The sequence below is a fragment of the Solanum lycopersicum genome, chromosome 8, assembly GCF_036512215.1.
Source record: "Solanum lycopersicum chromosome 8, SLM_r2.1".
Lineage (NCBI taxonomy): Eukaryota > Viridiplantae > Streptophyta > Magnoliopsida > Solanales > Solanaceae > Solanum > Solanum lycopersicum.
Window position 1 is genome coordinate 3,364,942 of NC_090807.1, and position 58,646 is coordinate 3,423,587.

The following is a 58,646-nucleotide window of genomic DNA, read 5'->3' on the forward strand; positions in this document are numbered from 1 at the left end:
ACACATTACACGTTAAATTGTTTGTTCTTAAGTAGAAAGAAATGAAATGTGATTAATTCATTTTTCATTAATCTCATTTGCAATTATAATTCTCTATATTCATTGTATTTACTCATTATTAAACTGACTAATCATAATTTCTCACCTAACTTTTTTTCTTAAATGAATGAAGAAATTTCCATAAAAATTTCATGAAACACATGTCTTTTATTTACAAATATTGTTTATTTATTTTGATTAATGTTTGATTTATTCAGATTTTGTATTGCGTCTTATAATTATTAAAATATTATTCATGACTTCAAAGTTTTCGTAAATATAATGTTTTAAGATATTCTATCCACTATTATCGTACTGCAAGCTAATCGCAGAGTCAAAAATTAAAATATGATAAAAAGCAAAAATTTCAATGTTTTTATTTATTTATAAAGTGTAATTTTTTTTTATGAGGATCCTTAACGCATGTGATTGATGATTAATATATTACCTATCTATTAATATTGTTTTAACTATTTTGATAATTTAAATTCAACCAATCAATTTTCTAGTTTTGGAGAACATGGAATTAATTAGACATGATTTTAATTAAGTGGTGTTTTATAATCTAAAATATCAAATAGTCACTAAATTAGACAATAATATTTGGTCAAATATTCTCCATAAATATTAACATGAGAAAATTTTTATTATTGACCAAATATTTAGAAGCAAAAGGAATATTTGTAGCATACGCAAGTGAATAAAAAAAAAAGTGAAACATGTGATTCATAAGCAAGAAAGATTTTGATTCATTCACCGTAACAAAAACGATTTTTAGCGGCATTAAATATTGACATTATTAATAAAAAATACTAAAGTTTTTACCGGCATTAGTTAAGTGTCATTAGAACCAATATCGCTAAAGACTTTAAAGACATATACGAGAATGACAATTATCGCTAAAAATACATATTTAGCGATAATTGAAAATTAATTATCGTTTATTATAGTGATTCATTGAATTTGTACCAAAATCATTAAAAAAAAAATTTATAGAAAAACAATAATATATTTATTTAAGAGGAGAAAATGGTCAAACATGTGGATGGCTTTTACTTTATGATACTCTAGTCAAGTTTAATTGCTTGGCTTTCACTTTCTAAATACATAAAAGTTTGACCCTAGACGGTTTTCAAATATTTCGGATCAGTAAATTTCAAATATCGAATAATAAAAAAATTCATAGTTTAAACTTTGGTTTCTAGTCAAGTCAATATATAGGAATAAATGCAAGCCCTATTTTGACCCTCAAAGTTGAAAATCAACATTTGTAAAATCTAAGTAAGAAATTTAACTATTTTGGAAAATTAATGTTTGAAATTATATAAGAATAATCTTTAAATAATTTCTAGAACTATTAATATCTTAGGTTAATTACTCAAATGTTGCTTTCAAGAATTAATTAGGCCTCTATTTCCACAACCATTCCTTTGGTCAATTCTTCATATCACAACATGTTACATATGTATATTACTCTCCAAAAACATGTATGTTAAAAGGTTTAGTCGTACGCTAATATATGTTGGGTTTTATTTGTCCAAAATTTCTTACCGTAAATAGATTTTTTTTTTTAGGAAAAGGTTTGCTTTGCTAGCTTCCGCATTTACACCTGCTTATTTCGGTCCTAACAAGTGTTATCACTTGTGTGAACATCCAATGTATTGTGAGTGAATTGGTTGAAGTTGTTTCTCTCTATATTTTGTATTTCATATTTATAGTAGATTGCTCATCTCCTTTGTGGACGTAGGTCGATTGACCGAACCACGTTAGATCTTTGTGTCTTTTGGTATATTTCTCGTTTGTCTTCTTACTCGTGGTTGTTCAAGGTTTGCTTTGCTAGCTTCCGCATTTACACCTGCTTATTTTCGATCCTAACAATATAAATATCAAATATCGAATAAAATAGAAAAAATTGTTACATAATGAGTAATAATACAAGAAAGGAATTAATATTATAATATGTATAGTTTAGCATAATCTCATCAGTGGAGTTTGGAGAGGATAAAATGTATATATGTTGCTAATCTTATTTTAGCTACTGACTATTTAACGACGGATTCAATTTATTTTGTCGTATTAATGTTATTTGTCTATCAATATTTTTATCTTTCATATAATTACCGATACACATAATCATATTTAATATTTTATTTCACATGAAATAATGTATAAATTCTCGTATAACTTAATGTTAATATCATTTAATATCGTCAATCAAACATTATATTAATTATTGATGAGATTTCCAAAGACCATATGGTAATACAAAAAAAAAAACTAGGATTGACACTAGTGGAACTTATAATACTTTGTTCAATTTCTAAGATTAGACAGAATAAAAAAATTTGACTAAGAAAAATGATATGACCATATAGCTTAGTAATTAATTAATATGATAAGCAATTAGTTAATTAATTAGCAGCCAAGGAGAAATAGATGAGAAAGTACTAATGATGTATCTGATTATCAAACAAATTAACTGAGTCTTCTTTAAATTGTTAATCAATTAATTGTATGCATATTGTAACTAAGTTGGAAATAAATTAATCCTCACCATAACAATTTGAATATTCTTTTTTGTAATTATAGCAAAATGATTTTATCTAGAATAATATAACATAACGTAACATGAAAAATCAATGTTAAAAAGTTTGATCATTATGATAAAATATCATTTTCTAGGGTCACAGAGGACGGATCACAGAGGTTGTTTCCGATAAATCCTCGGAGGGAAACATTTATCAATACTCATCCAACAACATTTTATCTAGTGTACATCTCATTTGCTATATGACTACTTGACAAACAAGCTCTTCATAGTTTTACAACAACATGTATCTGCATCATTACAGTCATATTTACAGAAATATGCAGAAAAACCAGAAGATTTTAACCTATTTAGAAGAGTTAGTTAATCTTCTAAAACCAAGTTGTGTATCGTCCTGTTTGCAACCGCATTACCTCATCTTCTTCCCGCCCAGGGGTAGCACCGAAAAGAAAAGCATCTCAGTTGGATACCTTAAGATGCTTCGATCCATGCTCGGGTGCCAGATTTTCAGCCGCAGCTCGCTTTGGTCTCAACTGCAACACAGAAAAGCATTTTAACCGTAAAGGGATAGCAACAACGCCTCAATCCTCAATTGATTATGTGTGAGTTTGCTCATATTGTCGGTCACAAGACTGGATAAAGGAGAAGAATTGCAATAGGTTGATAGCCATTGTAAAACTAGTCACTTTAAGATGAATCCTCACAATATAACACAATTACAAATTGCCAAATATTCATCGAAAGAAGGAATAAATGTCGATCAAAACGAACACTGACCTTCTCTTCGGCACGCTGCTCTAGGTGTCTCAGAAGTATACTTTTGGCTTCTGAACTAATTACTGGAAATTCAGATGCAGGTCATTAGTATATGTTGAATCAGAAATAGCATAGCTTAAGTGCAAAAGCTTTAAGCACATGCAATTCATATCCAATATATTTCTCCTCTTATCTGATTAATTGAGATTCAATTAAAAGAAAAGATTGACGATGAAGCATGAGATAGTAAACTGACAAACAAACTTGCGCATTCCATTAGATTTTGATGATTAGGTCTGGGGAGGGTGGTGTATACGCAACCTTACCATACCTTGTGAAGGTAGAGTGGCTGTTTCCAATAGACTCTTGGCTCACGAATATGTGCATATCCTCATAAAAGTTTTTTAACCAATAACATGAATGTACTTTAGATGGCTATGATACTATATTTACCAATTGTTTAACCTAAGAGAAATCCCTTTTTTTCCTTTTCGGTAACAGGATCTTACATATAGTTACTAGCCATGTCTAAATAAAAAAAGATGATGCATCTTAAAGCTATTGAAAAGTAGTTTATCCTAGTGCATGTGAAATCAATCTTAGTTGAGTATAGAAATGTGGTAACGCGGCAAGATAATTATAATATCATCCGATAGAACTAAACCAAGATTTCTAAAAGGGAATGGAGATGAACATGAGAACTGTAACTTGTAAACACACACATTTACAGGAGTTGTAAATTAAATATAGCCATATGAGGAAAGGTAATAGCTGCATTATTTTCTTGAAAGGCATATTCTTTCTTATTGAATCTTAAGGGCCCTACCCTACCCAATTCTTGAACCCTCTGCCGAGCTCTACCCTGCCTGCATTGTGGAATCTTTTATGTAATAAAAAAAGCTTATGCACCTAGCTTGCTGGAAGCTAAGAGTTTTATCGCCCAAAAAGGGGAATGGGGGCTTTAGTAGTGCCTTACTTAATACACTAAACTATTTATAGTGAACCAATCCTTTCACCTGACTAACATAGAAAAAACACCAGGCAGGCCTCACTCTTTGTTTCGATGAAAGCCTCAACACAGACATACTCGGAGAACTTCTTAGACTATTTTACCTTCACCAAAACCAGAAGCAGAGGGAGAAGGTCCAAAACTAGTAATTAGGGGTGCTTGAAATCCAAAACTAGTAATTAGGGGTGCTTGATTCTGCTACCCATATACAACTCATTGCCAATTGACATTCTTATTGATCCATGCCCAATGCTTTTGCGACACAAAATGATATGAGGTTGAAACAACTTTTAAAGTGAATAAACTGAAGTTCAAATCCTCAAGAGATGACTGGCTTAATTCTAAAGACCAACTCATAAGAATAACCAATAACAGCAGCTGAGCTAAAGTTATTCCATTCACCATTCACTTAGGGAGGAAGGGTAGGATTCTAGTCAAATATATACAACAATAACATGCCCAAATATAAAGTATTGTTGGACAATAACATCCAACAATACTTTATACGTATCACTCTGACACATTGTTGGATGTTTAAGCGTTGAGCAGTTGTAATTAATCATGATTAAAATGGATCAATATCACCTTGATTTAGTTATTTAAGACTTTAGAGATCCAATATTAAATCCCTTGCCTTAATGAATAATTAGTTTTGTGTCTCTTTGAATAAAGATTTTAATTTTGAAAAGTAGATTAGGTAAATCTTGTCCAAATAATGTCCAATCACTATCTTTATTATTTCAACCATTTTTATTTATTAACCAAAAAATATAGGAGTATTGTTTTCTATTATTGGTATTATTATTTTTATCCATATTAAACAAGTGAGGTTTGAGGAGGGTAGTGTGTATAGAGACCTTACCCCTACCTTGGAAGGTAGAGAGGTATTTCTGACAAAACCTCGGCTCAAGGATTCTAGTCAAATCTATATAATCCGAAAACCTGATAAAGGTAGAGGGTAAGAGCAACCAATAGATAAATGTAAATTATGATATCAAAGACGTCTAAGGAACAAAAAAAAAAAAAATCATTTTCTTGATTTACCTTGATTTGGTGGAGGAAGAGTCCTGTCATGAGTAGGGCGATAAGTCACCGGTGTCATTCTCTATAAATAGAAAGAACACAGAATTGGATAAGTGGATAAATAAAATAACTAGTATCCTCAAAACTGGACAAAAATCAGCTACTGAAAGCGAAAGTACAAAAGTTCAACAAATAACTTCATCATGTAACACTTATGTAACTCTAATAATTCTTAAAGAGATTTTGAGGTGCATATGCAGGTTTCAAATGTTAATTCACTTTACTTATCATGCCATTCAAAGCAATTATGCAACACGAGGACTTCCTGGGGGTCAATCATTATGGTGCTACTCTTGCCCAGGCATGACTTCCAGAGAAGAGAGTCCCAGAAGCCGATTATTATAGGAAACCATTATAGTAAGTAGTAAGGAACTTCACAAATTCAGCTTCATGACAACTCCTTTGGAGACATAATGATCTTCAATGTATGAGTTATCTAAGTAACTTTATCTTCAAATACTCAACTATATTTACCTTCCTTATTTTTGTGATAACTACCAGAAAGGGGAAAAAAGGGCAACGAAAAGGGAGACCAGACTGCATACACAACAATAATCAGAAAAAGTTCATTGTGGATAATAGATGCTTCAAATAATTTGCAGCTCTTCTACATCTAAAGCTCACAAGGTAAATCATAAACCTAGTGCTGTAACATACACGATTCTAGAGGAATTAAAGTGAATGGTGTAAAAAGAAGCAAAGCATGGCACTACTGAGAAAAAGACCGTCACCACAAGAAGAAAATTGACCTTCTCACTTCTGTTCAAGCAATTAAATTAGCCACCACGAAAAAGGTGGCAGCTTCGACGTGGATCAAAAGAAATGCATTAAAGCATGGTAAACAATTGGTTAACTAACGGGGGATGAAGATGAGGTCGTCAAGTGCTTTTTGAGGCTTGAAAGCTGAAGGATCAATGGGCAGATCATATTCAAGGAGCCAAGCAGCACAAGAAGAAAAGGTAAGAAGGAACTCAAAAAAGGAAAAAAGCTGCATCAGTTAATGAAAATTGTCATGGTAATAGAAGTTCTGATAAGGCTTCTTTTTTCCGCCTCTCTTAAGAGTACGACATTTCATACTAACATGATATACCCCACAACAACAACAACATCCCAATGGAATCTCACAAGTGGTATCTGGGGAGGGAGAAAAAAATGACAGTAAAATATCAAGATACAAAGCAAAAAGAAGCAACAGATAGTAAAAACACATTGAAACAAGTATTATGTATCTTTTCTTTAAAGTTTTAGGATAACATGGTTTTCTGTTCCTCCCCTACATATTTATCAATCTGCATTCAGAAGAATAACTGAAATATAACAGTAACATAAGCAGTGCATACTTACAATCAATGCCTTAATAGATAACAATCTGTATGTGGTTATCATTAAACTAGAGTGCAATGTAATATGGCAGTAAATGTCAAGTGGTGTGAGTCTACACTCTACACCATCAAAGAAGATCGTTTATACAAAGCTGAGCATAGCGTGCAATTAAGTCTCACACAAGAGACAAATTTAGACTATGCCAAACCATCAATAAGACAACTACATAGATTCTATTCAATTCTTCTCGTTGTTTCATTTTTCTGATTAATAATGATCCACATTGTTGCTTGAGATAACATTAGATCTCTACAGGCATTGATATATGTATATGCCATCTATCCCATAGAAGTTAATGCACCAAAACTAGAATATACTTAATCCAAATCCACGTTGAATTTACTTAAAAGCATAAATATCATTCTTCTATAGATTATGCACCATTACCGTAACCCTATATCTCATTTACAAAGCAAACATCATTACATCAGAAAACATTCTCAAACTGAAACATAAGGCTTAAGCTTAAATCAGAGAGCTTAAGTAACATAACACCACATAAACACGCAAAAAATGACAATCAATAAACTACTCTCTCCGTTTCAATTTGTTTGCCTCTACGGAGTTTAAGAAAGTAAAGTAAACTTTTGAAACTTGTGGTCTTAAATTAACAGACATAGTACCAAAATTGCTCTTTTTTAATCTTGTGGCCTTAGACATGTCAGTAGAAAGTTGAAATTAAAGAGCTGACAAAACAAAAAAGAGACGTTCTTAAAACGGAGAATTAACACATAGTACCAGCTGGATTTCATTCTGCTCCATTCAGGAACACAAATGAAATCAGCTAAAACTGTCCAAGAATGCATCTTTTTGCTATCAGACAAAAATGGGTCGAACATAAATCAGCTAAAAAACACATTAAAATTCAAAAAAACAGATTGAATAGGGAAAAGGGTGTTCAGAAAAAATCAAAGATTGAAGTTTTATATGAAAAAAAAAATAGAAAAAAAATGAAAAGGGTTCTTACAGAAGGAGTTGAGGGATCAGAAGGGCGAAGCTGGCTGAAATTATGAGGGTCAATTGAAGGCCATTCACCAAACATTGACCCCATAACACCCAAAATGGGAAGAATCCAGAGAACAATGCCACTCTCTAAAGAGAAAACACAAATATATATATTGTGGGTTGGGGGCTAAATATTGTTGGCAAAGCTCCTTGTTTTATACTATCTTTGTGTTTTTTCTTTTTTTGGTTTTGTTTTTAGGTTACCTATTATTTTATTTTAATGTAGTTTTATATTTAATTTTGATATGGTTTAGTTGAATTAAATAATTGAAAATAAAGAATAATTACATAAATCTCACCTTTTAATTTACTTATTATCATTATCTCTTGTAAGTTTTACAAATCTCCAAAATTCCTCATTTTTCTCTTAAGTAAAAAATGACATTAATGTATCCGATTCTCTTTTTGATGTATGAGCACATGTATCTGACCCTTTTTTTAATGTATCAATGCTTTGATTTTTTGGTCATTAATGTATCCAACCTTCTTTTTAACGTATCAGCGTTATATTGTTGTATCCGTTTGAGAGATTTTTATAATTATAAATTTTTAAGGAATAGATTGTAATTTTGTCTTAAAAGTATATGATTTCTGTAATTTGCCCAAACATTAATAGTGAGGTAAGGTTACTTGCGCATCTCCTTCTTCGGGCCTTATTTGTAGGATTGCTAATTTGTTACGTTGTTGTTGATCTCTTGATGTGACATTGGTGTAAATATACTCGTCAGCTATTTAGTTTATCAATACAATCAAAACGTATACTATTTATATATGTCAATGGCATAAGTATATAAATGGATCATTTAATGTGATCCTTCAACTTCAGTTGCGTTAGTAGACATTAAAATTTGAATGAAATTATGTAAATAAACATACGCATCCTACATGACAACCTCTATAATAAGTTATGTCATATATGACGTCCTACGTATTTAGTTTATCATGGATGGTTTTAAAAAAGTTAACCAACCAAAGTCGGTGAGTAATATTTCCCAAAATTTATGAACACCAAAAAAAACCAAAATTCCTATTTTGTGACACTAATGCTAAAAAAAATAACTTTATTGATGTAGAAGATATAGGTATAATCATCGGGTCATTATGGATGGTTCTAAAAGAATATTGACCGAAAAAAGGGTTGGTGATATTTTCAAAAAGTTATTGGGTTTCACTAATGAAGAAGTTAAAGAATTCCAAGTTTATGTTTTGTTTTTCTAAATATTTTTTTTAAAAAAAATGGTGTGAATCACGTAGAAATTATGAATATAGTTCATTGGGTCATTACATATGATTGCAAAAATAAAAAATAAAACAGACCAAACGAAATCGATCAATGATATTTCTAAAAATTTATAAAGTAACACATGAAAAACTGAGAAAATCACATAATTTCGTTGAATGACCCCTAAATATTAAAAAAATAAAGTGGATCATCGTGAGACTATATGTACTGTTCAACGAGTCATTATAATATTGATCAAACAGAGTTGATCAGTGATATTCCTCAAATATTTTGGAGTAACACACGAAAAATTGAAAAATCTACATAATTCTTGTTGAGTGGTCCCTAATTGTTAAAAATATGAAGTCGATCATTGTGAGACTATAGATTTTGTTTCTCGATATCAACAAAAAATCCATGAACTAACACATACGGAAAATTGAGACAATCGCCTAACTCAATACGAATTAGGAAAATTATCTCAGTTTTTCGTGTGTGTTAGTCTTAAATTTTTTGGTGATATGATTTCTAAGCGTTTTTTTTTTTTACAGGACCATCCATAATGACCAAGGGAACAATATTTATAACCTCACCATGATCGACGACATATCTTTTAGTTGATCACTCAATTGGAATTAGGCGATTTTCTCACTTTTCAAAGTGTCTTTGTGCACAAATTTTTTTTGTTAATTGGCTTTCAATAATTTATTTTTTTTTGCAAAATCATTAAAGGACGATCCGTAATGACCTAGGGAATATGTATAGCATCGCCATGATCAATTCAATCAACAAGAATTAAACAATTTATTCAATTTTTCATATATGTTTGTCTATGAACTTATTGATAATATGACTTTTAGACATTATTTTATCAAAAACATTTACAGTGCCATGCGTAATGACCTTGGCAACAGTACCTAGAGCCTCACCATAATTCACGCTACTTTTCTTAGCAAGTCACTCAACTGAAAGTAGGTAATTTTCTAAATTTTTCGTATGCCATAAATTGTTTTGAAAAATGTTTTCTTGACAGCCTTTTACTAAAAATCCTTTATAGGATTGCCTGAATTAATCTAAAGAACAATACTTATCATCTCACCATGATCCACATCACTTTTTGTTAGTATTTTACCATCACTCAAAGAAGAATTTAGTGATTTTCTCAATGTATATTAAGTCCATTGATTTTCCTATCAACAGACTCTTTTGGGCTCAAAATTTTATGGGTCCATCCAAAACAACCAAGAACAAATACTCATTACTTTGCCACGACTTTCATTAGAAACAAGAGCCATTTTGGGTAGAAGGAACATTCATTCAAATGATTCTATTTTAGTAGAAACCAGAGTTTTTCATTATATAAAATGTCAAACATATTGAATTACAATAGAAAAATTCCACACATGTTCATTAAATATTACCTACTATAATAACAAAACTCAGAGGCTACTTCTTGGTCACATTGAAGTAGTGTGCCAAACTGATGCGTGTGAGATGGGAGTTGAGCATCACTTTGGACTGGAATTTACAGAAGAAAGAACGGCGGTCTTTCCCTATCTACCTGTAATATAACACTGGGTCTTGTGTATCTGTACTGTGAAGTGACCATGGATGCAAAATTTATGACGTTAAATATAGCCGCCAACAAACATGTCCTAGTTCTACTGCATTCCTGAGGAGCGCTCGGGTAGAATGCCTGAAATATCAGATGCATTGGCAGGAGCTGTAGATGGAAAGTTTACTGGCTGGGTACTATGAGCACCTCTATTAGCCAAAAGGACTTGCAGTTGGGGTGAAAGATTAGGTGGAATAGATGGTCTGGCAGCTTGAGCTTGCTGTGTTGGCTTAAGTATGAACTGTTGCAGTGCTTCAGAATAAGCTCTTCCTGAAAGGCTTCCACGCATACGGCCTGTAGGCCGCCAGTTTGGATCTAGCTGGGGATCCACGGAACTATCTGTCCTTGTGACTGGGGTTGTGCCTCCTGTACTACTACTACCCCTCTGGTCTGGGGGCAATGGTGTCCTGAACCTGTCAGCACTACCTGGGAGTGGGGACACAGTTCTAGGAGAAAAAACAGGTCTCACAACCTGAGTGGATTGCTGAGTAGTGACAACTCGGGCGTGTTGTCCACCAGGAAGTGCCCGATTAACACCAGCTTGTGAACTTCCTTGCTTCAGGGCTTCCCATCTATCCCAAGTAGCTGATTGGGACGGACCTTGAGACTGGTTCATCGGATAGGGTGTTCTCATGCTGGGACTTTGACGGCCAACAGAATGTTGAGATGGTTGAACATGAGGAAGAGAACGCTAGCAGAAGATAGAAGGATAGTTAGAAGCCATAGAGAATAGACAGAATAAAGACATATGCAGAAGCACAGGAAGATAGAAGCCATAGATAATACACAGAATAAAAACATGCACGGGAAAGTTGGAAACATTATAAGCAGTCTCAAAAGGAGAAATTCTGTGATAGTAAGCAAAACATGCAAAGTTAGGTGGTCAAGGAACTCCTAGAAAGCGGAAGCAAACACACACTATACAGACAGGTGATGGTCTTCTCATACCAGAGCACACACAATGGTTCAGCAATCACAGATGAAGGAACGTCTCAAGAGACCAAAACCAGCAAAGAAAGACTTAAACATATTTTAGTCAGAACTTCCAAAATATAGCCGAAAAATTATTCACCCATGCACTCACCTTCTGCGGTAATGCTGATGAGGTCATGCGTGTCTGAACCAGGTCCAAGTCAGAAAAGGAATGTCTCTCCAATTCACTTCTTAGATTGGAACCACTCAATGACGCAATAGGCAAATCCTGAGCAGCAGCTGAAGGACCTGCATGGAGCAAGGGATTCATTGCGCTTTGTTGTCTCTGCTGAGGAACAGGAGTGTTCATCTGAGCTGGAAGGGCCTGAACTGCAACAGGAGATCTGTTTGCAGGCCTGGCTGCAGTTGGAAACCTTCCATATTCATTACTGAGCGCAGAGTTCCCAAATTGGAACTGTTGTAACTGCAGCTGCAGCAAATTGGAAGAAGATAGTCCACTCTCAAGTATAGAGGTTGGAATAAAAGTATTTCCCTCCGTGTTGAGAGCGGGAGATATTGCATCTGTGAAGACAGGCAACTGGACCAAGTCTGTTCTAGCAGGCTCAGAAGCACTGCCAGTTTGCATATTGGACCAAGAACTAGATGTCCCTATTCCACACGAGGACAAATAGATTCTTGACCAGAAATCATCTGTCATATCAGGAGCACCTGTCTGATTGATTTCATTTGGATTACTCACAGCTGTTGTTTTCTGAACATTAGATTGCATTTGAATGTTCGTAGGAAAATTTTTGCTGTCTTCAGTTTCAGCAGGATTCATGTCATCATCTATGTCAGTAAGATCTAAAACATCACCAGGGGCATTTGAAGGACCATCAGAACCTCTACGTGGACTATCTTGAGCAATTTCAGGGGTTTTATCCCTGGGCTTTTCAGAATGGTCATCACTTTCCATGATTGCCTTCCATGAACCATCTGAAGAGATCATGACATCTGTAACATCCTCACTCACCTCTTTCAAAACCTTCAGAGAAAAAAAATGTTACTTCTAGATAGGTAATTTGTGGTAAGTATAAAACAGCATGCCACTTGCCTTGAACATATCTTGATCAATATGAATATCAGTGAAACACACATGTTGATTACAATGAGGACAACGCCACGATGGTCTCCTTGAATTTATGTCAATATAGTTGTCAAAATCAAAACACTGCCAAGAAAACACGAACAGTGCAAACCGGTAAGGGTTGGGAATAACAGTGAAGAAAAATTGACTAAGAGCCCGTTTGGATTGGCTCTAGAAAGTGACTTTTAAAATAACTTTTTAAAGTCCAAACTTGAATGACTTTTTAAGTCCCGAAAAAAAAAAGGAGAGTCCTACTTTTGACTTTACTTATTTTTAAATTTGTCAAACGCTCCCAAAAGCTAAGCTAAAAATAACTTAAAAGTAGGTTTGACCAACTTTTGAGCCAATCCAAACAGGCTCTAAATAAGTACACTCATGAAGCTTCTTGCTAAGATTTTCTTGATGTAAAACATCTACCAATGCTAATGACTACATAATCTTCCTCAAATTTTCTGAGGAACCTATATATTAGATCATTAGACGTCTTTTGGAGGATCAGCCACATCCATATTTCTAACAAATAAAAGACCTTAAATAAAAACAAATGAAAGAGGAAAAGTAGAGGCAAGTTTTTAACATGCATGTGAGCTAATACTATACTCTGGCATGAGAGATACAACAGCCAGCATCATGAAAAGAAAGATCACGCAAAAGGGACTGCACCTGAAGATGTTTGCAAGAACGTCCTTTTACTGGAGTTTTAATACGCTTAAAGCTGTAAAGGCAAAGAAAAAGTAATTAGTAATATAACACAACAGCCAGCGTTATGAAAAAAGAGATGTGTATATTTTGGGGCAGAGGGTGGTAAATGAAGTAAATATACATGGGCTCCCAAGGTTGATTATAACTAAATAGGTTCAATAAGGTGTTTACCACAAGGGGCAACAAGTTCCCTTCCTTTTAAAATATTGTAAGCGACATATTTCCGCTCGAGAAGAATGAAGTGAAAAGGATTCAGTTTGTTCTGAAATATGAGGAGATACCACCCCTCTCAAATGATGGCCAACTATCTAAGATGAAATGACCAATGCAACCTTACTTAAAATAGATTATGCTGACCCAAATAAAATATGCTTATATAATCATGTCTTCCCGTCATTCCTAATCCGCACAGCGAAGTTTCGTAAACCCTAAGTATGTTCCAGAATGGATGGGAGGGGATTATGCTAGGAAGTCTAGGTTCAAGACAAATGGAGATACATTTCCTGAAACCATAAAAACCTTAAGGTATATATAGACTAAAGTAACTCTGCTCAAAAGAACTCCTCTTTCTTCCTTTTGTCTGTGCATTTTGGTTCTTACCAACCTCTAATAACTGAGGGTACCAAGATTGCAGGCATCTCTTCACAGAAGAAAGCACAAGGAGCAGTGTAATTTTGAGATGGTAAGGGGTGGAAAGAAAACAAATAGAAACACAGAAATTTGCATTTGTTTACTATCATCATCAAGAATGAAGCTATCATGAACACTTCGGGGTGGCCAAGTGATTTAAGCTTGGGACTTCCATGTTGGAGGTCTCAAGTTCGAAACCCCTTGCCAGCGAAAGCAAGGGGTTTGCAATCTGGGTCGAGCTCGTCGCACCAGGCTTGCCTGGTGCGGGTTACCTCTCCTATGTGGTTTGCGAGCTATTGCATAAGAGCATGGTTTTACCCTGTGCTCACCCAAAAAGGGTAGCGGCTGCGGGTTTCCCTTGTCGTCAAAAAAAGAATGAAGCTAATCATGCACAAGGAATACAGGGAAAAGGAAAAAAATTACACATATGTCAAGATAACAAAAGCCACTTCATAAAGATAACCTTGTCAAACTCCGAAGCAACAAATTGGAAAAGCATACCTTATAGGGCAATTCAGAGAAATTCTTGATGGCCCCTCAATAATCTCAGAATCTGCATTAATGAAACAGCATATTAATCATTTCTCCTTATAAGGGGGTCTCTTCAGACTTCTCATTGGAGGATAGTGGGAATGGCACACTTGAACTATACATCTAGTCAAGTGGGTAAAAAGAACATGTTACAAACTCAATGTAAAAAGACTAAAAAAGAGTGTGAAGCATAGAATAAGAACAAACCTGGATCAACAGAAGAAACAGGAGCCTGCTCATAATCAGGGAGTGTGGCCTGAACAGGAGTAGAGATCTCACTCATGAAGGCAACAACTATGATATAATTTCCTTCATAATAAGCACAGAAAAGAGTTAGTACTAATCAGATCTGTTAAGAGTGGCTTAGAGTCCCATATTATTTGAGAAATTCTCTCCTTACATAGACTTGGGAAATCCTCTCCTCATAAGCTAGCTTTTGGGGTTGAGTTAGGCTAAGTGTCATATCATTAGATTTGTTTAAGAAAAACTGGAATATATTCAAACATACCGCTAAATTGGCCCACAGCTTGAAGAAGATTTGTTCCAAATTTAAGCATATGAGGTACAGGAGATGGAAGCTGAGGTCCAGGGTCCTAGCAAAAGGAACATAACTTTAAGTAATTTGGACCACAGTAAGGCACAAAAAGTCCCTATACTATCACATCTGCAAAGTTTTAGCAGTAACGAACCATTGACACATTAGTCCTCCTTCCGACGGGAGTCCCATTTAGAAGAAAGCTGCAGAAGTGTGACATGAATGGCAATTAGAACTGTCAAGAGTAATTTAACCTGCCAAATGTCAATCAATATGCCAAAGCCATTTCAATCAGTAAAAACTAAAACACTGTCATACTTCACTTGAGGAGGCGTAACAATACATAGTGAGGTCTCCAGATTATCTATTTGTGCAACAAATAGTCTCTGCAGATTAAAGGAAACATAAAAATGAGCAATATTTTCCAGAGGTAATCAAGGTTTCCACTTTTGATGCATCGCTGGAATGAATAATAAGAAGAAAGCAACAAACTGATGAATAACAAAATAAACATAACGAGGGCGCACATAGTGTCCTCAATAAAGATTGAGAGTCTTACCTACCTGCTGCAAAGGAAAAAAAGATATATAAAAATGATTTATTGTAATTATCTAGGAGTTCTCTTACCACTTTCTCTCCTTCAGAAAGGTTCATATTCTTTGTTATCTGGAAATCATTCACATAGGCACCAAATCCAGGCTACAAGATTGCAAAAAATGTGGCATCAATATCACTAGAAATATAATTACACTAGCTCACAGGCCACCACTAGGGGGATGTGTTTTTAATTACTACCTTGGCCTCCAAGAAAGAAACTATCTGACCCATTTTCAGCCGTGGATAAAATCTGTGAATCCGCAAACAAACAAGTGATTGAGATGTAGTTAAGCACATGTTCCAATGAAAATAACTGTACTAACCAAGTAGGCTCATTAATGAAAAATTCGACCTCTAACTGAACAGTGGAAGAAAGCCACGAGATATACATGTCATAGCACCAAATAAGAGTAAGCAGCAAATGCTGAATACAAGTAAACTATAACTTAGTGGTGTTATCCAACAGTAAAAATTCTCAAGCCATTCTATCAGACAATTACTAAAGTTAAAACAGAAATATAGGAACTTTCTGAATTATCTTTTACTATTTATTGACTACCACTATTTGTCATGTCATATCTAGGATGTACTTTGGGTCGTGACATGAAGATAGATTGGAAGTTTGGAGACAAACCTCGAAGACCAAAGGTTTCAGGTTAAGCATGACTAAACAGAGTATCTGGAGCGCCAGTTCAGTGACGTAATGGATGAGGCGGAGATGGAATGAAAGTCGAGATGTAAGCCATACCAAGAGATGAGGTTTCAAGTATCTTAGGTCAATGATTCAAGAGACAGGGAATCGGTTATGACGTTGTTAGCTACTCTAATGTTCGTTACTCAAGCCACGGATCTTCTGGACACAGCCTCTTTTCCTCCTCGAGGTAGTTCTGCATACACATTAGGATTATTGTTGAATGAGTTAATGAATTTGCACTCTTTTCAGTCGCTTGCTAATATAATAAAATAGCTTTCAACACCTCTAGGACTCTCAGAACTCATTTTCTCTTTCTATTTTCCTACCCTTCCGGGACGGATATACAGTCAAAACTCACAATCAATTCCTTCAAATTTCTTAGGTCATATTTCAAGCCCAATCATTTTAGCTCATTACAAGGTCAGCTAGTTCATAGGATAGTTGACATAACTCACAAGCGGGCAACATTATGCAGACCGGTACCATAACAACAACTAAAGTATTTTAACAACCAGATTGGGGCTTCGAGACTAATAAAAGGTATAAGATCTCAATCTATGTTTTGAGTAACTCAATACATCTTCTCTAACCAAGGTTCCAACTCTTTCTACTTGACGACATATTGCAGACTCTTGTGATCAGTGAAAACATCAACATGACCACCATCGACACAGTGACGCTAGATACTTTAGAAGTAGTGGCATTTTTTTAAGGATCCGAGTCATGCAACACGGGTGTGCCATCCTCTTTCGAGAATCCGAGCAACACAGATCTCAATAGGCAAATAAATGAAGAAGGAACTGGGTACATCCTAGTTGAGATATAAGAAATAAAGATTTTCATAAAATAGACAAAATAAACTTAAGCAGGAGAGTTGCTGAAAGCAATCTGCAATTCTCAGAATGAACCTTGCAACCAAAATTAATTTTTCCCATCAGTACACTGTACAACATCTCCACGATTGAAAAGGTAATGGTAGCCCTTTTCATGTCATTCAAACAAACTAGACTTCTAGACCTCTTCCAGATATAGGAACAAAAAATTCCAAAAAAGGTAACTGAAAAATATTAGAAGGGAGAAAATGTAATTATTCAAACAGGATAAAAGCTTATGTCCTTAGATCTTCCAGACAATCCCTCTTTTATGCTTGTGCTTTTTTATTTTTGGATTGGGACGTTTCTTTTGGGTCGGACAGATGTTTTTAACTTTTGCTCTCAATCTATAAAATCTGACCCAAGGGTCAAAAATCACTTCATTATTTTTTATCTTTTTTTTAAAAAAAAAAAAAAAAGAAACAACTCCTCTTGCATGAAATTTTTAGTTTTACTAAAAAATACAACCTCTACGGTCTTAACAGAACACCCTTTTCCTTTACGGAAAGAATGAGATTTGTTTACTTTCACATGTTGGGCATTAGCATTCAGTGTTACGATATTTTACTTAAATGAATTGGCAAAACGATACTGTGAGTAGCAGTAATAAACAACCAATAAGAAAGGGAAGAAATACAAGATACTGTGGCGGCAAGACTTTTGAACACCTGTACAATTAAACCACAAATGTTCTTACGAAAACTAATCTTTGGTATATAAAGCAAATATTAATCTGAGGTAAGTTGACCCATACACCATAGAATGAAAGATCAAAAAATTAAGATTTCACTGCAGGAAAAGGTGCCTACCTAGACATTATCGTCGAGATAATTGTCGAAGAATTGCTTGGTTCAGTGTTAAAATCTAATGTGGTGCAGAAGCTGCTGTATATCTGACCACGTAAACAGAAAAGGAAGAAAAATCAATGTAACATCAATTAAAAGAAACAAGATAGCTAAAAGACAGCAAACCAGCAAGTTATCTACCTCATTGGCAAGATCACAAAGTTCCTTGGCATCTTTCTCTGTAAACCACCCACTATGACAAGCATTCTATCAAATAAAAAACCTGGTCAATAAAGAAATTGCACGAAGTGCCAATAACAAGAATATTTAATGCATGCAAAGTGGTAATCAGTAAGCTTAAGTATATCCTGTAAAACACCATATACTTTAATAAAAAAGAGCACCGCCCTAGGCTAAGTACTTCGCAGGTTATGTCATTCTCAATAGTGGAAAATAGAACAACTCGAGCCAATGGACGGGAGAATTTCATTAGAGATGGAACTCTTTCATCCGACCAACAAATCAACTAAAGCTCAATACTAAACAAGTTGGGTTTGGTAATAACTAATATGAATCGAAGCTTCTTAGCACTTACTGTAATTCCTCTATTTGGGCCCATTTCATTCCGAAATATGCAAGTAAATTGTGTTTTATAGCAAATTAGGGTTCTTAAAAATTAGAGGTTCTCTACATCTACACTTACCCTTACCAGACTTAGTAGACACGTTTCGACATAATTTTGGTAATATTTTTAGAAAATGTATTATTTGAAGTTGTGTCTAGACATGCATTTCAAAATGGTGAAGTTTTGTGAGGGCAAAACTTTACTTGAAAAATGATACTTGATAAACTCAACTTCCAAGTTGGAGTAAAACAATTGATCACAATGTATATCCAATGTTTTTGGGGGGGAAATTGAAAAAGCAAAATTGGTAAAGCCCAAACGAGCCCTTAATATAAGTGTATGAACAACAACAAACCTTAATCCAAGAAAAAACAAATAAAAACTAATACACAGGTAGTATATGGATCTCTTTCGTTCCATTGTATTCTATTTTAGCTAAATCCAAGTAGTGATAGCAATTTGAACCAGAAATTGAGGGTTTGGAGAAAAATGGAGCAAGAAGGTGGAAATAGCAAAAAGGAGATTCCCCTTGGTGCTCCGGAGGAAATTGTGAAGGCTCCAAGAAATTTTGAGGAGGCAACAGTCTTGCAGATCTGGTGCATGTTTCTTAACTTATGCGGGGTTCAATTGGCTATGGCAGCAAACATCAGACAAGTTCTCTCTAGTTGGAGAAGTCAGAGAATGAGGAAGCAACAATAGAAGATATGGATGATTATCCCAGCATCCATAACATGGAAAATTTGGCTCGCCAGGAAATGAAGATGCTTTAATGGAAAGCAGGAAAACATTTATTCAGTTCCAAGCAGATGTATTGTATTCAATATTTAAGTAGTGTAATGTTGTTTTTTGAACTAAATCAGATGTATGTTTAGACTTTCTGGAATCCTTGCAGGTTTAAAAGGATTTTCTTTGCTGCAATGATTGTTCCAATTCAATACTAGCTTGGTCTTGAATGTTACTAATAAAACTTCCTTTATTAAAGACAGAAAGACTACCATCTTTTTATATAATTTATTTTCATGCAATTTTGCATCTACCTCATCCCTTTTTAGCACATTCAGTTTTTTTTTTTTTTTGAGAAGGTAACATTTAGAAATCTACATGGTATCATACCTAGGGTCTTTTGCCATCTACACAACACATGGTCAAACCATCTCAAGCAACATTCTCTCATTTTATCCTCTATAATGCTACACCTCTCTGTCTCTAACGTGATCATTTCTAGTCGAATCTTTTAACCAAATTAAATTTGACCTCTTAATCTAACATCCATGAATATTATATCAATAAAACAACCAGATAACTTGACTTGGTAATCTATTTTTTGCAGAAATGAAAGCTGAAACATCCCTTGCAACGTTTGTGATTGCGGAAGCCAGCATAACATGCATTCGTTCAAAATTATCCCATAAAGTCAAGTGTCCAGGAATTACCTTGACAGAAATCATAAGGACCATGACATGTGCTAGCAGTAATGTATCACAGGGGATTCTGCATACCTACACAATGCCATGAATTTAGAAGAAGAAAAAAGAACTTAAGCTTCAGTTATTCATTTGATAAAAAGGTATATCATTACAGATAGGAAACTATGACCTTATATAAGCAAATTCATATAATACAGATTAAACAGTACACATTCTTTTCATAAGCGAACTATAAAGATCACATGGATTGCAATCCGTCAACCAATAGCAATCCACAGCTCAATTAGAACATTAATAGATTCAGACCATTCTCAATCCACCTCTATTTTACTCTCTATTCTCTATATTTGGAGAGTAAATAGAGAATGGACTCTCCAACCACTCTCTATTTTACTATCTACCCTCCATTCATAGAGAGCTGAATAGTAGTTCTTCAAATTTAGAGAACTACAATTCTTCCTCTCTATTTCACTTTTTGACTATTATATTATTATTTATATTATGATCTTTGTAATTAACATATCATAAATGATACAAGACCATTAATTAAATTCTTAATATTCATAATTATTTTTTAATGTAATATAACATTTTAAAAAATATTTAATATATACTACTTCCATCCCAAACTAATAATATTTCCAATTTTTTAAAAAAGAAAAATTTGTCAATTAAAATATAATTCAAAAATATTTTTTTTACTACGAAGAATGCACAAAATTTGAATGATACGATGAAATTTTTCACTTAAAATACAATACATAACATAATAATTTAAATACAAGACATCATTACAATAAATAACATAATAATATTAAAAATTACAACAATAATTTAGTAATCTAGTAGGACGTTTCCAGATTCACCAATGTTTGGGGAAATATTAGTTAATGATTTAAAAAATGCTCATTTTGAAACCTGTAATGCATTAATAAAGCATTTACGAGAGCACCGAATGCTCTTGAAAGTTGAATGTTTATAAAATGTTTATGTAATTATATTTCATAAATGATCACACTTTTGCTTGAATTGTCCATTAATATGTACAATATATAATATTTGCTTGCAATTTATGTAATTTAGAAATTTAGAAGAAAATCTAATTTTATAATAAAAAAAAATTGAAAGGAATAAAATTTTATATTACATGAAGGTTATATTGGGTGATTATTTGAAAAAAGAATAAGAAAGGATTTATATGCTGAAAAAAAGAAATAAAAATGAAATAGAAATAATAATATAATATTGAGGAAATACACAGATTCTTTTTTAAAGAGTTAAATAATGAATTGGGTTGGAGTTGGTTATTTACAAATATAAAAAACTACATAATTGGAGAGTAAAATAGAGAATAGGGTTGGAGGATTAAAATAGCGAATAGAGTTGGAGATGCCCTTGGAGCAAGAACATGATAGGAAGGGCAATACTGCATGTATATCATATCAATGACGGTAATGTAATATGATGAAATCAACTTCGTGTTACAGGAGTACCTGTTTCACCAATAAAGGTAAATCTTGAGCTCTATTTGGAACCTCCCGGTTTGCAATGGCAAAATCAATGCCTCTGCATTAATCAAAAATCAGTCAACCAAGAACATTAACATGATAAAGAAACATAGACTACGTGTCCCTTTTCGGCACTCTAGAAAGGGAAAGAATACAGAAAAGAAAATGAGTTAAGAATCACCACTACCACTTCCCTAGCTAATTTGACACCATGAACAAGAAAGAGAAAGACTCGCAATCCTTCTTTTTTTTTTTTGATAAATGTGGAACTCATATTCCCAATTTAACAGCAGGATTTTGAAAGATGGAGGAAATAAAACTATTTTGCATGATGAATGTGTTGCTCTTGCAGATAACAAGCTAACTATCTATCCATGTGTGTGTGTCTATATATATACATACACACACTACTTCTCGAACATGTGCATTGCATGTCTATTCTATGCTAACTAGTACAACTTATTAAAAATAATAGAAAAGGGAATAAAGAGATTGAGCAGATGTGAGAATTCCAAAAAAATGACCGAGCAAAATAAGCCGCATAATATAAAACAAGGGAAAAGGGTCAAAAGTACCCCTCAACTTTATTTAATTGGTTGAATATACCTTTACCGTTAAAGTAAAGTTAGTTTTGCCCCTACAGTTACTAATTTCACCATATATACCCCCATTTGACGGAAAGCCCCAAATCAACTTAAATTAACCCGATTTCAACTTAAATTATCCAATTATCTATTTTGACCCTAACGCAAACCGACCCACAATACCAAAGAACAATTAACAACAAACCCCCCACTTCTCTCAACAACTTGTGCACTCAACAACTTGTGCACACATCTGAAGAAATGAGTTATAATCAACAATGAGATTTTCACTTTGTTGTTCTTGATGAATATATCGAGATGAGTTTTCACCAAAGAGTGTATCCGTGTAAAAAGGACCCAACATTATATAAAGAGATCCACCCATTCCCCCCCCCCCCCTTTTAGTTCCCTCTTTAATCCAATAATGCTTATATATGAAAAAGATTATAAGTTTTGAATGAAATCAAAACAATTAATCATCGAAAAACATTATGGAGAGATCTCAGGTTCTTTTGTGTGTGTTTGAAGCTGAACCAGAAGTGAACAGTGATGAGCAACAATGGCATACACGTTTAAAGTGCCAGAAACGGTGTCGTTAGAGGAACGAACAGTGGAGTCAAGATCGAAGCTGCCTATGAACACTGTTTTAGCTCTCTTCCGATGATTTTACAGATGCACACGAATTTCAATAAGCCAACAAAGAAGAAGTTGAAAAAGAAGCTGCCCGCTGAAAACCACTTTTGCATTCATTAATTTCCATTTTCTCATAGAGAAGCTTGTAGTGATGAATGATTAAGTCCAACTGTCCAAGTGGAATGGGTAAAGGGACGTTTACTCCTTTTCTTGCTGGAGAGTCCATAAATCCAATGAATTTGTGTGGGCTGAAGTTATTGTTTCTTCTCCACTATTTTTCCTTTGTTCATCCAAAATGAGAAATTGCAAGAATATTTGCTTTTTGTTGATTTTTTAGATTGTTTCCTCTTCAAACTTACCTCTTGGGTTGAGTATTAAAAGGGTCGGGCATGGGTTTTAAAAATGGATAACGGGTCATTTCTTAAGATTCGGGTTAATTTAAGTTGATTTAGGGCTTTCCGTCAAGTGAGGGGTGTATATGGTGAAATTAATAACGACAGGGGCAAAATTAACTTCACTTTAATGGTAAGGGCATAGTTAACCAATAAAACAAAGTTGAGGGGTATTTTTGACCCTTTTCCCATAAAACAAAGACTGAAGATGGAAAATGCAAGCAATGAATAACAAAGAACAAAAATTATTAAGAGCTAAACAAAGGTCCAAGAAACTAATAATATAAAAAGGATATACCTTTGTTGTTGAAAGTGCTAAGAATACACCAAATATTGGATATTTTTAAAAAGGAAGCATATAATAATTTGACAATGGCAAAAAGGCTAAAAGTCTAAAACTATTGATTTTATAGAAGGTTAAAGAATATGAAAAGTACCCTTAGGGGTGGCCCAGTGGTTTGAGCTTGGGACTTCCATGTTGGAGGTCTCAAGTTCGAAACCCCTTGCCAGCAAAAGCAAGGGGTTTGCCTTTTGGGTCGAGCTCGTCGCACTAGGCTTGCCTGGTGCGGGTTATCTCTCCTATGTGGTTTACGAGCTATTGCATAGGAGCGGGGTTTTACCCTGTGCGCACCCAAAAGGGTAGCGGCTGCGGGTTTCCCTTGTCGTAAAAAAAAAATAAAGATTAAATGAATATAAGTTGTGAAAATGAAGAGGTGTAGTTATGGAGTTGATTTTGAACTAAAAAGTAACTTCTTAAAACGATTTAAGAAAATACATTAGTAGATAAGGGGCATTTTCGTAATCCAACTTTTGACTTAGATTCTTCCCACTTCATATATATAAAGAAAAACATGGGACTGGTGATGTTCGTCACAACAGATCAAGAAATGCAATTATCTATTTACTCAGATTTTTGGTCTTCTCCCTCCAATCTAATTCAGTTTAATAAATTATCAAATCTAAAAATTAAAGGTCAATTATTGCTCTTGATAAAAAAGAGACAGTCAAAGCAGTAGTTTCAAAATTTTGAGAAAACATTCCAAACCAGATCTTGCGCTAACACCTCCAGGTTCCAGTACGCCCAACGCAGAGAAGACATCAATAGAAGAATGAAGTTCCCCAGTTAACAAGATTCAAAGCTACGATATTTTCTTTGTGTTCCCTTTTCCTTCGCGGGCATATACTGTTTTTTCCCATTTGCATAACAATTGTTCATTCAGATTAACTTCTTAAACCCTAAATTAGGATTTTTTGTGTCCCAACTTCATGTTGCGGCAGTATTACTGTGTCTAACCTAATGGTATTGTTCAATATTCTATGGGATTCCATAGTCATTCTTAACCGCGGGACTCAATGGTTCTTCTTCCACGGTCACGGTACCGTACTCTTTTGATAAAGAATGAGAAAAGTTTCACATCTGTGGTTAATGAGATGGGTGAACTCCTTATAAGGTTTGGACAATCCTCCTTCTTTTGAGCTAGCTTTTTGGCTGTGAGTTAGGTCTAAGACCTAATTTAACATGGTATCAGAGCATGGCCCGTTTCACCCAATATTAGGCCCCAAAAATCAAAATTGTCCACGCACCAAATGCTAAGCACTGGGCATGAGATGGGGTCTTAAAGAATGACAAAAGTCTCACATCTGTGGTAATGAGATGGATGAACTCTTTATAAGGCTTGGGCAATCCTAGTTAATGAGATGGGTGAACTCTTTATAAGGCTGGACAATCCTCTTTTCTTTGAGCTAGCTTTTGGGGTGTGAGTTAGGTCTAAGACCTAATTTAACATCTTTGATGGCTTTCCTTTTTGTCGCTATTGGTCTTAGACATGATTGTCCTAATTTGTGTCTTAATACAAAAGGCATGAGTGATGAACTCCATCTTTTTCTTCTATTTTTGGTTGTTTTCTTTCGAGCTTCAGCCTTTAACTCACAAGGATATGGCTTAGTGGTCAATGAAGTGGGTTGAGAACCCTGAACTCTCTTCAAACCTCAGCAAAAACAAAAAAAATACTAAAGTGATTTCTTTGCATCTGTCCTAGCCTTAGTGGACCTAGTACCTAATGGAAGGTTGCAAGTATCACATGGAATTAGTTGAGATGAAGACAAAGAAAGCTAGAATTTCAAAGGCAGATGAGTTGAAAAAATCAATGCTAAGCAGAGTAGATACACAAAACAATTCAATCTAAAATGGCGAAATCAAGCAAAACTGACACTTAATTGAACAAACCAGGGCTAAAAACCTACACATCAAAACCTAACAACTATAAGAGCAGGTACAAAATCAGGGGGAGAAACAATAACAATTATAGAGGTAGCATATCGATAATGTCCGGCCAAATAAGGATCGAGAAGGAAAAAAATGGAACCTTGCAAGTGATAGGCAGAGGTGAACGAACTCCTGAGGGTCAATTTTGGGCTGATTACACACATGCTTTGCTAATCGGTCAGCTACGGCGGAGATTCGAAACGAATTTACGTATGACGCGCCAGTCATATTGGCTCCTCTGCCAACTCCGGCGTTAACGCCGGTCGCCGGGATAGAGTTCACCGTCGCTCCGGCCATGTTTCGCTCTTCTTGTCTCACACTGAACTTTTCGGTTTTGTCGAAACAGTTCCACTGTAAATAGTAGTGCTCTATTCCAATTTACTGCCATCTTTATAATATCGAGATTTTTGTTTTTCTTATGACAATATTTTTATTCACTTTACATTTTAATAATATTTTTAAAGATTTTTACATAATTCACTTGAACGCTTCAACTGATATTAGTACCAATTGAACACTTTTATCTATATAATAATCATTTTTATTAGATATTTTTTGATAATTAACAAAAAATGTGAAGAATGTGTGATAGACTTGCGATGACGCGACAACATGACTAATTAAAAAATAATATTTGACATTGGGCCTAAAAATTATAAAAAAAAAACTCATATTTAATATCTAATTTTTTAAAAAAGAAAAAGAATAATGAAAATGCCAACCTATTCTACCCCACCCCACCCAACCCAACCCTCTTTCATCTTCATCTTCTTCCCCAAAACACATTCTTTCTCAAATTACAAAATCTTATTCTTTTCAAATAACTTCAAGATTAATTTTTTTTTCATACTAAAAGTGAAGAAGAAAGAAAATTTTGTTTGGCAGTTATTCAATTCTACATAGATGAAAAAATGAAATTGATAGTTCCAAAATTATTAATTTCAAATTTTTTTATATCATTTTTGATAAATTTAATGACCACATATGAATTTGAGTAATAATCTTTGTTCGAAAATTGTGATAAATAAATGTCGGCTAACTATTTTGATACGTAAAAGTCATTTATCTTTTTTCATCTTCTTCATACTTGTTCCTTGTTTTTATGAGATTTGAAATAAATCATATGGAGACTTTCTTTCAAATTTGAATCTTTCTAGTTGATTTTCATTTATCTTCATATTTGGAAGATAGAAATTTTTTATATATAAAAAAAAGAAAAAAAAAATAGTGTTGGAGCTAAAATGAAGAAAGTTTTGTAAACTAAATTATGAAAACAATGATAGATCGAGAGTGGGGTGTTTTCTTTTTTGAAAAAAAGTGTAAATAAAGAAGAAAATATATTTTAAGTTAATTATAATGTCAAGTGTCAATAAAAGAAGAAAAAATGTAAAAAGTAAAATAAAAAAGACTTTAAGTCTTTTCACGCGCTTCAGAGAAGTGCAATACACATTTTTTTGTCATATCAGCATTTTGTGTCTAATAGGTATATGTTTTGAACAATTTAGGTGTTCAATAGGTATAAGTCTCGGTTATGGTGTCTAAGTGAATTATGCGGACAATTTTGGGTAGCGGTATATGACTTATGCCTATTTTAAATGATCAATGACACATGAAAATTTTCTTTTAATTTCACATTACTTTTCTTCTTATCAATGGGGTATACTTTGCTCATTATTTTCTTTCTTTAGTTTGATATACTTCAGTCGATCATTTTTTCTGAATCATTATCTTTTTTTCTTTTATTTGAGTTTGATATACTTCAATCTATCATTTTTTCTGAAATAATTTAACTCTCCTTTAAAAGTCTATTTGACATTGTGGTCAAAAGGTTTTTTGTAAAAATATACTTTTTAAAAGAAATTAGTGTTTGACAAATTTTCAAAACTACTTTGGTAAAAATTAAACAAGTCTGGTGCGATGAGCTCGACTCAAAAGGCAAAAGCCTGGTGCGATGAGCTCGACTCAAAAGGCAAAAGCCTGGTGCGATGAACTCGATCCAGAAGACAAATATGTTGCTTTCGCTGGCAAGGAATTTCGAACTTGATACCTCCAACATGGAAGTCTCAAGCTCAAACTGCTGGATCAACTTCATGTTTATATATTATTATTATTATTATTATTATTATTATTATATATTGTATATATTATTTAATGTTCAATTTCACAGAATCGGAAACAAATGTAACAACATTTCCGTAGGATTAAAATATGAGAAAGATAGATGTATTTTCCTAGACTATGACTCAAATCTCCGAGAAACACCTTAACTAAATTAACGTTCTATTACCTCCTGAACTCATTTATTCTGTAACTTTGTACACCTTTTAACTTAAGTAGCATACAAATATCTCTCACGCGCTTCAACTGCTTAGAGTCACCGGATGTGTCACATAAACCAAAAAATATACAAAATTACAAAAAAAAAAAATCAAGAATAATATGACCTTAATTTAGTTAATATGTGTCTCTGAGATTACATTATAATCTAAAATCTCGTGTCTTCTCTCTAGAAAATATGAAGGACTTTATCTATTTGTGATGATTTTTTGTATATAGTGGTTTGATTTGCAGAATGGTTTTTAAATTTACCTTTCTTGATATTTTTAATTATATTTAAGTCATCATGATAATACTGTATTAAAATTTTATTTATATTATATTTAAGTCATCATGATAATACTGTATTAAAATTTTATTTATATTATATATAATATTGATTGAAAATTTGAACATATATTTTAATTAAAAAATTTCTAATAATTATTTAAAAGAGTTTCTCTCGATAAAACAATTTTAATATCAAAAGTACACTGATATTTATTTTTTTTCGTAATTTAACTCTCAAAAATATTTTTTTATAAAAGATTAAAAGTCAAACACAACTTATTTGTCAAAAGCACTTCTCAAATGAAATAGTCAACATAAATTGTTTTTTTTTTCAAAAGTATATTTTAGAAGCTATAATACTTATAGATATAAACAATTTTTAGCAGTAATGTCAAACAAGCTCTAAGTATACACTCTACGCTCTCAAACCCTTCTTGGTTAGTAAAATTTCGCCAAACATATTACTATTATTAAAAAAAAAAAATACACAAGTACCCCACTAGACTATGATCGAAATTCCAGAGATACACCTTAACTATTCTAAGGTACTATTACCCCCCGAATTTTATTTTTTTTTGTAATTTTGTGCACCTTTTTGGCTTACGTGGCATCCAAATATCTCTTACACGCCTCAAATGCATAGAATCACGGAGTGTGCCACCTAAGACAAAAGTGTATGAAATGACAAAAAAATAAGTTTATGAGTAATAAAACCTTAGTTTAGTTTAGATATGTCTCCGAATTTTGAACATAGTTTAGGAGGTACTTGTGCATTTTACCTAAAAAAAAATTATATTAAAGTTAATAAACTAAAATTATGTAATTAATATGGAATAACAAATAGGATAATAAGGCAAGAAATTAAAAGAAAAACACTAATTAATTATGCATATATCATAGTCTATCTATACTGCATACACAAGGACCAGGGGATGAGTATATATCTTTTTTTTAAAAAAGGGAAAAAAATATCTAAATAGCTGGTTCTAATATATAGATTCTTAAAATTATTTTTGGAATACATATATAATATTATTAACTTATTTTAGAAGAATTTTACAACATAACTATGTTATATTGTTTGTTTAGTTATCAGCTAATTCCTATTTAAGCCGATTTTTCAGTTTCTTTGAAGAGAGAAGATATAGTGAAATTCGAAACTCCAGTTATAGTGCATTTGTTATTTAAATTGATAATAATAATTTCATTTTTATTATTATTATTTTTTTTTTACAAAGGGAAACCAAGAAATTCTTATTATTAATTATTTATTATAACTTTTGCAAGATATATAATTTAATCGGAAAATTTTCATTAGTATATAATTATTGTGAATTTTAAAAATATATATTAATTTTTTTCTATCTCGCTGGCAAGTGTCATGTTTTTAACAAAGAAATGGAAAAGGACCCAATGATGAACATGAAACAATATCCTTTTTGTGTTTTTTAAAGACTTGAATTTACAATTTAGAGGAACTTTTGGTACTTCTAAGTTTTCGCACAATTTAAAAAATAATGAAGAGTTTAAAATATTTATTAAATTATTCTTTAAAAAAGTAATTCACTTTTCACTCTCCTCGTAAATGTATGAAAAAATTAAGTGAAAGAATAAAAGAAAAATTATACATTTAAATATTAATTATATAAGAAAACATGATATTTTTTTGAAACCGACAAAAAATGATACCAAAAAAATGAGACAGAGAAAGTATTAAATTTATCGTATTTGTAGAATTATAGGGTTTTTTTCTTTTTTTTTAAAAAAAAGTACCTCTGCATTTAACCCCCTATGTGCTTTCTAGAAGGAAAAAAAAGCACACAAAAGAAAATAGATTCTCCAAGTTTAAAATGCAATGAATTTTTACAGTGCTTATGGTTTAAAAAAGCAGCTTTGCCCCCTTTAGCCATATTAATTTAATTTAATTTAAATTTATCTTAAAAAGTTTCATATCAAAGATACAGCACTTTTTATGAATTCTATATCTAAAAAAACATTAAATTAGAAAACTCTAATAAAAAGATTAAAATTAAATAAAAAATAAAAAAAAATAAAGTGTTGCGAGTATTCTTTTTCTCATAGTTAGAGCAAAATAAAAAAAAATATCGAAAACGATGAATATGAATATTTACTACATCATCACAACGTGATAATATGTCATATTTTCCAAGGCGATGAACCCCACAATTTGAGAAACAGTATAAAACAACAAAATAGTAACAATGAATACACACTAAACAAGCACATACAAACCCTAGCAATTGCAGAAGAAGAAAATTCACAACAGTATTATTTTCCGATGGAGAAGGAAAAAAGAAATTGGTACCTTGAAAGTGAGAGGCAGAGTTGAACGAACTCCTGAGCATCAATTTGGGGATGATTACATAGCAGCGTTGCAAATCGATTGGCAGCGGCGGAGATTCGAACGGAGTTTACGTACGACGCGCTCATCCTATTGACTCCGACGTCAACGCCGCTCGCCGGAACTGAATTCGCCGTCGCTCCGGCCATATTTCGCTTCTCTCTCACACTACTGAGATTTTCTGTTCCTACTGCTCTGACCCAATTTAATTACTGGCAGCTTTTATAATTTCAAACTTCTCTTCTTTTTTTCTTCTTTTTTTACAATTTTAAATGATCAATATATATAAGTTTTATCATCTAAAATTAACTTTTGAAATTTAAAATATTCGAGAATTTAAGATAATCATCTATATCTTTGTTTTCTCTTCTTTTTTTTTATGTTATTTTGTTTTGTTTTTATTCATAAAAATCGGTTAACAAAATATCCCATTAAACTGTATTTTTCAACTATTTAGGTATTTCCCTTTATATCTTCTTTCCCTATACGTTATATTATAATAATAAATATCTTTTGAATTTTAATTATGCAACAATTTTTTGATTAATTATTTTGCTATGTTATAAAAATTTAAGTTTATTAATTGTGAAACATGCAACTGTTATTTCATTATATTTTCTCTAAACAGTAAAGTATTAATTTTAGAGAAAATTATATAAAATAGCAAACTAATAACCTAAATTAAATAGAATAGCTAGGGTTTGATTTAATTGTGTTTCATAGCAAACATTATCTAAAATTTGCCAACGTTTCTCTCCCAGGAATCTCGCTCGCTACTCTCCATTCTCGCTCGCCTCTCTCGCTTTATACACAGAAGTGTATAATTCTGTTTCTGTTTTGTATAAAGCGAGAGAAAATTGTATATACACATGCAAAAATGTATATCTTCATGTTATACACTTAATTATACAATTTACAAACATTTTACTTCAAAAATTGCAGAGAAAAAGGCCAATGAATTATACAATTGCGAATTATACAATTGCAGTGAAATACAATTTTCTCTAGCTTTATACAACAAAAGTGTATATATTGTGTTTCTGTTTTTGTATAAAGTGAGAAAAACATATATCTTTTTGCTATAAACTTATAATTATGCAATATACATACATTTTAATTTGATTCAGCTATATGCAAAGCAAATTATACAATTGCAGCGAAATAGGCCAGCGAATTATACAATTTAGGCCAGCGAATTATACACTTGTATATGTATAGCGAATTATACAGTTTTTATGTTTGTTATGGAGCGCAATTATGCTATGTTTGCTATATTATACAAATATGAATTTTTTGTTTGCTATATGTGAAAGTTGCCCTAATTTTAACACTTTATCAATTTTTAATTACTTTAAAAAAGATTGAAATTTTTTAAAAATATTAAGATTTTATTTTAATTATTTCGTAATTAATAGAGGTAAAATAGTAAATTTATTATGTCAATTATTATTTTTTAGTTAATTTAAAAATAAACAGTTAACTAAAATCAAATTGAGTAATTTATAAATTTTCAATTCATTTAACTTCTTTTTTGCCAATATATATATTTATTAAGCTGTATTTTTCTACCGGAAAAGCAAATTCTATAAATTGAAAAATATGAACCCTTTTGTCCTTCGTGTTATTTTATAGTACTTTTCAATACGTTGAATAGAAATTAAAGTTGTTATTATTATTGTATAATGATATATATGCTCTACGTGTCTCAAAAATATAATAGAGTTATTTGCATACTATTTTTAATAGTTTGGAAGTAAATTTATTTTTTTAATTATAATTTTTCATTTTTAAAATGAAATTTTTTCATTTCCTCAAATACAAATCTATACATAATAATATACATGTACACTTACAGGAATATCACGTTTTTAACTAATCTTATTGATTAATATTTTTATAGACGGAATAGACAAATTATAGATAAATATTATTTTTATTTCTGAAATGAAATTTGTTTGTTTCCTCAATAACACATCTGTGCACAGTAATATACGTGCACACTTATTCGGAAATCACCTTTTTAACTAAACTCATTAATTGATAATTTTACGGAGGGTATAGACAAATCATAAATAATTTTATTTTTATTTCTGAAATGAAATTTATTCGTTTCCTCAAATACAAATCTGTTTACGAGTAATATACATGCACACTTACTCATAAATCACGCTTTTAACTAACTCCATTAATTGATAATTTTTATGGATGATATAGACAAATCATAGATAAATGCTATTTTCATTTCCGAAATGAAATTTGTTCGTTTTCTCAAATACACATCAATTCACGAATAATATACGTGCACATTCACTCGGAAATCACGTTTTTAATTAACCTCATTAATTGACAATTTTTATAAACGGTATAGACAAATGATGGATAAAAATGTTATTTTTATTTTTGAAATAAAATTTGTTTGTTTCGTCAAATACAAATCCGTGCAAGAGTAAAATACATGCACACTTACTCGAAAATCACGCTTTTAACTAACCCCATTAATTGATAAAATTTTTTTGGACAGTATAGACAAATCATGGATAAAATGTTATTTTTATTTCTGAAATGAAATTTATTTGTTTCCTAAAATACAAAACTATTCACGAGTAATATACATGCGCACTTACTCGCAAATCACACTTTTAACTAACCCATTGATCGATAATTTTTATGGACATTATAGATAAATCATAGATAAATGTTATTTTTATTTCTGAAATAAAATTTGTTCGTTTTCTGAAATGCACATTATGTTCACGAGTAATATACGTGCACACTTACTCGAAATCACACTTTTAATTAACCTCATTAATAAATACTTTTTATGGACCGTATAGACAAATCATAAATAAATGTTATTTTTATTTATGAAATGAAAGTTGTTCGTTTTCTCAAATACAAATTTGTTCACGGGTAATGTACGTGCACACTACTCGGAAATCACGTTTTTAACTAACCTCATTAATTGATAATTTTTATGGACAGTACAAACAAATCATAGATAAATGTTATTTTTAATTCTGAAATAAAATTTGTTCACGAATAATATACATGTACACTTACACGAAAATCAAGCTTTTAACTAACCGCATTGAATGATAATTTTTATGGACGATACAAACAAATTATAGATAAATGTTATTTTTATTTCTGAAATAAAATTTGTTATTTCCTCAAATATACATCTGCTCACGAGTAATATACGTGTACATTTACTCGGAAATTACGCTTTTAATTAACCTCATTAATTGATAATTTTTATAGACGGTATAGACAAATCTTAGATAAATGTTATTTTTATTTCTTAAATAACATTTTTTCGTTTCCTCAAATATAAATTTGTTCACAAGTAATATACATGCACACTTACTCATAAATCACGCTTTTAACTAACCCTGTTAATTGATAATTTTTATAGACGATATAGACAAATCATAGTTACATGTTATTTTTATTTCTAAAATGAATTTTGTTCGTTTCCTCAAATACACATCTGTTCAAGAGTTATATACGTGCACATTTACTCGGAAATCACGCTTTTAATTAACCTCATTAATAGATAATTTTTATGGACAGTATAGACAAATCATAGATAAATGTTATTTTTACTTCTGAAAAAAATTTATTCGTTTCCTCAAATACAAATTTGTTCACAAATTATATACGTGCACACTCAATCAGAAATCACACTTCCAACTAACCCCATTAATTGATAATTTTTATTAACGGTACAGAAGAATCATAGATTAATGTTATTTTTATTTCTGAAATGAAATTTGTTCGTTTTCTCAAATACATATGTCTTCACGAGTAATATATCTGCACATTTACTCGAAATCACGCTTTTAATTAACCTCATTAATTGATAATTTTTATGAACGGTATAAACAACTCATAGATAAATTTTATTTTTGAAATGAAATTTGTTGTTTTCTCAAAATACAAATTTGTTCGCGAGTAATATATATGTACACTTTCTTGAAAATCATGTTTTTAACTAACCCCATTAATTGACAAATTTTATGGACGACATAGACAAATCATAGATACATTTTTTTTTTCTGAAATCATATTTGTTAGTTTCATCAAATACTAATCTGTTTACGATCATGGTCACTTACTCAAAACTCACGATTTTAACTAACCTATTAATTGATAATTATTGTGGACGATATAGATAAATCATAAATAAATATTATTTTTATGAACGATATAAACAAATCATAAATAAATGTTATTTTAGGTGGTGGGGTTAGGGTTATTATGGGAGTTGGGTGGGGGTTATAAATACAACGATTGCTTAAATAAATTGATAGGTTATAAATACTATTTTTCCTTTATTTAAAATTTTTGAATTTGAACCTCAATAATAATATCGTCTTTAGTACGAAAGATCTCCCACTCAAAATAAGAATTTCTGAGACACATATAAATTAATAAGACTTGAAATTAATATTGCACGCCAAAATAATGATTAATATATTTTACTTATTCATATTAACTACTTTAAAAAACTTAAATCAACATTTGGGATCAAAAATATTAATTTTATTTATTTTATCTCTTATTAAATAATAATAAAAAAACAATATCAAGTGTAATATTTGACAAAGAAATGATAAAAGGATCCCATGATGGAAGAGTAAATTTCTATTTTTATATATAAAAGACGAATTCATGATTCTAGCTTTTTAGTTCCAAATTTTAAATATTAAATGTATTGTGCTAGTAAAATTATAGTTTCATATATAGATTTTATAATGACGTGAAAAATTAAAGTTAAGGAACATTTTTCTTGAAACAAATTGAAAAGGAAACAGAAACATTCATTTTTAAACGAAGGAAACAATTTCAAGTGAACCACGCTCTACTGAAATAGATTTCGCGGAAAACCAGCTATATCCGATCTTGGTTGGCCTTTCACCCCTAGCCACAAGTCATCCCCGTATTTTGCCACATACGTGGGTTCGGTCCTCCAAGGCCTGTTAGAGCTCTCTTCAACCTGCTCATGGCTAGATCGATCGGTTTCGGGTCAAATAGGAAGAACTAGAAGATTCCACCTCTGGAAAGCGCCTACACGGGATCAAAAAAGGCAGAATTTACGCAATTTCTTTTCTTTTTAAAATCTACAACTATGTAGTAGCCATTCTAGAAGAATAGCACACCAAAATATAGACTCTTCATTGAAATTTATAACCCAAATTTTAAAATTTTTTCAAAGGTACTATATGATTACAATATATATCATTCCCATAATCAAAATAGACCTGATGAGAATTGAAGTATGCAAATCTTAATAGGATCATTGAAATAAAATTGTCTAATAAATACTTTCTTTCATAAAAAATTTTCCTCTAAAAGAAATATTTTTATATTCTTTATTCTTTAAACAGACTAATGAAATAATTTATATCGTTACTTAATAAATTATATTTTTCATGATCATAACTTAAAAACGCTTATGTATAAATATTTATTAAATTAAATAACTTAATTTTACTCGAGATATACGTAATTTATTTTTCTTATAAATAATTTAATAATATAATTATTAATTTAAATTCAGTAATTTTAAAAAATTATAATCCTAAAATATACACACTTCAAATCACGACTCATCATCTATTAATATTTAAAATAGCGGTTGCATTTACATCATGAACCTAGATAGATTATATATTTTTTTAAATTATTCAAAACACTTTCGTTGAAAATTATATATATTATATATAAAATAAAATTATTACTTTTTGCTATATAATAATTCTTTTTTGACTTCTTCGCATAGTTAAAATTTTATTTAATTAAATCTCTTAGATAAATTTTTTAACTCAAACACTAATTCACATTAAAATATATAAAGTCATGGGTACACCGTGCATATTAAAATAACCTTTCTATTAATAAATGGAAAAATGCACAAGTACCTCCTAAACCTATGCCCGAAATCTCAGAGACACACTTATACTATACTAAAGTCCTATTACCCCTGAATTTATTTTATAAGTAATTTTTTACCCTTTTTTAGCCTACGTGGCACTAGTTTGAAAAAAAAAAGTCAATCATCGTTGGGCCCACAAGATAGTGCCACATAGGCTAAAAAGGGGTAAAAAATTATTAATAAAATAAGTTCAGGGGGTAATAGGACCTTAGTATAGTATAAGTGTGTCTCTGAGATTTCGGGCATAGGTTGAGGGGTACTTGAGCATTATCCCTTAATAAATATATATACATGTATATTATCTTTTCCGGACCTTATTTATGATATTACATTGAATATATTATTATTATTTTTATTTATTTTTTTGATAGAATTGTTATTGTTGTTATTTGTATATTATCTTTTGCGGACCTTATTTGTGATACTACATCAAATATATTATTGTTATTTTTATTTATTTTTTTGGTAGAATTATTATTGTTGTTATTTGTATATTATCTTTTTCGGACCTTATTTGTGATACTACATCAAATATATTGTTGTTATTTTTATTTATTTTTTGGTAGAATTGTTATTGTTGTTATTTGTATATTATCTTTTTCGGACCTTATTTGTGATACTACATCAAATATATTATCGTTATTTATTTTTTTGGTAGAATTGTTATTGTTGTTATTTGTATATTATCTTTTTCGGACCTTATTTGTGATACTACATCAAATATATTATTGTTATTTTTATTTATTTTTTTGGTAGAATTGTTATTGTTGTTATTTGTATATTATCTTTTTCGAACCTTATTTATATTGTTGTTGTTTTTATTTAATTTTTTTGGTAGAATTGTTATTGTTGTTATTTGTATATTATCTTTTTTGAACTTAATTTGTGATATTACATCAAATATATTATTGTTGTTTTATTATTTTTTTGGTAGAATTGTTATTGTTGTTATTTGTATATTTCCACTTATTATTAGAGTCTTAGCATGTTAGTTTTGACAATTAAGGGATTAAAATGTTATTTTCTAGTATATAGCACACCACCTAGAATTTTCAAATCTCTAAAGTCTTGACTTTTTTAATTCTAGTTACATCAAAAGTCTGTTAAAGTGATTAATTAGTCTATTTCTTGCTCATGTTATGAAAGAAATTAATTAATTAATTCCAGTTTCATGGGCACAATAAAATATGCACTAATTAGATAATCTAAATCCATCTTTATTTCCTACAAAGATATGTAGAAGTTTCAAAATAAAATGCAATTATAAGATATCCCTAATGTATTTTGTTGGCAAATATAATAATAATAAGGTCGAACTCATAAACAAATTCTTAAAATTGTTGGGTTTTTCTCCTTAGGTACCTTAACTACGTCATTTTCCTATTGAATCATTGAATCACCCATAATTTGTTCCTTTTAAACATCATTAGTTGATTTTGATCAGCTATTCTATTGTAAATGCATTCGATTGTGTTCGTATTGCAATTTTTTTTTTACTAAAGAATGATCACAAACTATGTTAGTCTCATTTGTATTCTAATGTATTCTAAAACATTATTATTCTCGAACATTTTCACTGTTAATTGGACTAATGAGTTCTGGAACAACATATGTATCTTCTGTCAATGTCCTTCAAAAATTTGATTCCACATCAGCCAACAGTGTTTGTTTAAAAGGAACAAACTATCGGCGGTTCAATGATTCAATAGAAAAATGACATAGTTGAGATACCTCGGAAAAAAAAAACCGAACAAATTTAGAGATATATTTATGTATTTGGCCTAATAATAATACTTCTCAACGGAGAAGCTTCCATGACTATATATATAATTTTATTAGTAATAAATACTATTAAATTTATTATTTAAAAGGAAAAAAAAAAATTTCAACACAATTACATCACATGTCCCACATTTAAGTCAATATTCAAAGTCGTGCTAACGCGGTTAATATAATTAATACATACACTATAGTCATATAAATAATAAATGCATCTTTTAATATCATAGTACACAAAATAAATTATCAATCTTCCAATTGATAAAATCTCTAAAAAAAAAAAAATGTCTCCACCACAATCTCCAAATTCATCTAGAGATCAAGTTCGTCCTTTGGCACCTTCATCACATCGTATACATATCGAAAATGAAGAAGGTGTTAATTACACGTCTACATCCAGTACAGAGTTATCAAAAAAGCAACTTCGTAGGAGGAGGTGTGTAAAATGTTGTGGTTGTTGTGGTATCACAACGATAATCATAGGTATCATTATCTTGATCCTCGCGCTCACGATTTTCAAGGTGAAAGATCCAACGATAAGGATGAACTCGATCCGATTCGAGGGGTTGAGTTCCCTTACCAGTAGTTCCAATCTTCAAAGCAATATGAATATTACCGTTTCCGCTGATATTTCTATTAAAAATCCTAACGCGGTATCGTTTAAGTTTAACCCTGCGACTGCTAGTTTGATTTATAACGATAGAATCATCGCGGAAGCCATGCTCCCACGAGGGTCCGCTAGGGCTCGACGGACGTTTAGTATGAACGTGATCATCGTGGTTATGGTTGAAAAATTAATCGCGATTCCTCGATTAACGAGCGATTTGATAGCGGGGGAGTTATCGATAAGTATGTCTACAAATATTAATGGGAAGGTTAATTTAGGTGTGTTTAAGAAGAGTGTTGATATAAGGATGAATTGTGATATGGTGGTAGGTATACAAAGACAAGATGTTAAGGATATTAATTGTGAGAGGAAAGTTTCTCTTTAGTTACGTTAAATTCAATAATTTTTATTTGATTTTGAAGCGTGTAATTTTTAAATTCAAACATGTGATATTATAGTTGGAGCTGTAAAATTTTGACTATTATATATATATATATATATATATATATATATATGGATAAGATATTTCAGTTTAATTATTATATTATGTAGGAGTTAATACCTCAGATGGTCACTTAACTATGCACTCTTCTCTCAGAAAGTCACTCAACTTTCAATTTTCACTCAAAAGTCACTCAACTATGCACTTTTTTCTCAGAAAGTCACTCAACTTTGAATTTTAACTCAAAAATCACTCAACTATCCACTATTTCCTCAGAAAGTCACTCAATCTATTAAATTGTTTTTAAAAAATTTTGATTTGTTATATAAATAATTAATATTAACAAATTTTAGTTAAAAAAATAATTTAATAGATTGAGTGACTTTCTGAGGAAAGAGTGGATAGTTGAGTGACTTTTGAGTTAAAATTCAAAGTTGAGTGACTTTCTGAGAAAAAAGTGCATAGTTAAGTGATTTTTGAGTGAAAATTGAAAGTTGAATGACTTTCTGAGAGAAGAATGCATAATTGAGTGACCATATGAGATATTAACTTTATTATGTTGTATAATTAGTTCAGATTATAATAGGATTGGTATATGTAAGAACTTTATTATTATTTTTGTCTCCTATGTACTAAGATTTAATTAATTGAGTGTTTTTTAATTAGAAAGTACCAAAGTTATAACTTCCATTATTATAAACGGATTATATATAAATTAGCACTCAAAAGAAAAAAAAAATTAGAAAACATTGGATTCTTTAATTTTCATTTAACTGTCAATTAAGGACTATGGTTATTTAGAATTTTCAAATTTATGTTACTTAGTTGAAATCGCATATAAAAGTATTAACGTGTTTGAAAAATTATTTAGTGTAAGTACAATATAACGTCGTTATAATGTTAATCAGCTATGCTTGATTAAATATAAGTCATGTGAATTATTGACCGATTCTTATATTGATGATATGAATTTCAAGTTGTTGTTACGACATGTTTTTCTACTTATACTGAAAGTTTAAAATGATATCAAAATCTCTGATTTATAAGGTTTTCTTTATGATACACGAATAACCTTGACTAATTCCTTATCTATACAACTTCTTGTTGAATTACTTATCAACTTCTTTATTTGAGGAATTATTTCACAAAAAAGAACATATATATAGAAATAAAAGTCATATCCTTTTTCTCAAAGTCTTTATATATATATATATATATATATATTTTATTATCTTTTCATATAAAAAGATTTTACAAAAAATCTTATATTTTGTATATATCTTATACCTCAATTGGGATTGAACTCACCAATCTTGTCAGGATGGCCGAGTGGTCTAAGGCGCCAGGCTCAAGTTCTGGTCTTCGTAAGAGGGCGTGGGTTCAAATCCCACTTCTGACAATTATTTTCCTATTTTTTTAATTATACTTTTAATCAATTTCTCACAACTATAACTAGTAATCTATTATATTTCGTATAATCTTATATTATACTTTTATTCAATTTCTCATGATTATAACTATTAATCTATTATATTTCGGTATAATCTTATAGTATATGATAGTTTTTGGCCTGACTAATCTTGATTCTAGATCCATTAAAGAGGGAGGCGTTTTTTTTATACTTTAATCATTTTCTCACAACTACAACTACTAATCTATCATACTTCGGTATAATCTTATAGTATCCGATATTAAACTTTTAATCATTTTCTCACAACTACAACTATTAATCTATCATACTTCGGTATAATCTTATAGTATCCGATATTTTTAAGCCCGATTAATCTTGATTCTAATTGCAAAAGATCCATTAAAGAAGGAGGTGTTCAATTTTCTATTCAAAACTTACCCAAAATCTTTATTATTAAAGGTGAAGATAACTCATTTACTTGGGTTATTATAAGTTTTTTGCATTTTTAAAATAATTATCTGGTAGTTGACTCGATAGCGGAAAACGAGGTAAATACGCCTTGACAATATTTGGTCCATTTCCAAGGACTTGAACCCAAACCTCTGATTAAGCGTGTAAGGATCTCTTTAATCCCACTATACCCTTTGATGATTTTGACTTAATCCTATTTTACGAGTCCCACACAATCTAAAATCTGAAAATATTTTTTCAATAAAATAAAATCCACCAAAATGAGAAATAACATCACTACTTTTGAACTAATGTAATTTTTCCATAAACAAACTTCAAAACTGTCAAACATATGCAAGCAATTAAAGGCTATATGTATTTCAGTTCTTCACTATATTGAAATGTGAGACCTAAGCTAATGGAACACATGAACACTGAGGATTCAAAAAGCCGACCCCGACCTGTTTGGGATCGAGTCATAATTGCTGTTGTATGCCCGCCTTCAACTAGCTAGCTTATATTTAACAAAGAACTCACTCGTGTTCCCGAGTTCTTCTAACTTGGACGAATGCTGCCATGAATTCACACTAATCATCTCACCATGTTCTAGTGTATGTTGAGGTATCCTTTTAGCTGAACTCGTGCATTAGAGATGTGTCGATAATAAGGGATTCTTGGAAAGCAATACGATTAGGCAATGTCGTTACTGTCTCCTTTCGACCTTTTACTTTTTTTCTTGGTCTTCAGTTTTTTGCTTCCGCTGTGTTCTTTTGATGCCTTCTTGCGTTTAACAGTCTTCTCTTCCTCTTCTTCCGTCTGTAATGTTTCATCTGTATCGTGTTGCTGAGGAGGTACCTGAGCTTCTGAACAAGCATAAAAACAGTAAATAAGTAAAATGAATAGTCGTTCCAGTTCCACAAAAGACCCACACTCAAGTTCCCTAGCTTTTGGTTTGCTATCCGATCATGATTTTCCTACCCCCAGAGGGGGAGGTATTTCCCCCTTGGGCCGATTGTGGGCGAGGAGTAATTTGAACCTCCAATGCTGTGGTTCATAGCCACAATGTCGGGGGTTCAAAGCTACAGGCTCCACTGGATCTGTTCCCAGAAAACCCTGAAAAGGAACTTTTTCTTTCGGCCATAAAAGAAGGCAAACAAGGAAACAAAAAGCATACCTCTTGTAGAGAATTTTGAATCGAATACAACACTGTTTAGATGCTGCTTCAAGAAAACCTGCATCCACATTTTAGCTTTTAGGTACTTGAGAGAGTCCTCTCTTCTACCGATTTACGATAAATTAAAGACGTGCATTCATCATTCATCAATTATGCTTAATCACAAATCAGTTAAAAGTTGGCTATATGAAATACATCTTCTGTTCATAGTTCAACTATTTTTATGCTGGCCCCTCGATCTACCCAACTGTAACCATGGAAGAATAAATTCAATTCATTCTCTGTGATTCACAGCCAAAGATTTTAGCTGTTAAAAATACAAGGAATACTCATCCAAATTCACACTAAAGAATTATTTTACTCCACGCTCTTGATCCTAAATACTTTTAAATCCACTTCGATATGTGTTACTTGAACCGAGGGTCTTCCATAAGCAGCCTCTCTACCTCCACGAGGTAGGTTAACGTCTGCGTACACTCTACCCGCCCTAGACTCACCTGTGGCATTTTACAGGGTATGTGGTTGTTTTGTTGTACTCTTGATCCTAAATTCATGACGGGTAAGCAGCACATGTTAAACCTTGAATGTCTTTAAGCGCACCCGCCAAATATTTCTTTGTAATATGCAAGAGGGGAGAAATAGATGTGCGTCGAAGCACATTAAGAATTGAACTCAATCAATAATTACAATAATTATCATCACATTAGGCAGAAGGGCTACGTCTAGCAAACGCCATATTATGTTAAAACTATTATCTTCACCAAAAGATGCACAAAAGAAGTGTTATGAATTCACGATTCCATCGGGATCATTAGAAAAGAATATCTAGAAACCTTACAAAAACTCAGTTTTAATTTAGTCTAATGTGGAAGGATCGGAAATTGTAGTCTATACTTCTATATGGTATCTTGACTTTTAAACTCAGACGGACCTAAGAGTTGAACCATCACAAATAGCCATTGTCATATTTGAGTTTAAGTGCAAAATATTGCAATTCACTGAATTTTGAAAAGAGAGGATCAATCAACAGTCACTCATTTCTGAAGGAAGCAGTAGCTCAGAAATGTAGCTGTCTATTGGATTGTCCATTCAGTTCTTAAAAAGGTACAGTATAGATAAACAACATACCGCAGACAGAAGTTGTCGTGACTTGACATCCCAAATGCGTAAATAGCTGTCCAATCCTATTCAAAAGTAATTTCTCCAAGTTAATAGCTAGTGAGGAACAAAATAGAAGAAACATAACTTCAGTTCTATGAAGAGACGTGTGATCCAATATTCCAGAGCTAAAACAATTTGAGAGGGGTTTAAAAAGCTTCAGATTTTCTATGAAGAGATTATATCTTTATACAATAAATCTTAAGAAACATACATCGAGATCAAAACTGCTATATATACACGGACCTCCGACGAAGTGCATCACGATATAAAGAAGCCAACTGTGATTTTAAATACTTACCACATGAGGCTATAACTGGAAGCTCTGGATGCTTAACTATGGATCTTATACTTCCCGAACATTTCCCCAAGAAGGATCCCAAAAGTTTCCCTACAACAAAAAGATGCACTTGAAGCTTGAGACCCATAACAAAAATGAATTAAATGAGTCTAGACATCTGAATCACTACATGAACTAACAAGTTTAACTATCATAAAGAACAAGAATCATGTACAGGAGCGTGGGGAGGGTGGGGTGTATGCAGACCTTACCCTTCCTTTTGGGGTAGAGAGGCTATTTTCGATAGACCCTCAGATCAAGAAAATTGTTTTCCAGAAAATGGTTTGAAAGAGATGCAAGAGTAAAAGCTAAGAATTTAAACAAGAGCAAAAAATTCATCAATAATACTGATAAACAATATCTGTCTGCGAGGAACTTCTTATGTGAAACTGAAATCATAACCCACATTAGATATTCTAACACACGACGAGCTCATAATAAGTTAGCCAAGTTACATACAAAGTACAGTGGTCAAGTTAACCACAAAATCTTATTCCTAGAAGAAACACAAGAATGAATTTATGTGTTCTGTTCACCACGTACATACATACGTACATGAGTTATCTTAGTTTCATAACCGATACAAGTTCCGTGCCAGAATCAAATGAGAGAACACACTTAGATCTGGATAGAAACAATGTGGATATGAACATGCATAATAATAAATTTCTTATAGCGATATCTTCAATAATTTTTTAAAAGTCTAACTATTATTTTAAGGATGTCTTGCCCTTATCAATGTACTCTTTTTCCTCAAATAATAAAGTATGATATATGAAGATTAGTATAGCGACAGCACAAACAACAATAACTATAGTGAGAGCCGTTTACCTGTGCGGATGTCAAAAGAAGCAAGATCGCCAGACCCATTTCCTATGTATATCGTATGTCCATCCTCATCCTCTGCCACAGCTTTAATAGGGGTCTCACGAAAATCAAATGAAACAACTGGCCTTCTCTGAGCAGAAATATCATAAAGACGCACCTACAAATTACCAAGTTGGTACAGACAGTTTAATCGGCAATAATTTCTCTTGACAGGTAAATCAGCAACAAATTTGAAACACAAAATGAGCCATATCATAATAAATTGAGAAAACTAAATAAGGCTCCGCAGGTGAAACTACTTAACAGAACGGGTGCATGTGGATCTTATATGGATCAATTTTTAGTCTATTTAATAGGCTGAAAGCAATTATGCTATTTAAACAAACCAACTGCAATTAAAAACAATAAACTTCTCCATTAACTTCAAGATGTACCAACTGGCTATTGCTGAAAGGAGCAAAGAGCATTCTAGCGTAAAAGATGGTATGACATTTTGGAATCTGAAGAAATTCAGACACTTTATATCTCTGTAACCAAAAAACTTCTAGGGAATAAGAAAAGTAGGATTTGCAAGGTGACGACGTGGGCTGAAGTTCAAGATTAGCTGAGCTTGTTTATTTTGGCAGATTACACAAGGCAATTGAGTGAATCTCCACCCCCTTTGAGACTTCTTTCCCACTGCTAGAGATTTGAGTGTACTAGTACTGGGTAAGAGTTAGGGTCTCAAAAGTAGATAATGAGATACGAGGATGGTGGTTGAAACCAGGTAATGACACAGCACAAGTGGTGACCGATTCTGGAGCGGAAAAATGGCATCATGTAGGAAGAGAGAAATGAAAGGAAGGAAAATGGTTCAAATGGACTAGTAGGCTGGCCATATTCATTTCAGAACTAAAATTGACTGGAGTAGTCTGTGTAGAACATATGGAATTTTGTGGTGTTCCGACTTTTGAGAGCTGAAAGTTATAAGCACATCCAACACTTGAATCAGCTCACCCATTTGCACCTTTATTGGGTTATTCTAGAACCCACCTCCTCTTCTCCATCCACACACTGCAAGAAAAAAGTAGCCTAATTTTTCTTATGGCCTCAGAAATGCCAGATAAATTTTAGATGTGTTAGTCAAAAGACAGTTATAAGGAAAACTACACGAAGCTCTTCTTAGGAAAAGAAACTGTGAAGCAATTGCACCAAAATTACCCTCTTGATACAAAAGAAAAAAGATCAAGCTTATTAGAGCCAACCAATTAGCTAAGAAAAAATACCTGGTGACTATTAGTGCCTGCAACAAATTTGCGGTGATCATCTTTGCATAAGAAAGTTGCAGATGTAAACCAAGTTGGGGTGAATATGCCGAGGCTGTTTTTCGCTGGCTGGAATAAGGATGCAATGTGTCAAATTCTTGAAGTGCAACAAAGACCAGTCATTATTTTGTTACACAGAAAAATGCTAAAGAGAATGATGGTGAAACTCACAGATTTTGCAGACCAAACTTTAGCACACTGGCTCAGATCCCAGATATTAACCTCAACACCCTTCCTGATATATCAAAGAAAATTTCATTAGGTTGATATTCCCACCATCAATGTTATATCCCAGAACCTTGTATCATGATACTCACCCACCAAACAATGCATAGCTTTCATCTGCATCTACCTTACAGAACAAAATACTGCCTGAACCACAAACATTCCATGTTGTTTGAGTACTTTCACCACCAGAATCTTCAAGTGATTCAGACATTTTAACATATGTCATGTTTGCTTGTCCTTTGCTTGTGCATGTGAGCAGGTTGCATGACCTATACATGCATAAGAAAGAATTTCAGAAAACGAGCCTAATTTAATATGGGGAAAGTTCCTCATAAATGCATGCCAGATGCCCAAGCAAGCTCCATCTTCAAAGCCACATGCAGGGCAATACATTGCAAGCACAGCACTCACAAAGCTAGTCACTAACCAGTAGTTTGTAACTGTTTTCAAACACAAAATGTTCCGATCACTACCATCAACAATGTCAACTTTGGGTATTATGGATTATGTAATGTTAATCAGGTAACCATCAACTATATCTCTATCTTCTAGGCACAGTTAAGAAGTTTATTAACTACATTTGTGTAGGGATATTCATAAGAGGTTGCTCAATTCATGGATAACGAAAATGAGATAAGAGGGTATAAACTCATATTCCATGTTAGGTTCATATTTGAGCTACATCACAGGAGTAATAAAAAATCCACATTAGTCTCATATCCCTCACTAGCTAGCCAAGGATCTTGCTAACATGCACTAAAATCAGAAATAGCAATAACATTTGGCTGTTGCATTATACTATTTTTCCTCTTTCTCATATGTACAACAAATAAAGACAACATGCTGTCCCTCGTTATTATATATGGACATCACAACCACACCACGTCCCATCTAAGAGCCAAATAATTTCAGGAATATGCCAATTTATGAGTAAATAGCACACAAATCAGGATAGTCTAGTAAGCATTTGAGAAAATAAGTATTCAAATATTTGAATCGCCAAAGGAGAAGGGCCAAGTTCTTGTCTCAAAAAAGGAGAAGGGCCAAGCTGTTTAGCAACATTTTTTAATCCAAGCACTGAACCTGATCCAATTTGGCTTGAGATTCTTTATTGAGTGGTTCGTACTTCCGACGAGTTGGATAGTCGAGTTATGGCATCTTAATGTGTCAAAGATGCATGTCCTAGTTCTTAGTATATCCGAATCAGGCATGTCTGAGGTGCAATCAAGGCTTAGGCTGATGGGATAGGGTGCGGGCCCCCAATTCACAAGTGGTCTTTTAACCCACATTTTGAAAAGTTCTGTACCATTTGCACGCTGCTAGGAAGAGTCTAACAATGTCTACTTCTACTAGTTGCTTATTCCATAATATAACTAAGGTGATTAATTAGACATTTCCTGCTCGTATTGTCTAAAGCAGGATAAGATAATACCTTGATGATGAGCCCAATCTTTCTCCTTTGAATAAATGCAAACCAACAATAGAATTATCTGTCGATCCTGGATGATTTTGACTTTCAATTGAAATGGATGCACGAACATCTCCATTGACTGGACTAAGAACCTCAATCTGCAGTATAAAAGCAGTAAAGGGTGCAAAAATAAGGCTCAACTCTTAAAAAAATACATGGCTTCATATTATATTAACTTTGATCAAAGATACAGCCTCACCTTGCCGCTTTTCCTTGCTACACCAAGTAGCTACAACAAACCAAAAGAATAAAGTCAAATGCCTCATTTTTGAAGTATTTTATAGCAGCAGTAAGCACCCAAGGACTACACAACCACTTGAAGACGAATATCTAAGTTCATTTTATTTTAATAGCTTATACTGCATTACACTGACTAAATACTTTCAAAAAATCCTTTACTACATCCATGCTAAATTTGAATATGATTCAATGTGACATGTTAAGTGGAATTTAACTTGTACAATTGAAAGACATGTTTAATACAGTACAGAATGTAATATCCATAGTTCATGCGAGCTGTCGCTCCTAAAGTTCATTATGCAGGAACCAAGGCATGAATGGAATGATCTCTCTCTTTCTACACATTTTTCTTTCTGGTTCGAGTGTTGAGTTAATGAAAGGAACTACTCATCCTGTTAAGTAGGAAGTAACATCTAAAGTCCAATGCTGAGAAATTGCCAGAGAAGATACATGGTTTAGGCATCCGGGAATTAGCCTTGCACAATAAATATCTACTAACGAAGTGGTTATGGAGATGCACACAGGAGGAGCAAAGCTTATGGAAGGAAGTTATGATAGCCAATCATGGAGCACTAAATCACTGGAGCTTAAATATTTCAAGAGAACCATATGGGTTGTCTGGAAAAGCATCTGCAATTTATGGGAGTTCTAAAAATTCCATTATCTTGCAGTAGGAAATGGTCACCGTATCAAATTCTGGAAGGGCAAGTAGTTGGGGAATACTGCTCTAATGACTGAAGACCCCAGCCTATTCCAGAAGTCAGTGAAACACACTCAAAAATACACTACAACAGAGAAGGGAATTCATGGAGCATAATCCTTGGAAGGAACATACAAGATTGAATTTTGAGGAGCTTGTCAGTTTACTAGCAACACTTCACAGTGTTACTATCGACAACCTAGTGCCAGGTCAATTCAAGTGGTGAGAAGCAAGAGAGAGAAGTTTCCAGAGAGGCAGCCAACTAACATTAGGTCCACAGAATCCAATCACAGACCACTGTCCATGGAAACCAATCTGGAAAGTGAGAAATTACCTCCCAAGAAAAGTTGCTTCAGCTGGACTGCCCTTATGAAGCATGTTTGACACAAGACAACTTAGCTGCATGGAGGTATCAAATTGCAAATAAATGTTGTACGTGCCTGAAGTATGCAGAATCACACAGTCACCTTATCCTACAATGCTTAGTGGCATCAGACCTAGGGAGCATGCTTATACCACTTTTTGGGCTTACATGGATCACCCACAGAACATCAGGGATGCCTTTGAAAGGTGGAGATGCTGGGAAGTGGGAAGTTGATAGCATCATCAAGAAAATCTGAAAGATGATACCAGCTGCTATGTTTTGGAATATTTGGAATGAAAGGATATAAGGTGCTTTGATGGGACATCAACTACCTATCAATCTTTTAAAGTTAGATGTCTCATGTATGTATATAGTTGGGCTTAGCTATCCCCTTTAGACTCCCTCTTTGAATTCTGTTAGTTCTTTGACTCTTAATTTAAGATTTGTAGTGGAGCTAACAGTTACCCCTTTGTTTTGATATACTACTTTTGTAACAATTGAAATCGTTTACTTAATAAAAGAAAAGATGACCAACGCTGTGAAAGAAAAGAACATCCATATTCGCTGAATAAATATCATACTGGAACATCTTCATTATTTCTTTCTTTTCATTGTGTGACCTTTTTCAATTAATAAAATAACTTCATTATTTCCTATTGCGTTGAGTAAAGATTTTTTACGCATCATATCATGGGATATATGTGTAACAGAGACTACAGTAAGTAAATTCACAGAGATAACTTACAGGGTCAAATTCACGGTCAACAACCTTTTTCAATTAATAAAATAACTTCATTATTTCCTATTGCGTTGAGTAAAGATTTTTTACGCATCATATCATGGGATATATGTGTAACAGAGACTACAGTAAGTAAATTCACAGAGATAACTTACAGGGTCAAATTCACGGTCAACAAGTGACGCCGCAAGCACACACCTCGAAGCATCAGGTTCCCCCCATTTCTCCACCACCTTTGGAGCTTCCTTCTGTTCACCCTTAGCTTCAACAACTACACCAAGATTTTTTTTACAAAAGTAGAACTCTTAGTACTAATATTTCTAGCTAAAAGGGGGCCATGTTTTTGTATCAGCATTCATAGACAGAGTTACCTAGTACCCTATGAAACTAGTCAGATGCACACAAGCTGGCCTCAACACCACAATTAAATATGTAAAAAAGGACGGTCTATATATGTGAAAACCCAATTATCAGCATAGATGCAATATATTATTGCTAAAATTACTAAAAAGATAGAAAGAGAAAGAACCAACCTTCATAGAAAAACAATAGATGAAAAGCTCAAATCTTTACCTTAAATTATTCCAAGAACTACAATAGACCAAAGCTCAAATCTTTACCTTCAATAACTACACCAAGAAAACTTTAAGAAAAAAAAAAGAAAACTCTTAGGAGCTATTAGGTATGGGGATGGGATAGACAAAGTTAACTCATGGATTGGGATATCACATGGGATAGCTTATCCCATCATTCTGGTACAAATAGTGGGATAAATAATTCCAGCACTAATTCATACCCCTAACAAAATGCAAAATAAAACAATCCTGCATTTATTCCGAGATTATTATCCTTTTATTTCTCACACCAATCGACCCTTTAGTACTAAAATAAGATCTAGCTAAAAAAGGGACCTCTTCTTGTCTAAGCCTCTTAGTAGATAGAGTTATCCAGTAGCCAATATTCCTCTAGCTAAGTAAAGGGGGTTTAGTAAGAACATGGCCTTGTGCTAGTGGCTGGTAGTAGCATGTACTTGTCGAATTAGTCGAGGTGCAAACACCATGGTTATCAAAAAAAAAAAAAAAAAGGGACAATATTACTAGCAAGAAAAAAAAGAAGCAAACTTTGATTGAAAAGACAATAGATTATAGCTCAAATCTTTACCTTTAATAAGTCCAAGAATGTCAAACGTCAAAGCTCTAAGAGGAGGGCATCCAGAGCTCTCCACAGTAGTAGTACGAGGCATATTTTTGAGTAAAACCCACAAATTTCAATGCTTTGAAGAGATAAATAGAGACCCAAAAAGGATTTTGCAGAGAAATTCCAAAGCTTTTAAAGCAAAAATTGCAGAAGAAGAGTTTAACGGCGCAGAAAAAAATGGAGGAGGAGGAGCTATAATACTGTTTTTGAAATTGGTGCAGGGTAAGGGACAAAATGGTAATTTGGATATTCTCTATTTTGTATTAAAATTTAATTATAAGTTAAATATTTTCACTAATTAATTAATTTTTTTATTTGTTTTAAAAGATCATTTTTATTATTCAAATTCTAAATATTTAGCTCACCTGAAAATATTTAAAACGATTGAGTTTAATTAAAAATGGAATGTTAGGAATATTTATTTTACCATTTTCCTAATTTAAAATATCGTTAAAATATATAAAATTCTTGATATTTACCGTTTTGAATAATTGAAGTAGGAGGTAACTCTAGAAAAATATCTGGTTTAGTGAGATCGGAGCTTAGGACTAACGAATGGTTAGTAAAAGGAGTAGCAATAAATAATTTTTTTCAAAATTTATGTTGGACTAAACATTTTTATTTTTTGACATTATAATTATTATATTTTTGTATTAAATTTCCTTAAAGAAATAACGTAGATGACAAATTTGGTATAATAATAAGCTAATTAACACTAATTAGTCTTTTATTTATGCTCCATTAGGTTACATATGAAATTAGGGCATATATAGCCAACAAAAGAAGAGGAAGAAAGAGGAGTAAGAATTATGAATACTTATTTATATATTTTGTTTATTTTATACCTAATAAGATGATTTAAACTTATTTAATTAACACCATTTATAAATAAGTATGTCAATAAATATTGAATGATTTAAACTTATTTAATTAACGCCATTTATAAATAAACATGTAAATAAATATTGAATCCGAGATTTTCATAACTAGTTTTTTTTTTGGGGGTCTAAATAGGAAAGGCAGGACAATTGTGAATAAAATGAGCCTTCCACAATTTCAATATTTTCTTCACGAATTTGAGTGTTAAAGAGCTAATTATTCGATTTCTATTATTTTCTAAATTACAAATTCTTAAATTTGGTGAAATCAGATACTCCTCAAAAACGTTTCGATACATTACATAAAATGATGTATTTGATCGATACATTGCATAAAGTGATTTATACGATCGATATATCGTGTAAAGTTATATATCGATCAATACATTGCGTAAAACAGGGATTTTGGAAAAAGTTTAAATGATTGAAAATTTTAGAGAATACGATCAAATTTTTTTGATCTATTTAAATGATTTTTCCATATCAAGAGGATTTCATATTTTAAATTTTGAAATTGTTTATAGGTGTTTTTGAGTTGATCGAGATTAAACTATATGCGTATTCTTCATGCATAATTATGTTAGATTTTTGTTTTTTGAATTTATCATAATGTGTAGTTAGGATTAGTTCATATTATATATAAACTATATTTTTATAGTCAGTATATATTCAGGTTTTTGTGTATACTTTCTATGGATTAGTTCATGAATATGTGTATACTTTCTATGGATTTTGACAAGTTATAAATGTATAATTAATGTATACTTTTTATGACTTTTGGTTATTTTTTTTTTATGTAAGAAAGAAGAAATCACCTAGTGATTTTGCATCCCGAGGGACCTCATGATTCTACAATGACAGTGTATATAACTAAAACTCACCCTGGATACCCATAATTGGAGATAAACTATTGTTACCAAATATGGGACAATTAAATACATTCCTCTTAACAAAATTATTGCTTGTTCCAGAACAAGAACACAATGCTCAAAAGCACACATGACATATGAGGGGAAATGAACTTTTCTTCATTTGTTTCAAAGAGGATGAAGTATGAACCAAAGTAGCAATACCATCAGCAATATCAATTGTATACTATACATTAAAATACTTTTTCAGATTTGAACCAGTCACCAAATCAGAACCTCAATCCAAACAAGGAACTCGTACCGCCAATTAAACGAAAAAGTCAAAACTTCTTTTGTTTGATATGTGAATGAAGAGCCAAAACTCTCACAATCCCAGATAGCTAAAACAGGGAACGTCAATTGGATCTTTATAGAGGTTCCAATGGTTAAAAGAAAAAACTCACAGGAGCAGCAGTGCTAATCAAATGGTGTGCTTTATGAGTTTCGTGTGTTTCATCTGCGGCGCCTATTGTTGACAAAATCTGGATTACCTTTCCTCATCATGGCAGCGAACTCATCGTAATTGATTCTTCCATCCTGCGATTGGTTAAAAATATTTATCCATGACAGTCCAAAAGAAACCATTCACGACCACACACGGCTATTAATGAACCAAGGATATCTTCTCAATACATGAGCTATATACTTGTTGGTTTGTATTATATCATTTTGTTGTTCCTGCTCCTCTTATAGAGAAAGGTTGTTTAATCCTAGGGGAACATTTCACATTGCTTAAATAGTTTCTTAAACAGTTGTATTTTTCCTTTTTTCTCCAACAAGAAAATTCTAAAAAACATAAGATGTTTAGATGTTGTAAATAGAAATATCATATAAACTTGCATAAGGGAAAGGATACCGTACATTGTCTGTGTCAACTTCAGCAATGATCTCTTTTATTGTTTTGTCATCAGTAATGTTGTATTCCTTCAGCGCATGCTCCAATTCTTCCATTGTAATATACCTAAAGGAACCAAGATTAGAAAACAGTAAAGTGTTAACCCTATGTAGAGGGTCAGATGGATAGCTTCATACCCGCTCTTATCCTTATCAAAATACTCAAAGGCTTTGTACAAGTGATCTTCTCTTTCCATGCGATTCATGTGCATCGTAGCTGTTATGAACTCAAGGTAATCAATTGTTCCATTTCCATCAACATCAGCCTGGAAGAACAACCAAATATCTGTATTATCGACTATGCATTAATGAGGACCCTCTATGCACGCACTTCAGGTATTTTGAAGCCAAACATTTTTTATGTCAAATGATTTTAAGGGGATTGAGAACATATACATCATTTTCAGGAGCATCTTATAATTACACATAGTCCATTTAGAGCTGTGGACTTGCTAATGGGTAAGAAATACGGCCACTTAGCGAGGTACATATCACCAAAATGAAGAGTTTCTGCAGGACTACGTAAATCTTTTGTTCACGCGCTTCACCGAGAAGCTTTTAGTTCTCAGATATTTACATCTCAACAAGTTATCAACTGCTTGCCAAATTTGTAAAATGAACATGAAGAATAATTGCAAGAAGGAGATATGAGCTAAAAAGAGAGGGAACAGTAACCATAAAATAAGGAACGTCCAGGAAAATACCGCTTCCATCAACTGCCTGACTTCCGACTCTGAAAGCTTTGTACCCATTTTTGTAAGACCGGCTTTCAATTCTTCAAATGTAATTGTCCCACTGTCATCTGTGTCTATAGATTTGAACATTTCCTTCAAGCCAATGATTTCTTCTTCAGAAAGATTTTCAGCAATTACCTACAAATTCAGGGAAACGGAAGATCAGAGCAGTTGTCAAAACACATGAAAGGAAGAGAAATTTTCCTAACTCATTAAGAATTAGAACATGGAATATACGTCTCTGACCTTCAGTGCTACTTTCTTCAGCTTGTTCATAGCACGGAATTGTTTCATTCTAGATAAGACAGCAATGTCAAGAGGTTTGTCAGATGCATCACCATCTTCTCTCATCCATGGATGATCTGCATTTGCATATAATATTTAATTCAGTCATAGTACAGTGTGAAATGGTCGTTCAAGAGATTATAAGTATTGTAACCATCAATTATGAGTACCAGAACCTACCAGTAGGAGTTATTGCAAGGACCAGAGTTATTCCTTAAAAAAATTGAGTTCTATGAGCATGTCTCCTATGGAATGTGTGGAACGAAAACAACCCATGGATGCTTTGAAAGAAAAACCGAGTAAGTCCATGTTTTGAAATATAGATGTGAACTATCTTAGGGTCTCCGTACAAACTCGCTACTGTAGCTGATTGGGATAATCTTTTGGACTTCATAGACTTATTACTTAGCTAAAGGAATTCTGGATGCTACAGCTATACAAATAAAAGCAATCCTCTTTATCATAAATATAACAGATCATCATACTAAATAGAGACAATATAAGAAAGACATTCTGCAGTGTATTATGACAGAATTTCATCAAAGCTAAATCTTACTTAGGACTTCAGCTGCAGAAATCCTCTCTCTAGGATCAGATCGCAGCATCTTCTTAACAAGATCTTTAGCGCTACTCGATACTGAAGGCCAAGGATCAGATGAAAAATCAAGATGACCTCGAAGAACGGCATCAAAGATACTCTGATCATTCTCTGCGAACAAAGAAAGCTGGTAGCTATTCAGCACTAGAAACAAAAGGCTCAGCAAAATTTTAGCTATCCCCTTGCTAATTTTACGGGAAGCCAATTGCAAATATCGAGTTGGAAAACTATGATGTTCAGATACTAAAAAGAACACTAACTAATGCAAGATACCATATAAGTAAGTTGAATTTTTCCATATTGTGACATTACGGCAATTACAAGAGGAACAACTAATGCTGTTCAAATAAAAAAAATTAAATCAAAAAAATGGGAGAAAAAATGCTGTAAAAATACATCTGCAAGATAAGTATGAAAGTCTTCAACTTTTTAAGCCATCTCATTGCGTTTCCTAATATTTCCAGGCATTCTGCTACAATTCCTGAATGACATGTTTCTTCAATTTCTTTTCATATTTTAGCATGAAGGAAATAAAAAGATGCTAGATGGTGCATGCAAGTATTCGCCATAGTCTATTGATGCTGACATGAAAAGGAAATTGTTAATGATGAAGAAGCTCAAGAAAATTCTGATGCTAAAATTGTAGAGGTAGCAGATGAAATTACCTCCATAAAATGGTGGAACACCACTGAGTAGAATGTACAGAATAACTCCAGCACTCCAAATATCAGCTTCAGGTCCATATTCTCGGCGCAGAACTTCAGGAGCAACATAATATGCACTACCAACCAGGTCTTTGAACACATCACCTGCAGCCACGAGTGCCTTTTAGGTTGAATAGCTAACCAATTTATCCCAAAGAACCGTAAACAAGTGGTCCAGCAAAAAATCTTACAAAGCTTTTGACTTATTCATATGCTTAACTTTTTCATATTTTAAATCCCCTTGCTAAAGATTCTCAACTCCAACTTTCCAATGACATGACCATAGATAGGAGGTTACGGAGGTCGCATATTAGGGTAGAAGGTTAGTAGGCAGTAGAGCATTATCTCTTTTTCATGCGGGATAGATTTGGCGGTAGTTTAATGCGTTGTACTGTTTCCTCATTCATATCAGTAGTAACATTTTTCTTGTAGTTGCTTGTCTTTCAAGCTCTTAACATTTTTTTTGTAATGTTATGTTAAGATTTGCCTATTACATTCCATGTCCTTTTTACTTATGTATTTTCTTTTAACTACTCTGATGTACGTTACTCGAGCTGAGAGTCTTTTGAAACCAACCTCTCCACTTCTATGAGATAGGCGTTATATTCGTGTACACTCTACACTCTTCAGACCCCCTTATGGGACTATATAATGGTTTGTTGTTGTTGTTATCCTTGCTAAAAATCCTGGCTCTGCCTTTGCACACACGATGCTTAGTTTCTTTCAGAGTGGTGATGTACAAAGCAAAAGTATTCATACTGCAGACCTAAATTAGCTTAAAATTAAGGCGTGATCGAATAATACCTGGTTTGAAAAAGACTGATAGTCCAAAATCAGTAGCCTTTAATGGTGAAGTTTCATCGGAGCTCAAAAAAAGGAAATTTTCAGGTTTTAAATCCCTATGCATAACTCCCATAGAATGACAATTGTGAACAACAGTTACCATCTGCCGGCAAACTCCAGCAGCAGCTCGCTCGGAATAGTGTCCTTTAGCAATTATCCGGTCAAAAAGCTCGCCGCCGGCACAAAGTTCCATGACGAGATGAACATGGTGTTTATCCTCGAAAGTTCCTTTAAGCTCAACGATATTCCGGTGACCGGTAAGGTGATGCATGATCTGAACTTCACGGCGGACGTCGTCGACATCGTCCTTGTTGATGAGTTTCCGTGTAGCGATTGACTTGCACGCGAACTGCTGGCGCGTTTTTTTGTTAGTAACTAAGTAGGTGACTCCGAATTGACCCCGGCCGAGTTCGCCGCCGAAAATGTAGATGGACCGGACATCCTCCATTGGCCGGCCGAGAACACGGCCGATGCCGGAGAGTGGTCGTGGAGGCGGTGGTTGTGAGGAAGGGATGATTCTGATACCGGTGGTTGACGGCGTTGAAGGAGCGCCGCCGCCTCCGCCGCCGCCGGAAGTGGTGGTGGCTTGGTCGGAAGATAAGCTGTTACAGTTGCCCATTTTTTTTTTTTTGAGTTTGTGAGGACTTTTCAGTCAAACTTTGAGATATTTAAGCCCTGTGGTCTGAAGACTCAACATTTTACTTATAACATGAAATGACAAAATTAACCTTTTCGCGAAGTATATCGATTCTTGGATATTTTTCGAGTTATAAATCAAAATATTATTGCAAAGAACATATATTTATTTAAATATCATAGTGAGATATTGTTATTAAAAAAAGTCCGATTTTATTTGATATTCTCATACCGCAAAGTATATATGAAATAGTTAGCAACTTCTTATTCAAAAAATGCTAAAAGAAAATAATATATAGTGTGAAAACAATGAAATATAAGTGAAAATGATGTTTGGAGTTTTTCTATATCTTATTATAAGACAAAAATTACAAGTGCCTATCAAAAAAAGCTATAGGTGGATTAACTTTTAAGTTAATTAGTTGATAAATTTGATTAATATTTTAAACGAACGTTAAAATATTGAAAGAATCTTTTCTTAGTATGAAAAGGTTGATTGTAGCAGTTATTATACGCATAAGAAACAGGTTTAGAACATATAAATGTCATAAACGTTTACGATTTCAAGATGAGTGCTCTCCAATTTCGACATTAAATGCTTACACATTTACCCCTTTAATGTTTTTTATTTGCATTCTGTAGATTTTTTAAAAAGAAATATAAACAATGAAGGGTGATATGTATACTCTAAATTTTGTGAATCAATTGAAAAATCAAGTAAGTTTAACCTATTATCCAATACATATATGAGAATTATATAGTTATTCACTGGTCATTTATATTAAATACACTTGTATTACATATTTGCATGAATTTTCATTTTTTTCAATTTAATTATTACGATAAAAGTGAGATTTAACCTTATTATTTTAATTGTTACCATAAAAGTGATATTACTACGATGACTTTCTGAATTTTGTACGATCGTATAATATGTATTGACAGTAATAACTACATTTCTTAAAAGATGAAAAAGTCCGTCAAAGAACCAACAAAAATTGAAATCCCAAGGTAAAAAATAAAAAAGTATCACATAACGTATAAAATTGAGCAATACCTCAAGAATACATTTCAAAATTACTAAAACTCAACAAAATATACATATCAAAAAAAAAAAATTTAATGATACAACATATTAACAAGACCACACAAAAATAAAATAATAACCGTGTAAACCTTATCTAGTCTAGATAAAAAGCACAATTAGACTAAACAAATCAAATACCATAAAACCAATAAAAAAGATGATATTCAAAGAGTACATCAAAATCTAACATTAAGAAAGAAGAATAAAAAACACACTAACACTAAAAAAATCACACAAAAT

The 58,646-nt window shown here is 32.5% G+C and overlaps 4 protein-coding genes and 1 non-coding gene across 7 annotated transcripts; 1 reads left to right on the forward strand and 4 right to left on the reverse strand.

The window, feature by feature from the left end:
* Nucleotides 1-2,675: 2,675 nt before the first annotated feature.
* Nucleotides 2,676-7,951, reverse strand: LOC101255014 (putative DET1 complexing ubiquitin ligase). Its single transcript, NM_001366941.1, is given in 4 exon segments — nucleotides 2,676-3,120; nucleotides 3,365-3,426; nucleotides 5,397-5,457; nucleotides 7,786-7,951. Coding segments are annotated over 4 exon segments (282 nt in total). The 5' UTR covers nucleotides 7,870-7,951; the 3' UTR covers nucleotides 2,676-3,045.
* Nucleotides 7,952-10,370: 2,419 nt separating this feature from the next.
* On the reverse strand, nucleotides 10,371-30,840 carry LOC101255315 (E4 SUMO-protein ligase PIAL2). Of its 3 annotated transcripts, none has more exons than XM_010326333.4 (16): nucleotides 30,434-30,840; nucleotides 21,611-21,683; nucleotides 20,124-20,189; nucleotides 18,267-18,332; nucleotides 18,090-18,172; nucleotides 15,913-15,964; nucleotides 15,745-15,816; nucleotides 15,436-15,503; nucleotides 15,272-15,320; nucleotides 15,091-15,175; nucleotides 14,790-14,891; nucleotides 14,553-14,604; nucleotides 13,383-13,434; nucleotides 12,687-12,803; nucleotides 11,745-12,617; nucleotides 10,371-11,351 (listed from the first exon to the last, which is right to left on the reverse strand). In XM_010326333.4, exons 1-16 carry the CDS (start codon nucleotides 30,616-30,618, stop codon nucleotides 10,707-10,709), a joined length of 2,640 nt encoding a protein of 879 aa, XP_010324635.1. In that variant the 5' UTR covers nucleotides 30,619-30,840; the 3' UTR covers nucleotides 10,371-10,706. The 3 variants fall into 3 exon arrangements, with proteins under 3 accessions (XP_010324635.1, XP_004244620.1, XP_010324636.1); XM_004244572.5 differs by lacking the exon at nucleotides 30,434-30,840 and adding an exon at nucleotides 25,601-26,213; XM_010326334.4 differs by lacking the exons at nucleotides 18,090-18,172; nucleotides 18,267-18,332; nucleotides 20,124-20,189; nucleotides 21,611-21,683; nucleotides 30,434-30,840 and adding an exon at nucleotides 16,349-16,467.
* Nucleotides 30,841-40,550: 9,710 nt separating this feature from the next.
* TRNAL-CAA (transfer RNA leucine (anticodon CAA)) lies at nucleotides 40,551-40,634 on the forward strand. The gene has a single exon. It is a non-coding gene; the product is annotated as a tRNA-Leu (tRNA).
* A 763-nt stretch (nucleotides 40,635-41,397) lies between these two features.
* LOC101255904 (uncharacterized) lies at nucleotides 41,398-51,035 on the reverse strand. The gene is made up of 12 exons (XM_004244573.4): nucleotides 50,804-51,035; nucleotides 49,798-49,913; nucleotides 47,799-47,828; nucleotides 47,561-47,697; nucleotides 46,218-46,397; nucleotides 46,072-46,135; nucleotides 45,862-45,969; nucleotides 44,600-44,753; nucleotides 43,730-43,819; nucleotides 43,399-43,454; nucleotides 42,271-42,328; nucleotides 41,398-41,959 (listed from the first exon to the last, which is right to left on the reverse strand). The coding sequence occupies exons 1-12, from the start codon at nucleotides 50,883-50,885 to the stop codon at nucleotides 41,787-41,789; spliced, it is 1,248 nt and encodes a 415-aa protein (XP_004244621.1). The 5' UTR covers nucleotides 50,886-51,035; the 3' UTR covers nucleotides 41,398-41,786.
* A 1,592-nt stretch (nucleotides 51,036-52,627) lies between these two features.
* LOC101256200 (calcium-dependent protein kinase 1) lies at nucleotides 52,628-57,585 on the reverse strand. Its single transcript, XM_004244574.5, has 8 exons — nucleotides 56,645-57,585; nucleotides 55,802-55,945; nucleotides 55,095-55,247; nucleotides 54,500-54,615; nucleotides 54,224-54,391; nucleotides 53,658-53,785; nucleotides 53,487-53,586; nucleotides 52,628-53,162 (listed from the first exon to the last, which is right to left on the reverse strand). The coding sequence occupies exons 1-8, from the start codon at nucleotides 57,300-57,302 to the stop codon at nucleotides 53,079-53,081; spliced, it is 1,551 nt and encodes a 516-aa protein (XP_004244622.1). The 5' UTR covers nucleotides 57,303-57,585; the 3' UTR covers nucleotides 52,628-53,078.
* Between the last annotated feature and the right edge of the window lie 1,061 nt (nucleotides 57,586-58,646).

What these genes read in the sequence shown, in the direction of transcription:
- LOC101256200 (XM_004244574.5), bottom strand. Translation starts at nt 57,302, where the DNA reads ATGGGCAACTGTAACAGCTTATCTTCCGACCAAGCCACCACCACTTCC. An exon ending in TTCTGCAGCTGAAGTCCTAA is followed by an intron (nt 54,616 to 55,094) that starts GTAAGATTTAGC and finishes ATGCAAATGCAG; the next exon opens with ATCATCCATGGATGAGAGAA. An exon ending in TTTGATAAGGATAAGAGCGG is followed by an intron (nt 53,587 to 53,657) that starts GTATGAAGCTAT and finishes TGGTTCCTTTAG; the next exon opens with GTATATTACAATGGAAGAAT.
- LOC101255315 (XM_004244572.5), bottom strand. Translation starts at nt 25,797, where the DNA reads ATGGCCGGAGCGACGGTGAACTCTATCCCGGCGACCGGCGTTAACGCC. An exon ending in CTCTGCCTATCACTTGCAAG is followed by an intron (nt 21,684 to 25,600) that starts GTTCCATTTTTT and finishes TGATTAATGCAG; the next exon opens with AGGCATTGATTTTGCCATTG. An exon ending in TTTCTGAAGGAGAGAAAGTG is followed by an intron (nt 15,504 to 15,744) that starts GTAAGAGAACTC and finishes TTTAATCTGCAG; the next exon opens with AGACTATTTGTTGCACAAAT.
- LOC101255904 (XM_004244573.4), bottom strand. Translation starts at nt 50,885, where the DNA reads ATGCCTCGTACTACTACTGTGGAGAGCTCTGGATGCCCTCCTCTTAGA. An exon ending in TTGACCGTGAATTTGACCCT is followed by an intron (nt 47,829 to 49,797) that starts GTAAGTTATCTC and finishes GGTTTGTTGTAG; the next exon opens with CTACTTGGTGTAGCAAGGAA. An exon ending in AGCTATGCATTGTTTGGTGG is followed by an intron (nt 46,136 to 46,217) that starts GTGAGTATCATG and finishes TTGATATATCAG; the next exon opens with GAAGGGTGTTGAGGTTAATA.